The following is a 63,393-nucleotide window of genomic DNA, read 5'->3' as shown; positions in this document are numbered from 1 at the left end:
AGAAAGAAAGAAATTACACTGGTTGCAATAGCAAAGGTCAATTAACCAGAGTTCACTTCTGAGGCTGTTGCTCTCCTTGCAAGAGAGGAAGCACCCTGGTCTAAGAGAGTGATGGTGGGGTGTCTTAGCCCATTCAGATTGCTATAACAGAAGGTACTAAGCTGGGGGCTTGTAAACAACGGAAATTTATTTCTCACAGTTCTGGAGGCTGGGATGTCCAAGATCAAGGCGCCAGCCAATCTGGTGTCTGGTGAGAGCTTCCTGCTTCATAGACGGTGCTTTCTTACTGCATCCTCACCTAGCAAAAGGGAAGGCCAGCTGTCTAGGACCTCTTTGATAGGAGCATTAATCTCATTCCCAAGGCAGAGTCCTCATTAACCATTCACTCCCCAAGGCCCTACCTTCTAATACCATCACCTTGTTGACTAAGTTTCAATAGATCAATTTGGGGGCACACAAACATTCATATTCATAGCAGGGGGTAATGATGATAGCTGTCCTTGGTTGAGCATGTACTACGTGAAAGGCTCCATGTTAACCTTATTACAGGAATCAGACTTTTAGCCGCTGTAACATTACTGTTTTGACGGAAAAGGAAACTGAGAGACAGGTTAGGCAACTTGGCAAAAGGCACACAAATGGGGGGTCAGGAAAGCCAGGATTCCAATCCAGCATTCTGAGTAGCGAAGAGGTGACAGAGGGGGGAAATATCTAAAGGATCACATTGGAAGAACAGGTCTGATGGGATGGTAAGGTCAGGAGCAGAGTGAGGGATGACGGAAGCCTCATGTTTCCCAGGCAGGGCCTGCTACCTAATTTGTGGAACTCAGTGAAGAATGCAAGTGCTGAGCACTTTGTTCCACATGTATTAAGAATTTCAAGACAGTGCTGGTGGAGTGTAAACCAAGCACAGGGCCCATCTAAGCTTGGGACCTGGTGTAACCGCCTCGTTGAGATTATCAAGCAACTTAGTCAAGACAATCATAATGACGACCACCATTCACAATGGCCTCCTCTGCACCCAGCGCTGTGATAAGCTCCCAATCCACATTACCATGCTTCCTCTCACATGGTCAGGGTGCTATGACCCCATTTACAGCTGAGGCAACTGGGGCCAAGCGGGGCACGCAGAGCTCAGAGCATGGGGAAGGCTCAGGGGAGGCTGGAGGCTGATAACCAGCTGCTTTTCCTTTGCCTGCCGAAGCCCCACACCTGGTATAATGTTCTCAGTCCCCAGATGAGACCCTAGTTCACAGCTGCCCAGAAGCAGCCTGCCCCAGTTCAAAACTCTATTGGGATTTGGGAGAACAAAAAGGAAAATACTAAACAGCCAGACTGGCCTCTACTCTGAGGAAACAAGCAGGGAGTGAGGAAATGTCCACACAGCTGGCAGAACACAAAGGCAGCCCACCCGTGAGAGGCCCCACCAACTCCTGGGCACCTCCTGCCTGGACACCATGTCCCCCAGGGACAAATCCCTGCCCTAGAGGGGTTTATGCTCCAGTGGGTTGTGGGAGGCGAGGTGCAATGGTAACTATAACATTGACAACGGAAAATATTTATTTAGTGCTCACTCTGTGCCAGCCTTGCTCTAACTCACCTAATTTTCATGCCCTGGGAAGTAGGTGGTATTGTTTTCTTCATTCAGGAGGAAATGAAGTCACAGAGAGGTTAAGTGACTTACTTAAAGTCACACAGCTGGTAGATGATAGAGCCAGGATTTGAACCGGGAAGCTGAAAACTCCATCCCCATGCTGAGGACTCACACGCATTCCTCCTGCAAGAGACAAGGTTTACTCGGTTTACACATCAGGGTGTGGAGGCCCAGAGAGGCAAAGTTGGCCACCCTAGGTCTTGTGGCCACCCTAGGTCTTAGCCTCCCGACACTCCAACCTCCTCTCCCCACCACCTCCTCTTCAGCTCCCCACTCCAGCAGCCCCAGGGCGATCGGCTCCAGGACACGACAACTTCTCATTACTGTCACAAGCAGTAATGCCATCCTGGGGCATAGCACTTTCCCTTGGCCCTGAGGGAGAAGAGGACAGGAAGCAACTCCCAGCTGGGTTGCTCACTTGCCCCACCTTGGAAGGATTTTCTGTGTCTCTGGAAGCAAAGTGGATTCGCTGTGCCCTCCCCAGCCTCACCCCTCTGCCTCCTCCCCTCTCTCTTCTCTCTCTGGGGGGTCACTTGTACTCCAAGCACTAACATGTAACCAGAGGGAGGAAGGTGCAGCGGGGAGAGAAGGCGATGGCAGCGGGGCTGAAACTTGAGATCTTAGCCTTGGGGGGCAGGGGATGGGGGTGGAGGGAAAGAGGGAGAATAGACAGAGACAGGAAGGGAGAGTTAAGTTGCATTTGGTTTTCCAAAGCGAGCAGCACTGGAGCTTGGTGTCTGTGTGTACATGAATGTGTGTGCGTGTCGGCGTGCGTGTGAGTGTGTGCTCGTGTGTGCGTGAGTGTGTGCGCGTGTCTGCGGGCTGTTTTCTTCCCTTCCCTCCAGCAGGGAAGCCAGGCCTCACTGGATAATCAGACGGCTCAGAGGTGAGGTAGGCAGAGCAAGGTTGGTGCACGGTTAGGGTAAGGGCAACGTGCGGTCAAGACTGAGGAAGGAGGAAGGGAAGGAGTGAAGAATAGAGGTAAGAGGGTGTCGGGTGGGGGTGGAGGGAGGCGGTGAGAGGAAGCAGAGCAGCCGTGGTATTCAGAGCAAGTATAAATAGCCGCCTGGACAGAGCTCGGCCAGACAGAGGTCTGTAGCTGCAGCTGCAGGCAAGCCTGGCCACTGTTGACTGCAGCAGGACATCACAGGCACAGTCCCTGGGGCTCTGAGCAGACACCCCTTGCCATTGCCACGCCTCCAGATGCTCTCCCAGCTAGTCATGCTGCGGGGCAGCCTCCTCCTCTTGGTTGCCACCATGTCTGTGGCTCAACAGACAGGGCAGGAGGCAGGTAGGGGCTGCGAGACACTTGTAGTCCAGCACGGCCACTGTAGCTACACCTTCTTGCTGCCCAAGCCTGAGCCCTGTCCTCCAGGGCCTGAGGCCTCCAGGGACTCCAACACCCTCCAGAGGGAATCGCTGGCTAACCCACTGCGCCTGGAGAAGTTGCCCACCCAACAGGTGAAACGACTGGAGCAGGCACTGCAGAACAACACGCAGTGGCTGAAGAAGGTATGGGGCATGGGAGGCTTGCAGGGGGCAGAGGGTGGCTTTGGGGTCTGTCACAATCGGCAAGTGGAGCGTCCATCCCAGAGGCCTTCCCTGAGCACAGAGGGCTGGCTCTGAGTTGCACAGAGAGGGGCAGGGACGGGCCTGAGGCCACACAGCAAGACTGGGCAATGTAAGCTGGCAACCTGGCTCTTTAACTGTCATCCCTTCATTCATCCAACAGAAATCCATTCAGCCCTGACCAAGGGCTGGACAGACCAAGCTGTGCTAGGTGCTGGGGATACAACAGTATAGTATGTCTCTCTCTAGACTAGCGGGGGAAAGAGGCAATAAGAGACAATCTACTATGTCAGATGGTGAAGCAACATGAAGAAGGAAGAGGCCACCACCACCCAGTGGTGGCCCTGGGTGACTGCTTGAGGTCAGATCATTAGAGAGTACATCTCAGAGGTGACATTTGAACCCAGAGAACAAGGGAAGTGATACAGTAGGCCAGGCAGGTATTTGAGGGAACGTTCTGAAAAGGGAGCAGCATGTATGTTGACCGTGAGGTGGGAATGTATCCGCAACGGTGAGTGCCTGGAGAACCGCGGGGCGACAGACTGTGTGGCTGGAGCAGAGGAGAGGGAGCAAGGGTGTGGGGAGGTCTGGGAGGTGACAGAAGGGCAGGCCATGCAGCTGTGGGGGCCGCTGGAAGGACTTCAGCTTTTGTTCTGAGTGTTGTGGGAGCCACTGCAAGAGACACCGGTGATTTGATTTGAACAGCATAGACTGTAGGAGGCAGGGTAGAAGCAAGAAGCCCAAAGAGATGGCCTCTGCAGCCACCAGGTGCGAGGTACCGGAGGCCTGGAGCAGAACGGGACTGGGAGGGGGTATGGCCAGTCCGATTCTGGTGGGTTCTGGAGGTAGAGCCCATCAGCTCTGCTGGTGAATTGGATGTGGAGTGCAAGGAAGCAAGGAGCTGAGGACGCCACTGTGGTTTTGGCCCAAGACCAGGACTGCTGTAGAATGCCCTGTCACGCTTTCATCTTTCAGCAAACAGTGCGAGCACCTACTGTGTACCCTCAGCGAAGCACCAACTACAGAGGTGTGCAAGGCAGGCTTGGCCCTGGCAGGGCATGAGGGCACAAGAGACATCCTGGGAGGTCTGATTTGGGACTCTTGAGAGTCCCTAAGTGAGAGCTACCAAGGAAAGGGAGAAGGACCCAGGAGACAGTCTGGGCAGTGACTGGGGAATGAAGGATGCAAACCAATTCCTGGAGTTTTAGAAGGTATTAAACAGCAGACAAGCTTGACAACCACCTCTGGCTCCCGGCAGGATGACTGTCATGGTTGCCACCCTGGCTCCCTGCTAACATTCGGCCCCCACCCCCTATTCTCCTTGCAGCAGACCAAAGAATCCCCATCAAAACCTAAGTTACATCCTCTCCCTCCTCCCGGGGCTACCATGCATCCGAATAAAAGCAAGAACCCTTACTCCCTGGAGTTCCCTCTCCCAGACCTCTACTGGGCTTACCCCAGCCTCCTATCCTCTCCAATGTCACCTCCTCAGAGGCCCTTCCTGCCCACCCCGTATAAAATAGCCACCCTCCTTCTTTCACCCTTTATCTCTTCTGCCAGTTTGTGGTTTTTTTTCTTAGCACTTATCCTTACCTAATATTCTTAAAAACATTTCTTTTGGTCTGTGGGCTCCCAGAGAGCAGGCGCCATTTCTCTTTTGCTCACTCTTGGGTTCCCAGGGCCTAGAATAGTGCCTAACATGTAGTAGGTACTCAATAAATGTCTGTAGCATGGGTGCATGCATGAATGCATAAATGTTCTTCCAACCTCTCAGGTCCCAGGTCTCCATCCTGCTCCATGATGACACAAAATTGGCATTGATGGGATCCTGAGCCCAAAACCCATGACCCTGACCTCCCACAACATCCCATCTGAGGGTCCATGGGTGTCTCAACTCCAAAGCTATCTGAGATAACTCCCTACTCTTCTCCAAACACCCTCCTCATGCCTGCCTCTCTCTGTTTAGGGTATGACACCACCCAGCCACAGGCTGTCTGTGCCCTGGGGGCATCCTGTGGCTCCCACCTATTCCCCAGGCAGCTGGCCCAGCCCATCCTACAGCCTAGGCTTCTCTCGTGGTCCATCTTTCTGGCTCAGGCCTTGTCACCTTTCCCATGGACAATGTCATCACCTCCCACTGGGCCTCCTACCCCAAGTCTCACCTCTCACTCTCATCCATCTTTGAATCCCCTGGGTGTCGGATGCTTGGGAAACATTGGCTGAGAGCTGATGGCTTGAACTGATGGCTTGCAGGATCAGAAGGTCACCTGGTCCGACGCCTCAGTCTGAGATGGAATGTCCTCTCCAGGCATCCATTCACCTAGCCTGAAAATCCTGAGCTGGGGTCAGTCAGGTCACCATAGAGTGCCGTGGGGCCTAAGATCACTGATATAGGAGTTCAGCTGACCTGGCTGCAGGTACTTCCCTACCACATGGCTATGGATGAGCAGGTTTCAGTCTCCCTGTCTGCAAAATGGTGAAAATGTCAGTATGTCATTTGACATACAGGTGAAAGTGACAGTATGTCAGGGATGGCTGGGAAAATAAGTTAGACTGCCCACAAAGCACTCCCAGCCTGCTGCCTGGCTTTGTGTTTCACAAAGACACAGGGGAGCTCACCTGAGCAGTGTGATGGGCTTTTCTTCAATTCAGCATAATCCCTATTTTAAGCCCCTGCACCAATGAGTGGGAGAAGCTCGATCTTGGTCAAGTCAGTACAAGGGTTGCACGTGTCCTTGGATCTGGGAATGTCAACTGTCCACGCTGGTGTTCTCAAGGACTCCTCAGTCCTGCACCGTCTCTGGTGTTTGCGGTGCCATCTCCTGGGGCAGGAGCCCCTTGGGTTGAGCACTCCTTCATCCCCTTGGCAATCAAGTCACTGCCAGGTCGCCCAATGCCTGTGGAGCCTGCCACAAGATCAGACCCATCAGCCTAGATACACCAGGTCACCACATTGCCTGGGTCTATCCCCTCCTTGGGCAGCAGCAGGGCCCGAACGGTGAGAGCCCTGACTCTGGAGCCCAGCTGCTGGGATTCCCGTCTCATTTCTGCCCCTTGCTGTGTGACCTGGAGTTGCTTCATCTCTCTGAGCCTTGGTTTCCTCACCTACAAAACAAGGTGAAAATATTACCTACCTCTGAGGATTTAACAAGATGATTCCAGGAAGTCCTTGGCCTGGTGTCAAGTGTATAGTAAACACTCAACACATGTTGGCTATTTCCATCGGGGGTTGTCCCTGGAAGTGGAGACATGGGTCCTGCAATTCTTAGGTCCTTCTTCACTCCAGTTGAGACACGTGACCCTTGGTTCATGTAAACAATAATCTCTCTCTCTCCCCTCTGACACTCCTGGGCCCCAGTGGGGGGTGCTTGCTACCTTCTGTAGCTGTGGCTATGACCTTCCTCTGGTTCTTCTCTTGGTCCAGGCATATCTCAGATCTTCTGAAACTCAAAGCCCTTTTTTTTTTTTTGGCTTTTTCTCTAACATCCCAGAAAAGTTAAAAAAGAGTTTTGAAATACTCTCATCTAATGGCACCATCATCATCATCATCACCATCATCACCATTGCCATAAGGGATGAACAAGCTCTCAGCAAGATTCTATTCATCTAGACAGACACAGGGGAGATCCTCCCTGTTGCGAATCCCAGAGGCCAACATCTGCTCAGCCTGTGCCCCCAACTCCCCTCCTGTTTCCCCAGCGTACAGGTGAGGAAACAGGCCAGAGAGGGAAAGTGACTTGCCAGAGTCAAGTAGCAGTGAAAGTCAATCTGGATTCTCACTCCAAACTGCAGGTTCTTTTGGAGGCAAGGGAAGCAAGATCTCGAGAGGATGGGGTGCTCTTGGTGCACCCTTCTACTGCAGAGTTTCCAAGTCCCCAGATACCCACTTTCTTTTCCTAGCATACAGCTTGCTGTGTCCTACTGCCAGTGCTCATTGGGCATGGGGAGAGCCCCGGCCTTGCCCCTTCTGTCTCTCTCCTCTTTCACACTCTCCTCCTCCCCTGCACTCCCCTTCCCTTTCTTCTCCCTTCTCTCCCCCTCCTTCTGCCTCCCTCCCTCTCCTCCTCCTCCCTCCTGGAAAGCCCCTGCCCCAGTGACTCCCACCTGGAGTCAGCTCCTGGGGCTGCACATCAGCTCTGGGCTCTGCTCCACCCTCTGCATCTGGATGAAAAGCTGCAGGCAGGAATATTTAGGAGGTTGGGGGACACAGCCAGCTGCAGTGCAGGCATCTCTAGCTGGGCTGGGCAGCTCAGTGGCTAGTCACATGACCTCCTCTGTCCACCGCGTCCTCGCTCTAGGACCCAATGCTGGCCCTTCCCTCTCAGTGCCTCATCCGGAGGCTGGGAGGAGGATGACAGCACCTACTCCTGACCTTCTATGTGACGTCAAGAGAAGCAGAGCAGGGAAAGCCTCTGCACACAGCAGGTGCTCAATAAGGGCTCCCGTGTGTGACTGCCATTTCCCCAGTTGCTCCAGGTGTCCCAGCCAAGAAGTGCCATCCTCTGCCTTCTCCTCATGTCCTCACAGAATGATCCATTCTACAGATGAGGAGAATGAGGAAAACCAGGGCCAGACACAAGCCCCAGGCTCCCTGGCCCACCCCCACCACCTGAGGGCAGCGCATCTTCCCCAGTCTCTGAGCTCCCAGGGACAGGGCTGACTCCATCTGGAAACCAAGGGTGAGAACTACTTTCTCGCCTTTAGGGAGCAGCCAATAGCTGCTGGCCTGGAGTCCATGGTAGCCTTCTCTCTATCTATCTCTGTCTATCTTTGTCTGTCTCTGTCTCTTTCTCTCTCTCTCTCTCTCTCTCTCTCTCAAAGACAAGGTCTGGCTCTCTCAATCACTCTGGGGTGCAATGGTGCAATCACAGCTCACTGCAGCCTTGAACTCCTGAGCTCAAGCGATCCTCCCGCCTCAGTCTTCCAAGTAGCTGGGACGGCAGACGCGAGCCACCGTGGTCAGCCTGTCTCTCTATTTCTGCGTCTCTCTGCCTCTGTGGATCTCTCTTGGGGCGCTCGCAGTGGCCCTGACTCACTGTTGCTAACTCTGTGGGTGTCTCTGTCTCTGATTCTCTCTCTTGGTTGGCTATCAAAGTGTCTCCCTGCATCCTTCCCTGTCTCTTTCTCAGCTCCTCCTTTTCTCACCCCGAGGCCATCCCTCCCACCTCTACCTCCCTGGGTGTCCACACTGAAGACCCAGGGCACATCTTCCAGAAGACCGATGCCCACCCTGCAGCTGGCAGCTCAGCCAGGGCCTCTTTCTCTTCCTCCTCTGCACCCAAAACCAAGCAGAGAGGGGTCAGGGGCTGGGCAGGGGCCTCCCAACCTGACACTGTCCCAGCCTCTGCTGTTTGCTCCAGGTCTCTGACGTCAAACCTCAGAATAACTCGGCCCCTTCGCCTGGCAGTTGTGAGGCCCTGCCTAGCTGGGTGTGGGTCAAGAGAGCACCAAGGAGAAACCCAGGGCGGCGTCCTTGCCCAGCCTGAGACCCTCCCAAACTGACCTGGTTTTGGAGCCAGGGTTCCAGTTGCCCCAGCCTTCCCAGGCTGCCCACAAATTCTTGGCATTTTCAGCCTTCAGTTATCCAAACAAGAAATGAGTCTCGGTGCCGAACAAAATATCTTGGGGTTTGATTTCCTAACCTCAACGCTGGCTCCTTTCTAAGCAGTTTGGGACTGGGGGATGGGGTGGGGGGAACAGCATCTGCTTCTTAGAGTAATGGGGTTATTTTTCCAAGAAGGGGGCCTAGAAACAGCTGGCACAGATACCCTCGGCCTGGGGATGACCAGCTGGCTCATGCCCGGGATGAGGTTGGGGTGCAGGGCAGGCACCAGCAGCAGCAGCCCCCCCGGCGACTTCCCCCAGAGGGATGCGTTTATTTGTTCAACTGGCTTGGCCAGCCAGCCCACAGAAGACAGAGCCACAGAGGACAGGGCCACAGAGGGCAGGACCACAGAGGGCAGGACCACATGTTTCTAGTTCTCTCCTCCCCGGCCTTAGAGCTCAGCCAAGCTGGGATGTACACAGACCTTCTTCCCCTTCTCCTTGAGCAGGAAATGTTAGAAAACAGGCCCCAGGTCTGCCCCCTAAGCCTACACCTCCAGTCAGACTCAGGCCACAGTTTGTTTGCATAACCTCAGAGCCAGCTCTGAAATGTCTGGAATGAACCCTGAGAGATGGCTGTGGGGTCTGGGGAGGACCAAGTTGAGGTCAGGAGGTCACGTCCCAGGGGTACCACTCCAAGCTATGGGAGCCCAGGGAAGCCACACATGGCAGCTGGCTCCTCTCTAAAGTGGAACTCAAGATACTCGTGCCTCCCGGAGTGAGTGGAGGATGAAAAAGCAGTTATGATGTAATGAGTAAGTACTTATTTAGTGAGCATTTACTATATGCCACATACTGTCCTAGGTGCTTTATGTTACTGCATTTAATTCTCGCCATGACTCAGTAAAGTAAGATTGCTTGTCCACTAACAGATGAGGAAACTGAGGCACCAAGAGATTAGGTGACTTGCCCAAGACCATACAGCCAAGAAGGGTGAAGTCAGATTCAGTCATCTGAGGCCAGAACCTGTTATCTCAGCACTTAGGATGGTTTCCTGTCCAGTAAATAAGCTATGTCCATGGTGGGCGGGTCCCTGGGCAGTAGTTGGTACCTGGAAAATATAGAGGACCCTGGTCCCCAAAGGGGAGACCCGTAGCTGCTAGATTTTTCTTCCCCCAGGAGCCCTTAGACCAAGGAGAGCTTCCCTAGGGCTTTTCTGCCAGGGATGATTCAGGCAGGGCCTCAGGCAGCTGTGGCCATTCTGAAAAGCTAAGGGGCTCCAGAAGCTCAGTCTGGGTATCCCCACAATTGCACGCCCCATTCTTGGCCCAGGGCCTGGGGGTAAATCCCACAGAAGGCCAGTGTAGGTCCTGAGTCCCAGTTGACTCAGTTTGAATCCCAGCTCCACTCTCTACTGGCTGTGCCTTCTCAGACCATTGCTTTTCCACTCTGTGTCTTGGTTTCCTTATCTGTGAAGTGAGAACAATAACAGAAGCCACTTTGCAGGTTACTGAGGTGATTAAATGAGGCAACGCACATGTGGGACTCCATACACGTCCTGGCAGAAAGTAAGTGCTCGGTAAACCTAAAGACTCCAGGATTCACAGTGGAAGGAATCCTGTCATACCATCCATATCTTACTGTAGTTTGCTTTTGTTCCCTCAACTTTACATCTGTGAGATTTTTAGCTGTGCAAATATGAGAAAGACCTGAGCTTCAGTTTTTCAATCTATAAAATGGAGGTGATACACACATTGCCTGGGTTTGCTGTGAGGCTCAAAAGGCTGGTCGGGGGATGTGCCTGGCACTGCTCCAGCATGCGGAGAACCAGGAGATGCTACTATTGTTTCTTCTGTCTTCTGGGGTGAGTGCTTTGCTGTGGCGAATTCACATATGGGACTTTCCCTGGGCCAGGCACTTTATATGTGTCTTATAAACATTGACTCATAAACCTTGTGGCATCATAAGTTGTTTAACCTCTCTGTGCCTCATCTGTAAAATGGGTTGATAACAGGTCCTACCTTGGAGGGTGGCTACAAGGACTTAATATACCTAGTGGTTAGAACAGTGCTGAGCACATAATAACTGTTCAATAGGCATGTTGCCAAGCAAAATGGGCACACCATTCCATTCTGTGACGTTCAAGTGTCAGGGAGGTGAGCAATCGCAAACACCTCCCAAGATCAAGGTTAAAATATAGACGACCACCAAAGGCATAGCTGAGCCTGAGGAGGCAGGGATCCTGGCAGCCCCTCCCAAGTCCAGATGGCAGAGGCAGGCCCTGCTCCCCCTCCCTCTGTAGCCCCTTCCCCTACACTCCTCATCTTCTCCTTGTGGCCTTTTGCCTGGTATGGACACTGGACCTACCACTCCATCAGAGGTGAGGCTCAGGAGCCAGGGAAGTCCCAAATATTGCACAAATATGGGAAGTGCTACTGTGTGCTAGTCACTGTGCTAGGCCTCATGAACAAGACAGACAAGAATCCCAGCCCAGCTCCTGCAGAGCACAGATCCCTGTGGCCATTTCCCTATTCCTTCCAGGCCCTCTGCAAGGAGGAAACAATGAGGCCACTGAGGTTCAGAGAAGCTCATCACTGGCAGAGAAAAGAAATGGCAAAGCTATTGAGCAAGCTTGCTGACTCTCAGTGCAGTGCTCCAGGCCCAGACCACACTGGATGTTTGGAGATGCTGGGCCTGTGTCAAAGAATTGAGGGTTGAGCCAGGGTTGAGAAGCTCATCCCTCCATGAGAGCCCGTTGGTCCCCGACTCTCTCTACCCCTGGCTCCCTGCCCACTGGCTCTGCTTGCCCAGAGCCTAACCCAGAAGAAAAGCAATAGAATATCTTGCAGAGAGGAAAACAACAAGGAAGGCTTGGGCCCAGCTACTCAGAGAGGACAAGACAAACCATCTCAGTCTGCATTGAGCCACAGGGTGAGGGCCTGGTGCAGGCCTGGGGGACAGAAGCAAGGCACAGGACGAGGGCCACCCCTCACAAATCACAAGTCAGCCCATTGTCAAAATGAAGAAACTGAGGACTGGGGATGGCAGAGAAGAGAAGCAAGAGGGTTAAACCTCTATAAGCTCTGGAAAAGCAGTATATTAGTTATCTATTGCAGCATAGCAAATTACCCTAAAACATTTAGCAGCTTAAAATAATAATAAACATTTATTATCTTTCAGTTTCTGAGGGTCAGGAATTCTGAAGCAACTTAACAAGGTAGTTTTTTTTCATGTGGCTGCACTCAGATATCAGCTAGGGCTGCACTCATCTGAAGGCTTGACCGGGGCTGGGGCTCAGCCTCCTGTGTCTGGTGAGCTGCTGGCCATGGGTAGAAGGCCTCAGTTCCCCTCCAGATGGGTTCCTCCCCAGGGCTGCTTAAGGGTCCTCAGGCCATGGTGGCCTACTTCCCCTAGAGCATGGGGTCCAAGAGAGGGCAAGACAGAAGACACAATGCAATGGTTTAGCCAAGGAAGTCACACTAACGTTTCTACAATATCTAATTAGTCATGCCAGTTAGTCCTGACTTCTTGAGAGAGGGGACTACACAAGGGCATGAGCACCAGGATCCCTGGGGTCATTCTGAAGGCTAGCTGCCACAAGCAACCCACTGAATGGCTAAGGGTGTGGTCTTTGGAGACCAGAGGCCTGTATTTAAATCCAATCTTTGCCACTTAGGCAAGATGCTCATCTTCTCAGTGCCTTCCTTTCCTCACCTGTAAAATGGTGACAATGGGAGAACCAAGGACTAAATGAGCTGTATTTGTAGGGCTTTGGGGCCATGCCTGGGACACAGTAACCCTTTACATATCTTCCTTGGGAGACTCTGGCAGCAGTGCGGAGCCTGACCTGTTCTGGTAGCTGCTGTCTCCCCAGCACCATGCACAGGTCTCGGCACATCTGAACGAGTTGGTTAGAGGAAGTAAATGAGCACCAAGAGTATGTCTTGCTCATTTCTAGAACATTCCTCCTACAGATACCCCAAGCTGACTCCTTCCCTCCATTCCCCCTGGGAACCCTCCTGCCTGTCCCTCCCATCTCTGTGCTGGTGTTTCTTCCCCTTTCTTTCTGCCCTGGCACCAGTTAGCTCTCTGTTCTCTGGCCTCTGTCGTCTCCACTGCCTTTGTCTCTCACAGGCTCCAGCAGTGGCTGGGCCTGGGCTCGAGGCTCCAAACTTGCTTCTAGATGCCAAACAACTATTCAATGGAAATCTGGTGCCCCTTACACAAAACTGACCCATCTGTTCTTTCAACAAATATTTATCCAGGACCTCTTATGTGCCTGGCTCTATTCTAGGCATAGAGGATGTGCTCATAAACAGGGAAGACAGATCTCTGCACTCCTGGGGCTCTTCTGGTGGGGGAATCGGACAAATGACAAATGACTGAAGTGATTTCACATGGCATGAAGTACTGTGTAGAAGCCAGAGTGGACACTGTGATAAACAGGTGGAGCAGAGTGGGGGTGGTCAGGGAATGCTTCTCAGAGGAGGTGACATTTTCAGGGAGACCTGGAAGTCAGAAGGATGCTGGTGGGAGATGTTGTGGTGCTACTGAGATTGAGGGGGTGTGGATGTGTGTTGGGAGGGGGTGCAATAAGCAACTCTGTGGCTCCTGTGGCCACCTCTGCAGACCCTAGGGCCTCTCCTCCAAAAGCGCAGAAACCACCAGGCACAACCTCTGCCAAGGGCAGTTTGTTAACAATAGTCAAAATCACAAATGTTTTGGGAGGCTGAGGTGAGGTGGGAGGATCACTCAAGCTCAGGAGTTCGAGACCAGCCTGAGTCAACAAAGCGAGACTCTGGTCTCTACAAAACATACTGAAAAATTAGCTGGGCCTGGTGGCACACGCCTATAGTCCCAGCTACTTGAGAGGCTAAGGTGGGGGGATCGCTTGAGCCTGGGGGTTTGAGCCTGCATTGAGCCATAATCACACCATTGCACTCCAACCTGGGTGATAGAGCAAGACTCTGTCTCAAAAAACAAAGGACCAAAAAAACATGTGATTTCACTCAGCAATTCTACTTCGAAGGATTTATTCCCCACATAGGCTTGTGGGAGTGTTAAGTGACAGGTGTACAAGGATATTTGTAGCAGCCCTGTTTGTGATGGTTAAAGCCTGAAAACATCCTACAGGTCCAGCTAGAAGGGACTAGATGAGGATACAATGGAGGCCCATAGATGGAATTGCAAGCAGCTTACAATGCTGAGGCTAGTCTACCTGGATGAATATGGAACACGCTATGAATTATGTTAAGCAAAAGGAAGCCAGGTATGGAACAGCAAGCTGAGGCTTTTGTAGCCTGAAGGGCAGGTGGTGGGATGGAAGCATAGTTACTGCAGATGTATGCAGACCATTTCTCTGAAGGAAACCCAGGTACCTCCCTCAGTGGCCTGTAGGGAGGGAACTGTGGGTTGAGGCAGGGACAGAAAAATTTGTTTTTCACTTCACTCCTTTTTGTTCCTTGGAATTTTGAACAATGTGTTTATATCACACATTTGAAAAATAAAATTACAAAGATTTACATTTAAGTTGAAACACACACATAAAGCTATGAAAGCTCTGACCCCCCCCAGATTTTCATACGTCTGGACCAGATCTGGCCATTAGCTTCTGTGTACAGCCTCTGGCACTTTACTTTCCTGATTGGGACCTCAGTTTCCCCATCTGTGAAATGGAGGGGATGGGAGCTGAGTGGTCCCTGAGGGCATCATTTAGGTCTCCCCCTCACTAAGTCTTTGCTCCCCAGATGTCTCCCTGCCTTGGCTCCTACCCCTGGGGCATCCCTGCTAAAGCCCTTTTCCATTTACGGTCAGGCCAGGCTCAAATCTCCACACCCTGCACCACCTCAGCCATGGGGCCTTGGTTCAGCCTAGGACCTAGAACAGGCTTCATCCCAATTCCCACACCATCCCAGTGCAGCCTGGTTTGGACTCTGTTCATTGGGGGTTGTTTTGCCTGTTTCCAAAGCAAAGAATTTTATTCTCTACTAAAGAAATCTGCAAGGAGTCCTGGTCCTCTCTTAGCCACATGGGAGCCACGGCAGGGTTTAGAGCAGAGGGAGTCATAATCTGAGAGGTTGACCAGGACCTCACTGGCTACATGTGGAGCATAGCCTGGGGGCCCAGGGAGCGAGGACAGATGCCGAGAGTATCAAGGAAGCTGTGATCCCCACTAGAGATAATTGGTGGAAGTGGCAAGGCTGGGCAGAAATGGTCAGATTCTGCATGCACCCAACAGTAGAGACAACAGATTGGATGCAGGATGTGAGAGAAACAAAGGAAAGCAGGGTAGCTCTGAGAGGCTGAGTCTGAACAACTAGAAGGATGTAGTTTACTTAACGCACACCCCGATTCACAGAAGCCCTCATGCTTTGGGTCTGGTTCCAGAACAAGTCTGGGCAGAGACCCAGAAACTGGATCAACAGGCAGAAGCCAGCAGCAGGGTTCACCTCGTCCTCCGGGTGCACTGGCTGCAGGGCCAAAGCCTGGGTCGTACCCTGGGTGAGGGAAGCACCACTTTCACGCACTCAGCCCCGCCCTGACCCTCCTACACTCACCAGACCTGACCTCCCAGCCTTCCAAATCAGTAGACCTGGGGATGAATCTAGCATCTGCCAACTTGATGGGTGACCTCAGGGAAGTGACTCTGAGCCTGAACCTCCATTTGCCCATCTATAATTGGGGTCAACAGCAGTGCCTACAAATATCCAGACACTCTTCCAGGCCCCAGAAGGCAGGCAAAGTCCTTGCACTCTCGGAGTTGGTAGCCTACTGGGGATACCAGTGAGGAACCTTGTGTGGGATGCGTCTTCAGGGGTCTTAACCTTTCCTGTGCTTTGGGGTCCTTTGGCATCCGGAGAAGCTCTAGACCCTCTCTCAGAAAAAAAAATGTTTTTTGAAATGTAAAATTAAATGCATAGATTTATAAAGGAAACAAATTGCCTTGAGATGCAAATGTCAACATAACAGAAAACAGGTTTCTGATATAGTCCTGTATTACTTCTGTATTAATGCACAAAATAACAAGACAGAGTGGTGGGTCAAGTACCTTCCATCACTTTGAGGCTGAGATGAGTATACACAGTATGTTGTAGATGTCCATAATCACTGCAATGAGACATTAGAGTATCTGCGGTTTCTACTAGTGACAATGCCACAGGCCCTGCTATCACCACCGTAATAGCCTGTGGCATATACTCACCACCACAGGAAAAACTAATTTCAGTTAGAGATTAGTGGGAAAAGAATGTCCTTTTTTAAAATGCAAGTTTACAGGTTCCTTGAATTCTATTCACAGATCCCCGGGAGTCCAGGACATCAGTTAAGGACTCCTATATATACTAGTTGTTAAATATTCTATTAATTATGCCTGTATACACTCTCATTCTACTTTAAAAATCCAAACAATTTCAATATAGGTAATATAAAAAGAAAATGCCATCAGCATCACCCCATTGTCACCCCCTCCCCTGAAGCAAATCGCTACTGTTAATAGTTTGGTCTTCTCGGTTTTTATATAAAAATACACCATTTGGATCATTCTTGCACACAAATGGATCCACATTGTAGGTAGTGTTCTGCCTCTTGGTTTTTTTTTAACTCACAAGCATGACGGGGACATCTTTTCAGACCAGCACCTGATGCAGCTCAACCTCATTCTTTTTTGTTTGTTTGTTTGTTTGTTTGTTTTGTTTTAAGATAGGGTTTCGCTCTGTCACCCAGGCTGGAGCGCAGTGTCACGATCAGAGCTCACTGCAGCCACCTCCTGCAGTCAAGCCATCCTCCTGCCTCAGCCCCCCGAGGAGCTGGGGCTACAGGCACACACCACCACATTCAGCTAATTTTGTTCTGTTTTTAGTAGACACAAGTTTTCGCCATGTTACCCAGGCTGGTCTCTAAATCCTGAGCTTAAGCAATCCACCCACCTTAGCCTCCCAAAGTCCTGGGCTTACAGGTGTGAGCCACCGTGCCCAGCCATCAGCCTCATTGTTTTTAACAGCTACATAGTGTCACGCACGTCCATGTGAAGAGACCACCAAACAGGCTTTGTGTGAACAATAAAGCTTTTAATCACCTGGGTGCAGGCAGACTGAGTCTGAAAAGGGAGTCAGCAAAGGGAAATAGGGGTGGGGCAGTTTTATAGGATTTGGGTAGGTAGTGGAAAATCACGGTTAAAGGAGGCTGTTCTCTGGCGGGCAGGGGGAGGGGTTACAAGGTGCTTGGTAGGGGAGCTTCTGAGACTCATTGTGCAGGAGAAGGAAGGTCACAAGGTAATGTCATCAGTTAAGGCAGGAACCGGCCATTTTCACTTCTTTTGTGAAGAAGTGAAACTTCTTCAGTTGCCTCAGGCCATCTGGATGTATACGTGGATGTAGGCTTGGGTTCAGAGGCCTGACATTCCTGTCTTCTTATATTAATAAGAAAAACAGAACAAAATAGTGGTGAAGTGTTGGGGTGGCAAAAATTTTTGGGGGTGGTATGGAGAGATAATGGGTGATGTTTCTCAGGGCTGCTACGAGAGGGATTAGGGGCAGCATCGGAACCTAGAGTGGGAGAAATTAAACTGAAGAAAGATTTTGGGGTAAATGGTGATATTGTGGGGTTGTCACAAGGAGCATTTGTCATATAGAATGATTGGTGATGGCCTGGATGCAGTTTTGTATGAATTGAAAAACTAAATGGAAGACACAAGGTTCAAATAAGAGAAGGAGAAAAATAGGTATTAAATGACTAAGAATTGAGGGGACCTAGGACATCCAGTTAGAGAGTGTCCAAGGGGGTTCAGTGTAATTATTTGCTTGATTGGCAAGTTTTTGGGCTCTATCCTTGGGTTTTTTTATGTTGTCATATACCAGGCCAGATTGATTTAGGTAAAAAAAAAGCATTCTTCATTTAGAAATATGCAGAGTCCTCCTTTTGCCCCACCCCTATTTCCCTTTGCTGACTCCTTTTTCAGACTCAGTCTGCCTACACCCAGGTGATTAAAAGCGTTATTGTTCACACAAAACTGTTTGGTGGTCTCTTCACATGGACACGCGTGACACTATGTAGCTGTTAAAAACAATGAGGTTGATGGCAGTGAGTAAGTTGAGGCCTATTCCTGCCTTTTTATATTAATAATAAGAAAAACAAAACGAAATAGTAGTGAAGTGTTGGTGTCATGAGGGGAACAGGAAGCTGTTTGGTCCCATTTGCCAATTGAATGTTGGGAGTAAGGAAAACTAGTGTGCATGTGCCTGTCCAATTAGCAGGTAGACACATGTAGGTAGAGGAGCCGCAGAGGAAGAAGAGACCTTGTGCAAGGCAAAACTGGAAATGCAAAGTGAAAAGATGAGAAGGAGTACTAAAAGATGTCTTGTACCCAGACTCCTAGGGATCCAGCTAGGGTGGCAGCCGTCAGAGGTTGTAATGGGGACTGATGGGGTAACTGCCTAGAGGTGGAGGTTCAGTTTTCATGGTGTATGAGAAAGTGTTGAGTATCTATGAACAACCATTCACTGTTATTTACAGGGTTGGGTATAAGCAAACAAGAAGAGGGCCTGGGAGGAGAGTCTGAAGAGCAAGGGGAAGGTAGCCAAGGATAGAGTGAAATACAGGGTAAATGTCTTAAAGGAAATGAGAGGTTTTAAGAGGCAGGCTGTTGGCTTGTAACCCACATGGAAGAGGTTATGAAAGGACAATAGAATGGATTGAGCCTGTGAGGCTGGAAGGAGGAATTTTCCTCGGTCCAAGAACCATTTGCCTTGTGTGGGAAAAGATTGACAGGTGAAAGTTTCAGTGGAAGAACAGGTGGGAATGATGGAAAAAAAGTAAGTCATGAGAAAGGGCTTGACTAAAGTAACAGGGGCTGTCCCTGAACCCTTGCAGCAGTACAGTTCAGGTAAATTGCTGAGGCTGATGGGTGTCAGGGTCAGTCCAAGTGAAACCAAAGAGAGGCTGGGATGAAGGATGCAAAAGAATAGTAAAGAAAGCATCTTTGAGATCCAGAACAGAATAATGGGTTGTGGCGGGAGGTATTGAGGACAGGAGAGTATATGGGTTTGGCATCACGGGGTGGATAGGCAAGACAATTTGGTTGATAAGGCGAAGATCTTGGACCAACCTGTAAGACTTGTCCAGGTTAAAATATCTCAACCTAATAAGGGAACTGGGCAGGTGGGGATAATTAAAACGGAGTGCATAAAAGAATGTTGTTCCAGTTGGCACCAAAGTTGGGGGGTTTTAAGGAGTCTAGCAGCCTGGCTGTCAATACCCACAACAGTTATGGAGGCAAGGGAAACAGGCCCTTGAAAAGAAGGTAATGTGGAGTGGGTAGCCTCCATATTGATTAAGAAGGGGACGGACTTACCCTCCACTGTAAGAGTTACTTAAAGCATCTGTGATGATCCAGGAGGCTTCTGAGGTGATCAGGCAGCGTCAGTCTTCAGCTGCTAAGCCGAGAAGATCCGGGAAGGAGTCAGTCAGAGAGCCTTGGGCCAGAGTTCCAGGGGCTCTGGGTGTGGCTGTCGGGCAAGTTGGACAGTTCGATTTCCAGTGGGGTCCCGCACAGATGGGACACAGCTTAGGAGGAATCCCAGGCTGTGGGCATTCCTTGGCCCAGTGGCCAGATTTCCAGCACTTGAAGCAAGATCCCGCGGGAGGAGGTCCTGGAGGAACACCTGACCACTGCAGCTTAGGTGTTTTGAAGTTCTTGTGTGCTGGAGATGTGGCTGGGGTTTCTCTTACAGCACAGGCAAGTAATTGCAACTCAGAAATATGTTGTCACTTGGCTGCCTCTTCTCTATTATTGTACACCTTGAAGCCGAGGTTAATTAAGTCCTGTTGTGGGGTTTGAGGGCCAAAATCTAATTTTTGGAGCTTTTTCTAATGTTGGGAGTGGATTGGGTAATAAAATGCATATTAAGGATAAGGAGGCCTTCTGGTCCCTCTTGGTCTAGGGTTGTGAAGCATCTACGGGTAGCTAAGCGGGCCATGAACTGGGCTGGGTTTTGATATTTGATGAAAAAGGGCCTAAACGCTAACTGATTTGGGAGAGGTCGGATAAAGAAAAAGGAGCATTAACCTTGACTATGTCTTCAGCTCCAGCTACCTCTCTAAGAGGAAATTGTTGGGCAGGTGGGGGAGGGCTAGTCGCTGAACAAAACTATAAGCCAGACCAGGTGTGAGGAGGGGAGGTGAGAGAAGGATTATAGGGTGGGGGAGCGGAGGCTGAGAAAGAATTGGGACCTGGTTCGGCCTGGCGAGGAGCAGCCTGGGGGAGGAGGGGAGAGGTCAGATGAGTCCGTAGAAAAGGAGGATTCAAAGGACTAGGAGCTTGGGGTGGCAACTGAAGACAGGAGAGAAAAAAGAAAGAGTTGGGACGAGTCACATTGGGAGCAGAGACTAAGGAGAGACCAATGTGTAAAAGAATGCCTGGATGTCAGGCGCCTCAGACCATTTGCTCATTTTTTGACAAAAATCATCCAGGTCTCGTAAGATGGAGAAATCAAAAGTGCCATTTTCTGGCCACTTAGAACCATTGTCGAGTTTGTACTGGGGACTAGTGGTATTGCAGAATAAAATAAGGCATTTAGGTTTTAGGTCAGGTGTGAGTTGAAGGTTTTCAGTTCTTGAGAATACAGGCTAAGGGAGAAGAAGGGGGAATGCAGGGTGGAAGGTTGCCCACAGTGAAGAGGTAAGTTTAAAGAGAAAGGTAGAGACATGGAGAAGGAGGTGGTGAGCAGCCCTGGGCTGTAATGTGGGTGAGCATCCAAAGCAGGCATCCCTGAAATTTACTTGCCACCAAGGAAATGTGAGTGAATGACCAAGGCAGGAGTCCCCGCGGTGATCAGACACCAAGGGAAGACCGTCTTCCCGAGTCCATGATCGGCGCCAGAGTTTTGGGTCCACAGATAAAATGTGTCTCCTTTGTCTCTATTAGAGAGGAAAAAGAACTGGAATTGGAAGGACAGGAAGATTGAAGGGTAGTGAGAGAGGATGGAGAAGAGAGTGAAAAGACTGCTTACCCGATTTGAAATTGGTGAGATGTTCCTTGGGCTGGTTGGTCTGAGGACCCAAGGTCGCAGGTGGATCTCCTCACAGAGTGAAGGCGAGGACAGGGGACGGGTCTCCCAAAGGAGTCCTCCTGTCCAGGGTCTTCAGCACCAAATGTCACGCGCATCCATGTGAAGAGACCATCAAACAGGCTTTGTGTGAGCAATAAAGCTTTTTAATCACCTGGATGCAGGCGGACTGAGTCCAAAAAAGGAGTCAGCAAAGGGAAATAGGGGTGGGGCAGTTTTATAGGATTTGGGTAGGTAGTGGAAAATTACAGTTAAAGGGGATTATTCTCTGGTGGGCAGGGGCGGGGGTCACAAGGTGCTCAGTGGGGAGCTCCGGAGACTTATTGTCCAGGAGAAGAAATGTCACAAGGTAATGTCATCAGTTAAGGCAGGAACCAGCCATTTTCACTTCTTTTGTAGTTTTTCAGTTGCTTCAGGCCATCTGGATGTATCCGTGCAGGCTTCAGCTCAGAGGCCTGACATATAGTAAGCTATGGCCCAGACATACCAGAATTTGTCATGCATTCATTATGTAACTACAACCAGAGTCATCTCAGGAATGTTCCCTACAACCCAGGGGAAGGAGCTATGATTATCTTCTTTTAGAGAAAAGGCTCAGACAGGTAGAGCCCTCAGCTTGAGATCACACAGCCAGTAAGCTAAGAGCTGTGATTCACACGCAGGTCCATCCATACAAAGCGCTCCTCTCTCTGCGTTCATTTTTATCTGCAGTTGATAAAATGCTTTTCCCAAGCAGGAACGTCATGCACCATTTTCCATGGGAGAGAGATAGATGCAGGGCATACCATTGTTACTCATCTTCATTTTGATCCTCAGATACAAGACACCCTCCCACCTCAAGGCCTTTGCACTTGCCTTTTCCTCTGTCTGGAATTCCCTCCCTCCTGACTCTCCCAGACCTGGCTTTTTCTCAGCCTCTGAGCCCAGATGGCCCTCTCTGGTGCGGCTTTCCCCATCATCCTGGCTAAACTTGCCTACATCCCCACATATTTTCTTCATAGCATTCATCGAGGTTTCAGTGCAACTGATATATTTAGTCGAAGAGCCCTGGAATCAGAAACTTTACCAATTTTGCTCATTTCTGATTATCTAGTACCTGATACAGGATGAGCACATAGTAGGTGCTCAAGAAATAATTCCTGGCCAGGTGCGGTGGCTCAAGCCTGTAATCCCAGCACTTCGGGAGGCCCAGACGGGCGGATCACGAAGTCAGGAGATCGAGACCATCCTGGCTAACACGGTGAAACCCTGTCTCTACTAAAAAATACAAAAAAACTAGCCGGGTGAGGTGGCGGGTGCCTGTAGTCCCAGCTACCCGGGAGGCTGAGGCAGGAGAATGGTGTAAACCCGTGAGGCGGAGCTTGCAGTGAGCTGAGATCCGGCCACTGCACTCCAGTCTGGGCAGCAGAGCGAGACTCCATCTCAAAAAAAAAAAGAAAAAAAAAAGAAATAATTCCTGAATGAGCGCGCGAATGAAACTCAGAGAGGGTGAGGGGGTTCACTGGAGGAAACCTATTTACTGTTACATATGTATATCTGGGGCATTTTACAGAACCTTGTGTTGGGGGCGTTGTTTTTATTGAGATATGACACACCTACAGCAAAATCTACCCTTTTCACACACAGTTCCATGAGTTTTGACAGATGTATACAGTTATGTAACCACCAGCACAATCATGACATAGAACATTGCCAATATCCCAAAAAAGCTCCCCTGGGTCCTTTAACAATCAATCCCCACCCCCCGGACCCAGGTCCTGGCAACCACAGACTCTGACATTTTTAGAGAGTCATACAAATAGACTCCTACAGTGTGGAACCATTGGAGTTGCATATTTTTCACTCATGATCCATCTGAGGTTCATCTGTGTGTTTGCACACATCAATGTTTCTTTCCTTTTTATTGCTCAATGGAGTCCATCGCATGGGTGGACTGCAATTTCTGCATTCGCCAATTGATGTCCATTTTATATAAATAATGCAGGAGAGAAGCAGGCTTGAGCAGATCTCCTTGACCACAGGGGCCATGGATCTGCACCTGTTATCTGTCTGGATCACCCCTCCTCCTCCAGCCCCTGCCTGTGAAAATTTCTTTCCTTTCCTTCAGGACCCTTTTGAAAAGCCCTCTCCCCAGCAAGGAGCAGAGTGTGCTGACCCATGACACAGATCTGTAAAGTGGGGCTCAGAGAAACATGGTACTCTCCAAGGGCTCACAATGAGAGTATGGCAGAGCCAGAACTCAAACCCAGGGCCAAGGGGAGGGGGCAGTAGACCAGGGACCGAAGTTCAGCCTCTTTGCCGGCTGGAAGGGTGATGAGAGGTCGGGCCTTTTTAGCCATCATAGGCCTGAGAATTCGGCAGCCTGAGAGTGATGGAGAAGGGGCAGGTCTAATCCTGGAGTTGGTACAGGGCATAGAGAGCAGTAAATCCCATGTTGGGTCAGTTCCTCCATTGGGATCTGTCCCCTGCCCTTCCAGCTGGTGCCTGAGCCGTGGGCCAGACCCGGCTCCCACCACCCAGGCCAATGTTAGCCTCCAGAGCCCAGCTCAGCCTAACTGAGCCCATCTGGCCCAGATTATCCATCCCAGGGCCTGTGCTGGTGGGCGGGTGTGGCAAATTGGGTGATGGGCTTCAGCTGTGGGTAGCCTTTGCTCTGCCCAGCCACTCGCAACTGCAGGACAAGTTGGGGACCAGTGAGGTGCTTGGGGATCTCCAATCACTCGAGAGGACACTGAGCTGCCCTGAATCACCAGCTCAGCTCTGCAACCCTCAGGCAAGGAGTCTTAGAGCCTAGCCTGCCAGATGGTGACCTTGGGCAAGACTTTTGGGCCTCAGTTTGTCCATGTTCAGGCAAATAAGAAGCTTGGGGAAGATGCCTGGGAAAGTCTCACCTCAGGCATGAATTTGCTGTTTGACCACTTGGAGCAGGTGCTCAGTACCTGGATGTCTGTTTTATAATTTAGGTTCTAGGAGGTCAATGACGTCTGAAAAAGCCTAAGACCAAACTTGGTGTAGTTGTGTTTGTCCTTATCCATGCTGGTGGGCCCAGCCAGCCATACATTAGAATCTCCTGGGAGCTGACAGAGGGGTTAGAGGTAGGAAGGCACAAAAAGGCAGACTCATGGGGAGGAGGGAAGCCTGGCCCAGAATAAGGAGAGTAAACAGATTTGAAATCCACACTGGGATCACAGTGGGCAGTACTTACTGGGGGGTTGAGTGTGGCCACTAAGAAAAAGAGAAGTTAAGATTGAGGTCTGGGTCTGGGGCTTCAGAACTGGGTGGGGCCATTTCCTGAGATGGGAAAGACTTGGAAGAATGGGGTGGGAGTTGCAGAGACAGGGGCAGTGGAGCTGAGGATCGAAGAGTTTCACACTGGGCTCGAGATGCTCATTGGAAACCATGCAGAGATGGTGAGTTGGGGACATGCAGGGGAGAAGTCTGGGTGGGAGATGGTGATGGCCCCATCAACCAGGGGTATGTGGAACTCCAAAGACTGATCTCAGCACCTCGGGCAGGGCCCTGATGCATTTGGAGCCTCAGACCCCTTGGCATCTGGTCCTGGTGAAGTTTCCTTTCTCAGAAATGGATAAAATCAAAGCATAGGAACACTCAGTAATATGAAAATCATAAGCAAAATATGAAAAATAAAATCTGTGATCAGGCATAGCATTATCCAGTGGTGGGTGTGATGTCCATAATTCCAAAGTCACAGTGAGTAAAAACAGTGTTTTAAGATACTGTAAGAATGTGTTGTGATAAGAAAATATTTGGGATTTCTATTGGTAATGACTCTCAGGACCTGCTAGTACAGCTGTGGTTTGTGACCTAAGCTCATAACTGAAGGAAATGCCAAATTTTAATTGCAGATTAGTGGACAAAAAAATGTGATTTTTTTTCTCGCTCAAGTTCATGGAGCCTGTGGTTCTTCATTAAGAACCCCTGACCTTGGGAGTGAATGTACATAGAGACAAGGACCCAGGACTGGGCCATGGGAGCCCTGCCATGTAGGAGTCTGTAAAGGAAGAGTCAGAGAGTGGGTGATTAGGGGCTAGGAGGAAGCCAGGATTGGGGGGAAGTCATCCAGCAACAGGGAGTGGCCATCCAGGTGATCACTCCTGAGATGTCAAGCAAGATGACGACACAAAAGTGTTCCTTGAGTGCAGTGACAAGGACAGCTATCTATGACAAGGCGAATTAAAGAGCGAAGGGGGAACTGGGCGTCGTGGTGCTCACCCATAGTGCCAGCTATTTGGGAGGTGGGAGGATTGCTTGAAGTCAGGAGTTTGAGGCTGCAGTGAGCCATGATCACATCACTGCACTCCAGCCTGGGCAACAGTGAGACCTCAGAAGGCAAAGGGGCCTCCCAGGATGGAGAGACGTGACTGGAGGTATACAGAAGAATGAACACTATGGGTTATATTTATTCTCTATACTTTTTTTTTTTTTTTTTTTTTTTGAGACACGATCTCACTTTGTTACCCAGGCTGGAGTGCAGTGGTATCATCTCAGCTCACCGCAACCTCTGCCTCCCAGGTTCCAGCAATCCTCCTGCCTCAGTCTCCTGGGTAGCTAAGACCACAGGCTTGTGCCACTATGCCTGGCTAATTTTTGTATTTTTAGTAGAGATGGAGTTTCGCCATGTTGCGCAGGCTGGTCTCAAACTCCTGGGCTCAAATGATCCACCCTCCTTAGCCTCCCAAAGTACTGGGATTACAGGTGTGAGCCACTGCACCTGGCCTCTATGCTTTTTTGTGTGTGTGAAATGTAACATCATTATATTATTAACGTTATGTTTTCTTTTAAGTGAGGGTGGGTATGGAGGTGAGAAAATGAGACAACCTGTAGAAGTTTTGTGTTGAAGAGATCAGAGAAATTGGAGAAGCAGCCAGAGAGGCTGTGGAGTTAGTTTTTAGATGGGAGCTGTTGGCGCATGCTTGTGTGCTGCAGGGAGGGGGTGGGCTAATGACGCAGGGAAAGAAGGAAGGGGGTCTCTCTGGTTTTCAGTCTCTGCTGCCATCTCTGCATCAAGGGCTCTCACACTTGAGCAGGCATCTGACTCAGCCAGGGGGGTTGTTAACCACAGATGTCTGGGCATCATTAAGAGTTTCCGGTTCAGGAGGTCTGGGGTGGGACCTGGAAATTCGCATTTTTAATGAGCTCTCAGAAGAACCACACTTTGAGAAACACAGCTATAACCAGTACTACTACCGCCTACAAGCACCCGCTGCAGGATTTGATAATGGAACTTGCTCCCTTTGAAACACTCCAGGGTGAGGAAGGGATGGGAGTGAACAGTCAAGATGGAAGAGGGGAGAAGAGATGAAGGAGGAAGTGGCTGGAGCCTGGCCCGAGCCAGGGTCACCACCTCTCCAGGGGAGCACCCATCTTCCAGAGACCCTGGGAGCTGTCCAGTTGGACCTTCTGAAAGACTGAGTGAGAGGGCAAGGGAAGGAGCCAGGGAAGGAGCCAGGGACGGGGGTGGGGGGCGTGGTGAGAGGCCAGCATGTGTGCTGAATGGAGAGGCAATGGTGGATGGGAGCCGGCTTTCTGCCCGCAGGCACTGAGCCCTGAGAACACACTGTTCACCTTTACAACAGGATACTGGTGTCATGCCAGAACAGCTCTCCTGCCCTTGGGAAAGAGAGCAGCCCTGTCAAAGAAATGAACATTTGCACGTGGGATCCCAGAACATCAGAGCTGGGAGAACCCTTGGAGACTGGCCAGTCCAGCCCCATTTGGCAGATGGAGGAGATCTGAAAATCAAAAGCACAGCTTGGCCAACGGACCCGCAAACTCTTTGTACAAGGGAGAGATGCATTCCCACTCCCTGCTGGCTGGCTCGCCCCGAGGAAGCTGGGGAAGGAGCATGCGATTGGGCGCTGTGCTCTGACCCTTGCTGTTTCCCCTTTTTCAACAATTCATTGAACACACATTTATGAGCACTCACTGTGCACCATGCATTGTGCTAAACACAGAAACAAGGTAGTGAGCAACACCAAGTCCCTGGCTTCATGGAATTGACATTCTAGAGAGAGAAACAGACAACAGACAGATAAAAACAGAGGTAGTGATTTTAAAAAGTCAAGTGGTGATAAGTGGTATGAAGAAAGCTGAAGCAGCATGAGGGTGTGTGCCATGCAGATGGGGATCAGCGCTGGGGGAGGATTCCAGAGGGAACAGTGAGGGAACAACTTGTGGGTGCATGCCTGCTTCGTTGGAGGGATGTCATGGAGGCATTGCATTGGGATTGAAGTAAGTGATGGAGAGGGGGATAGGAGAGGAATGAGAGAGTAGTGACAGGCCCAGTCGTGGAGGAACCTGCAGCCATGGCTTTTCCTCTGTGTGAGATAGGAACCCTGGAAAGATTTTGAGCAGAGGAGGAGTGTGACTTGACAGGTTTAGCAGGATCCCTCTGGCTGCCTAGTGGGGGATGGACTGTGCAGGGGACAAGGATGGAAGCAGAGAGGCAGACAAAACAGGCATATAAATCCCTCCCAAGGAAAAACCTACTGGGATAGTTCAGGCAAGAGGTAATGGTGGCCTGACCTGGCCCGGCATGTTCTGAGCCAGGGAGGCCTCATGTGGCTGCTCAGTGCCCTCCCATGATGACACGTGGGAGGGACAGGGGGCTTCCCCCAGCCCCTCCCCCGTGACCCCAGCCCATGGTCTCCCACAGCTAGAGAGGGCCATCAAGATGACCTTGAGGTCGAAGCTGGTGCAGGTCCAGCAGCAAATGGCCCAGAATCAGACGGCCCCCATGCTAGAGCTGGGCACCAGCCTCCTGAACCAGACCACTGCCCAGACCCGCAAGCTGATCGACATGGAGGCTCAGGTAACAGAGGGTGACTGAGTGGGCACTGAAGGCCTGTGGCTGGCCAGGCTGGCTCATAGCCCCAGTCATCTTATCTTGATCTCTGACCCTAGGTAGGGTCAAGGCCTCCTCTGGGCCTGTAGCCCCCTGGGTCCCTCCTGCCTGATGACCTTCTCATAAAACAATCTCCTTCCAAGCTATGAGCCCAGGGGGATGGATGCTGGGTTTGGCTTTTCTGCCTCTGTAACTTCAGTGCCCAGGTCTGTGCTGGGCACTGGGGTGAGGGGTATAGTAGCACAGCCCCCTGCCCTCAGAGGGCTTACAATGCACCAGGGGAAGATGGATAAGAAACAATTCACTGGGCCCCTGGGGCCAAGGACTTGGAGAGAGGAGGTATCTGAGCAGCAAAGAGCAGGGAAAGAACTAGTGAATAAATGAAGGGTAGGGAAGTCAGTGGATGAAAAAGTGAGTAACAGACAGACACAAGTTTGTGCCCATTTGTTTGTTTGATCCCCTGTGTGCCAGGCACTGCTTGAGAAGACTGGTTCTAGTATATAGCAGGAAACAAAGCAGGCACACATTCCTACTCCTGTGGAGCTTCCCCTGAAAACAAAAAGATGGGTGACATACATGGTTATGCGCTGCTTAACAGTGTTTCAGTGAACACCTTGCCACATAGACAACAGCGGTCCCATAAGAGTATCACATGCTGTTTTCATTGTACCTTGTCTATGTTTAGATACACATACAGAAATACTTCCCGCCGTGTCATAACTGCCTATAGTATTGCAGTCACATGCTGCATGGATTTGTAGCTTAGGAGCAATAGGCTGCCTCATATAGCCTAGGAGTGCAGGCAGCTATACCATCTAGATTTTTGTAAGTACATGCTATGATGTTTGCAGAATGACTAAATTGCCTAATGACGACTTTCTTACATTTTTCAGTCATTAAGCAAGACATGGCTGTATATGTTAGCCAGTGACAGCGCTAAGGAGAAAATAGCATGGAAGAGAGAGCAAGAGGGGGTGCACTGGGAGTGTTGGGAAGGATGAGAGCTGCAAGTTCGTACAGCAAGGCCAAGAAGGGCCACAGAGAAGGTAGGGCTGCAGCAAGGCTTACTGAAGAGAGTACTCTAGACAGGGGACGTAGCACGTGCAAAGGCCTAGAGGGAGGATGGACATGCTGGTGGGTTCAAGAACATCAGGAGAACCGTATGCTGGAGTGACCAGGAGGAGAGTGGCAGGCAAGGGGCTGGAGAAGTCATAGGGACAGATCACACCACAGGGCCTTGCAGGCCATGGTGAGGACTGGGGCATTTCTGCTGCATGAGATGGGAGCCACAGGAAGCTTTTGAACAGAGCAAACATGTTTTAAGAGGCAGTCCCAGGCTGCTGAATAGGGCCTAGATTGCAGGGAGCGAGGGAGGAGTCCAGGGCCAGAGTGAGGGCCACAGAGCAGGAGAGAAGTGGTCAGGTACCACCTGGAAGGCAGGGCAGACAGGCCCTACAGATGGGTTGGATGTGGGGGACAAGGATGACGGCTCTTGGGGCCTAAGCAGCAGGGAGAATGGAGCTGCCATTGCAGTGATGGAGAAAGGCAAATTTAGGAAGCAGATCATAAGCTAAGTTAGGGCCTGTGAAGGAGTAACCACGGGAACTATGACTGGGAGAGTGGAAATGGGTAAGTTTCTAGAGTGGCAGGGCCTGTGGGCAGGTGGGTGGTTGGGCAAGGCTCCTGTAGTACTTACGTAGCCCCCTACCTGCTTCTGCTTGCTGGGGCAGCTCCTGAACCAGACATCAAGAATGGATGCCCAGATGCCGGAGACCTTCCTTTCCACCAACAAGCTGGAGAACCAGCTGCTGCTACAGAGGCAGAAGCTCCAGCAGCTTCAGGGCCAAAACAGGTGGGTGTGGCACCTGGCACCAGACTGGGACAGGGGCTGGGGCTGGGGCTGGAGTGCAGACAAGATAGTTTTTGGTAGACTAAATAGATAGACTATTTAGGACCTATGGCGGGCACCAGAACCAGTGCTGGGATTGAGGCTGGAGCCAGGACTGGAAGCTGGATGTGGGCTGGTGTCTGGGATAGGGCCTGCTGCTGGAGCTAGGAGCTTGGATTAGGACTGGGGCAAGGAGGTATTCTGGGAGTTAGGGCTGAAACTAGAGCTGGGAATAGCCCCTGCTGGGGAGGGACTGAAACCAGGGTTGCAGCCCAGACTGAGGCTGGAAATGAGATTGGGTATGGGGCTGGGCTATGGGCCAAGCAGGCACATTGCCTGGCCCCTGCACTGGGTGGGACAGGGGATAGGCATTTTCCTGGAGCCCAGGACACCCTAATTCTTTCCCTTTCCTTCCTTCCTTTCCTCCTTCTTTTATTTATCTCATAAATTTTAACAGCTTTATTGAGATCTAATTCACCCACCATACTACTCACCCTGTAAATTTTATTGGTTTTACTTCTTTGCAAATAAATAAATCTGGTGCTGTCTACCTGCTTCCTTTCCCAGAAGAAACCACAGCTACCAGGTTCTTGTCTGCACTGTCAGAGAGTCTTTGCGTTTATAAGCAAATAGGCATCAGGGGAACACTCTTTAAATTACCGAAAAAAAATGGTCATGAGGTTTAGATAAAGCAGAAAAATCTGGCAGCTAAGGCTGATTTCATCTCCATTTCAAGCTGAGTGAAGAAAAAAACTGCCAAAGTCAGGGTTCTGGAGAAGGCAAAATCGATCCACTGAACAAGCCACAGGCCTGTGAATCAGGCCAGATGTTGTTGTTCACATGCTGGTTCAGGATAAGGCCAGAAGATCCCCCAGCTCTCTGATCTGGGTGCAATTAATGACAGTCTGCCCATCTTCTTATTCTCCCAACCCAAGGTCTCAGTGGCAAGGACTGGGACACTTTCAATGACTCTAAATTAGCACCAGGTGTCTAGAAATCAATGAGGATAGAGGATGTCATCAGTAAACTCTTGGCCTGTGAAGGCAGAGCAGGAATTCTAGAATTTCAGTGTGCCCCAATTCTCTCTTTTCCTGCAGCATAATTGGGTGTCCAGAGGAAATTTCTTCTGCCCTAGCTGGACTCATTTTCTTAGTCTGCAGAAGGAGTCGGCACAAGTGGATATACAGTAAAATGTCTCCCTCCCAGCCCTGTTCCTCAGCCACCCACCCAAGCCAGAGGTAGCCACTATTCCTAGTTTCTTGTGTACCCTTCCATTCATTCAACCAACAATTATTTTTTGAACTCTTTTCTTGTGTTAGGCACTATTATAGACACTGTGGATATAGAAGTGAACAAAGAGACAGAAGTCCCTTTCCTCATGAAGCTGACATTCTATAAGCTGACATTCCAGGGTTTCTTATGAACATGCAAACACCTACATACAGAAGATTGTTAACTTACAATGGTTGGGCTTACAATTTTGTGACTTAACAATGGTACAAAAGTGATACACATGCAATAGAAACCGTACTTTGAGTACCCATACAACCATTGTGTTTTTCTCTTTCATTACAATATTCGATACCTTACATAAACTGTTCAATATTTTGTTATAAAATAGGCTTTGTGCTAGATGATTGTGCCCAACCACAGGCTAATGTAAGTGTTCTAGGCCTGTTTAAGGTGGCCTAGGCTAAGCTAGGATGTTCAGCAGGTTAGGTGTATCAAATGCGTTTTTGACTTACGACACTTTCAACTTACGATGGCTTTATTAGGACGTAGCCCCATCATACGTTTTGAAGCATCTGTACACTCCCGTTTTTATCCTTTTTAAGCCCAAATGTAGCCTACTACTTGTTTGTACCTTGTTTTTATAAATTATTATTCAGTTACCTTAGAAAGATTCTATAACTGCATGACATGCTTGCTCATTCTTTTCTCCACCTTTACAATGCTCCACCATGTGTGGTCCCTGCTTTTATTTCTGCAGTCCCCAGTTAATGGATATTAAGGTTGTTTCCAGCCTTTTACTAATCCAACCAGTGATATGATGAGCAACATTACTATATCTCATTTCACACACATGTGAGCAAATCTGGAGGATAAAATGCCCAAAAAGAAAGAGCTGAGTCAGAAGCTTTCTTTTGAAAAACTCCTCTTTGCTTCTAAACCCATTACAAAAAAAAAAAAAAAAAAAGTCTCTTGATTATTATAATATCTCAGACAACAGGAACCTGTACAAAATAAAAGTGAAAGCTGGGCCCTCCATCCTGCCGCCATCTTCCTCCTCTCTATCTCCATTCACTCAAACCTGCACTGCAGAAGTCACAGTCCTTGAGGGAATTTCTTTCATATTATCCGCAAACACAGGCACCACTGTGGTCTTTCCAGCCTTCTCCTATATGTTCACCCCATTTCTCTATATTTACATTAATACTTTCTTTCTTTCTTCTCTTGCCACACATGGGGTTAGACTTGATATGCCCCAAGTCCTGGGCATCTTTCCAATTCTGTGCAAATGCCTCCTTCTTCATGACTGCGGAACATTTCCAGGGACACCAAAACGCAACGGATTCAGCCAGTCCTGGCTGTTGGCCATCTAGGCTATATTGTTTTTTGTTTGTTTATTTTTCTATTAGAAGCAAGTCTACAGGGCCATTCTTGCCCATGCTCCCTAGAGGATATCTCCTGAGAGTAGACTGCTGGGTCAAAAAGCAAGCACATTTGGGATTTGATAATAGCTACCCAGTTGCTGGTGTCCCTCCCACACCACCTCTTTCTTCCACTAAACCTCAATCTATATTACTCCAGGGCCGGATACCTATTTTCTCCTCTCCTCAACCTGTGCCTACAGTGGCCACAGGACGTTCCACCACACTTGAGTCTCATTGTCAGGCTGCAGGGACTCCAGGGCCGGGGTGCATGCTTCGCGAGGATGCCAGGCTCATCTCTGTGCGCCCCCTACCCCGCAGCGAGCTCGAGAAGCGGTTGCAGGCCCTGGAGACCAAGCAGCAGGAGGAGCTGGCCAGCATCCTCAGCAAGAAGGCGAAGCTGCTGAACACGCTGAGCCGCCAGAGCGCCGCCCTCACCAACATCGAGCTCCGCCTGCGGGATGTCAGGCACAACTCCAGCCTCCTACAGGACCAGCAGCACAGCCTGAGCCAGCTGCTGCTGTTGTTGCGGGACCTGGTGCAAGAAAGGGTTAACGCCTCGGCTCCCGGTGAGTGAGTGAGCGGAGTGCGCCCCAGTGAGGATAAAGACGGGTGGGAGATGGGAGGGAGACCCTGCTCACACTCCAGGGTCTCTGGGTACCTGGGGGCCATTGCGGGCCCCACCCTCCCCGACCATCTGTGAAACAGAAATAACAATAAACAGTAATAACAATGTCAGCAACAACAATCTCAATCCAGGCCCTGTCCCCTAATTCAGTGTGTCACCTTGGGCATGCCCCTGCCGCTCCCTTGGCCTCAGTTTACCCGTGGGTTTTGGAGGGGAGGATAAGGGCAACAGCAGTCCAGACTGACAAGTTCGGTCTCCAGGATTCACTCTCCAGCCGCACTTTCTTGGGCTTGTCCTACCCCTCCCTGGGCCTCAGTTTCCCTAGCTATAGAATGCGGAGGAACTGGGAGGTTGGATTCAATGCACCCCAAGGACCTCTCTCATCTTAATGCCTCTGTCCCTAAGCCCAAGAGGGCCAAACAGAAGTGAAGAGGCATCCCTGGCCCTGGCTTCTGGGGCAGGAAAACAATGCTAGGCCAGCCTCCCAGGGCCTCACTGACTCCTCCTACCACAGCCTACTTGGGTTATCCAAGGCATTCTTGGCCCCAGTGGCAATCACTCAGTCAACAAACATTTACTAAGCACTTACTGTGTTCCAGGCCCAGGGCTGGGTGCTGGAGATACAGCAGTGAATGCACAGTCACAGCCCCTGTCCCTTGCAAAAATGTTCGATCCCTGGTCTATGAGTCCCAGAGGGAAGGAGAAAGAAATACAGTTTTTGAGTGCCAAATATGTGCCAGATGCTCAGCTATCAGTGTTCCTGAAGTTTCTAGACCATGAAAACAGACAGGTCCAAAGGCTGTGCGAAGGAGAAGGGCTCTTAGCCTGAGGCTAGCAGGGGCATGGGAGGCTTTTGAACAGAGTGGGACTACTTTCAAGAAGCTCTGATTGGAACCATGTGTAGAGATGGCTTGATGAGAGAGAAAGATCAAAGGGGCTGCTGCTGCTCCTAGATCCATAAGGGAAGGCTGGAAAGCCTTTAAGACCCAATAGTGATGGCACTCCAGGCGCCACCAGTGCTGACAAGGATTGGAGGGCAGAGGATCCCACCTGGCTCCATCTAAGTCTGACAGACACTGCTGAGTAGGGACTTGAGGCATAAGGAAGCTACAGGCAGGAAAAGTAGACACCTTCTAAACCGCGACATGTATATTAACCTGAACCCATTACTGGCTTATGCATAGACCTGGCCGTGAGCTACCTGAATTCATCCTATGTGTGGGTTTCTTGTAGCTCAGCCCAAGGCACAGGGCCTGGGCCCAACACCTCCCACTAACCCACGGCTAACCCAGTCCCCAGCTGAGGCTGAATGTCTACTCAATCGTCTGAGTAGGAGGTTGTGTTGGGCACCTCATCTTGGGCACCTTTTGCCCAAACACCCTGTCCCCTGTGCTCCACTATCACCAGGGAAGGACACTAGGCAGCTGCTTTCACCCCCTTCTGGATGGAGAAACTGAAGGACAGACTCAGTCGCCAGGTGTAGAAGAGAGGGTTGGTTGGAGATGGGGCACAGGAACCAGGCATTCTTGAAGTCTAGCAGGAAGGGAGCACTAGCTCTCTGCCTAGCTTTGTCCTAGTCAGGTGGAGGCTGGTGAAAGGAGAAAAGAGTCAAGTCTTCTGATGTTTTCAGGCAGTGGGGAGTTTGGTTCAGAAGGTTTACAAGGACAAGGGCACAGGCAGAAAAGACCTAACCTGTGCACGATATAAAAGCAGCAATTGTTAATGCAGGCTGTTTGCCCAACCTTACGTATGCTCAGTGGTGGAAATCCAAGGGGAGATGTGTAGGAGGAAGGGCACTGGTTTTGCAGTCAGATGGGCCAGAGTTCAAGCCCTGGCTCCTTCACTTATTGGCACTGGAACTTCATACAAGTCATTTATTTAACTTCTCAGAGCCTCAATTTTTCTTACCTGTAAAATGGGAATAATAATCTCATGGAGTTCTTACACAGAGAATCAGATAAGTTCAGGCATACAAAAGGGTTCAGCACAGTGCCTATGGCCAAAAGCGAGGGAAACTGGTGCAAAGTACCAGCCCAGATATTCAGAGGAGGACCAGGTCAAACCATTACATGTCAATATCAGTCCATCCTATTCTTATGCCTCCCAAAAATATTTTTCCTGGTCCCAAACTACCCCTGGCATTACATGGCACCTTGGAAACACTACAATACATGGTGAATATTTCACTTTTAGTGTTGATATTATTGTTGTTATTGTTATTGACATTGTTGTAAACTAAGGAAAGTAACAGTGAGCAGAGCCTTGGAAAGGGTGGCTGGAAATCTCAGGCCAACCCTGGCTCTGTCCTTGCCTTACTGGGTGAGGTTCAGCCTATCCCTTCTCACCATGAGGACAACAGCCTCCTCATGCTTGGCTGGACTCCATTCCCCATGGGGAGCTAGGGGGGTGCCGACAGGTAGGGCAGTGGAGACCCCTGCCCAGGAAATGCTTGTGGGTGAACTGGGATGGATTTGGGGGTCTTTGTCACCTCATTTGTGACATGAGAGCAATAGCCTTCTCCGGACAAGTGCCCCAGATCTAGGATCTGGGATCCCTGAAGTTCAGATGTAAAGCCAAACCAGGAAGTCCCACCCTGTCGTAGCCTCCTGGTTCCTCATTGGTTTTGACGACCTATCCATCTGGAATTGTAGCCCCATCCTGTGTACCTGCCTACCCAGAGAGACTGGATTCTGGTAGAATTATAGTTCAAACCTCTAACTGATTCCACTAATTGAGACAGAGGAGATTTTAAATCTCTGCACTTTATCTGTCAAGTCACTTTTTCCAGGCCAGGCCTAGAAACCCCTGGTAAGTTTTGGTCATTAATACTATCCTGATCTCATGTAGTCCAGAGGGAAGAAACAGGGGCCCTTTAAGGCCAGCTGTCAGCTTCCAGGGAGGACAGAATGAGGGAGCCTATGTCCAGGGCAGCAGGGAGATCCAGCCAAAAGGGTGGGCTATGGAGGGGAACTCACAGCTTCCCACCCAAGGGAGCTCCAAAGAAGGAAGGTTCTGCCTTACCTGGCTGTGTGTCCTTGGGCCAGTTGCCTCACTCTTGGGCCTCAGTTTCCTGGTCTGTGAAATGGGAAGTGCCTCACTGGAGTTCAGGCCCCAGTAACTCTCTCCCAGAAAACTCTAGCAGCCTCCTCTCTGGCCTCTCAGCTTTGAGTCTCATCCCCTCCAGCCCCCACTCCACACCCTGGACAGAGTGCTCTTTCTCAGCCCAGATAATCTGGGCTCCTCAGCCTGGCATTCAAGGCTGACCTGGCCCGCCCTGCTGAAATCTCAGCTTCCTCTCTCCTTTTCCTTTCCCACCTTCTCTGTGCCAGCCTCGTTGTACCCTCTCAGTTTCATCAAACAACAAGGAGCCTCCCTGGTCTCAACTCCTCTCTCATCGTGTGAGTCATTTCCTTTCCTTGGCCTCAGCCTCAGTTCCCCTCCTCATGCCCTGTCTTCTTCACACACTAGGGCCCTTCCTACCTTGGGGCCTTTGCATATGCTGTTTCCTCTGCCTGGAACACCTTCCCCTTCCCCATTGGGCAACTCCCGCTCATTGTACAGGTCCCAGCTTACTGTCACCTCCTCTACGAAATCTTCCCAGGTCTGACTCATCTCCCTGTCCCCAGCACCTCCCAACCCAGAACCTGGCACAAAGCAGGCAGGCATGCCCACTTGGACCCTTCTCTCTTTCCTTGCCCATCTCCAGCTGACTTTTGTGTTGTCCCTTTGCAGCCTTCATAACGGCAGGTGAGCAGGTGTTCCAGGACTGTGCAGAGATCCAGCGCTCTGGGGCCAGCGCCAGTGGTGTCTACACCATCCAGGTGTCCAATGCAACGAAGCCCAGAAAGGTTAGGGGGCTCCCTGGGAACTGTGGCTGTTAGAGGGTACTGAGCCAAGGGCTTCCCAGACAGACACCCCCCTGCTCCATCGGGACTTTGTCCAGTATCTGAAATACCAGAGGTGTAGGGATAGTTTTGACTTCTGAAACCCCCAGCAGTCGGGGGTCAGATTGTGGAGATAAGCAGAAGTTCCCAAAGTTGGCAGTGTATCCTTCACCAGCATCACTTTAGAGGTGCTTTCATTGGAACAGCAGGAAATAGTTCTGTGTTGGTTAAGATGATGATAGCTGATATTACAAACAACCCACAAAATTTCAGGGCCTTAGCCCAAAAATGTTTCTTTCTAGTTCACATATTGAAGGCAGGACTTGGGGTTCTGCCCCATGTGGAAATTAGAAACCAGGGCTAATGGAGGTGCCACCGTTTTCAATGAGTGGCTCCCAAGGTTGTCCTAAAATTTAAGGTCAAGTCATCCGATAAGGAGGGTGACAGAGAAGAGCACGGATGTCAGGAGGGAGGGTCTGAGAGCCAGGCCTAGAAGGGAAACAACTAGCAGATTCCAACTTCACAATTTCCTTTTTTTTTTTTTTTTTTTTTTTTGAGATAGGGTCTTGCTCTGGTGCCCAGGCTGGAGTGCAATGGCATGATCACAGCTCACTGCAGCCTTGACCTCCTGGGCTCGAATGATCCTCCTGCCTCAGCCTTCCAAGTAACTGGGACTACAGACACATGCCACCATGCCCTGGCTAAAATTGTTAAATATTTTGTAGGGACAAAGTCTCCCTATGTTCCTAGGCTGGTCTCAAACTCTTGGGCTCAAGCGATCCTCCCTCCTCGCGCCTAAATTGCTAGGATTACAGGTGTTAGCCACCATTGCTCTATTTCCTTTCACCCTCTCTTAATATACCAAAGAGAATGCCTCTGTTTGTCTCCAGGTTGTCTTTTACACTTCTCACACACCTGCTAAACTCTCTTTTCAACAAAAAGAGGTCAAGCTTCCATTTACCTAGTATGTGCCAGGCACTGTTCTAAACACTTTACATGACTCATCTCATTTAATTTTCACAACCCCAGTTTGCAGATGAGAGACTGAGGCACAAAGAGGTTAAGGTATGAACCTCCATTTTACAAATGAAAAGAGGAAGGCTCTGAGAGGTCATTACTTACCCACCACTTTAGAAAAATGATGGCAATGGATGGGCAATTTGAGCCTGGATCTTTCTGATGCCCAGGACCCCCAGGCTCACCTGTTGCTCTGTGGGGGTCTGTCAGCCTAGCCATATTTGGGCCAGCACAGACCTGGCCTCTGGCTGCCTCCAAGGGCTCCCAGCTGTGCCTTGCCCACCCCCTCCAGGTGTTCTGTGACCTGCAGAGCAGTGGAGGCAGGTGGACCCTCATCCAGCGCCGTGAGAATGGCACCGTTAATTTCCAGCGGAACTGGAAGGATTATAAACAGGTAACCCTGCTGCCTTGGGGAGGGGCCGTTCAGCCCTGAAACTTGGGGCAGGGGTTGGGCTGTTGGAAGGGGACTGCTTTGCCCTCATTCCTCCCCCAGAAAAAATCAACTCATCTAAAGTTGACAGTGCACATCTGCTTTATGGTACCCCATCACCTGAATTTGAATGTTCTTTTTGAAAGCTTTGACATATGTTCTAAGAAAAAAAGCTTAGCTTTATTTTTGTTTTAATTTTTTTAAAAAATAATACATATACATTGCCAATTTTTTAAAGAATACAAAGGAAGGGACAGAATAAAAATCCCCCCCAGTCACCCCTGACTGCAGTACTTTAATGAAGTTTCTTGTCTTTTCATACACCTATGGTCATATCTGCAGGAGAGATTCATCAATGAGGAATTGCAGGGCCAAAGATCACATGTATTTTATCAGAAGAGAAACCCGATTGTTTTCCAATTTTTTAATTAGGTTTGAATAAAGGATTTTTTGTCAAGCTGACTTAAAATACTTAAAAACTCTTAAAGTTTTCAAAGCCAAACAAATAGAAAAAGATTCCCACAAGGTGATATAGCAGTTCTGTTATTTGCGTCTGCTTGCTGTTCATTTAGGGAGTACTTAAAAATAAATACCAAATTAAGTTATGAGTGTTTTGAACTAATTGGGTTTTAAACAATAATTAAAATGGCAAGGAGGAATAGGGTGTCCAGGTGCAGAAGTACACAAAAGAGCACTGAATATTAACCATCAGGCTAATCCGCACTGCATGGTGACTAAATTGGGGAGCGGGCTTTGGGTGTGCCCCTGTCCTTGGTGCTGAATTCTTGTTCTGTCCAAGGGCATTGGGACATGACATTCCCCACACTCTCAGTTTTACATTTCTGTGTTGCTGAAATCTTGCAGTGGCTGCGCTGTCACTGAACAAAGTTTGCTCTATTTATGTAGCTGATTGAAATACTTATTTAATTTTTGTTAAGGTTTAACATACATGTGGCTAAGCACACAAATAAAGTGTAAGTCTCAGTGAACCTTTACATATGTATTCAACCACATGACCACCACTCAGAGCTAGATGTACAACACTCCCAGCACCCCAGAGGCCCACTTTGTGCCCCCTCACAGTCAATACTCCACCAAAGGTAGTCACCAAAGATTAGTGTTCCTGTTCTTGAACTTCAGAGGAATGTGATTTCAGTAACTTTTAACAGGCTTTTACACTTACAAAAATCTTAGTCTTTTCCCTGTAGCAGGTGGAGGGCTCCCACTCCCAGGCCTGCCTACACTGTACTTATGAACTCGATCATTAAGCACAGTGGTTTTGTATAAGTAGCCCTGGAGCCTGGCCCAGCCCATCTCCTCAGCCAGGGACATGGCCTCCTCCTCAGCATGAGTCTCACCCAACGCTCCCCTCCCTATAGGGCTTCGGAGACCCAGCCGGGGAGCACTGGCTGGGCAATGAGGTGGTGCACCAGCTCACCAGAAGGGCAGCCTACTCTCTCCGTGTGGAGCTGCAAGACTGGGAAGGCCACGAGGCCTATGCCCACTATGAACATTTCCACCTGGGCAGCGAGAACCAGCTATACAGGTGGGCTCAGGGCCCAGACCGGTGTGGGGGCTGGGGTCTTCAGGCTAGTGGGTGGGCTGGGGTCCCCAGGCTAGTGTCTACAGAGTCTGCTCCAAGGGTCAGTCTCTGGGCGTCTCCTGTTCCTGCCATCTGTCCCCCATTTGGGTACGCGTCATGGGATCTGGAAGCGGCTGGTTAGCACTCAGCATGTCCTAGCCACTGGGTGGAGTGGAAAGAATGTCACCGGCGCTGCCATCTGAGGAGCAAGAAGGGGTCTTCCAAGGTCAGTCACCCCAAGTCAGCCTTTTTACAGAGACCCAGAAGCAAAAGGAGGTGACTTTCCCAGCCTGTCCTATGCCCGGGGTTGGGTGGAAGGGTCCCTGGGCCAGAAGTTGAAATTCCTGCACTCATTGTGGCCTTGCTCCAGCTTGCTTTGGGAATTTGGACAAGGCAGTCTGGCTTCTCTGAGCTTCTGCTTCTTCAATAGCAGGATGAGCTTAAACATGACGATATTGTAAGATGATCAAGGTTTCTCACCCTGTCCTCAGCCTGGTTCTTGGTATATTTGGGAAAAGGAATTAGCATTTATTGAGCACCTACTATGTTCCAGGCACCATTATTCCATTTAATCTTCCCCACAACACTTTGAGGTAGGCATTACTGTACCTACTTTAGTAATATGGAAACTGAGACACCAAGTTTAAGTATCCTGCCCAAAGTTACAAGTTAAATGAGCTGGGATTTGAACTCAGATCTCCCCGCTGCCAAAACTCATGATGTCTCCACAACATGACATTGCCTCTCAGAGAAATTTAAGGATCTTTTAGTTAAGCCTGGGTCCTGGCTATCTCTGAACCAGGAAAAAATTGGATTTATACACTCACACTCACAGGGCTGCAAAAAACCTCACATGTCATCTGGTTCTTCATAGATTCCCTTCATAGTTGCAATCATCATCCAGCTGTACTGGAATACCTCCACTGATGGGAAGGTCGCTTCCTCCCAAGGAATCTCTGAATGACTCTCTGTCCTCCTGAACTTTATGCCTGATTCCACTTCTGAGAACTTCTCAGTGATATGTCCCCATTCTTTCCTCCAGCTGAGTCCCATTTAAGCCACTGGCCACCAAAGCAAAGGCTTTTTTGAGGCAGGGTCTCACTCTGTTGCCCAGGCTGGAGTGCAGTGGTGTGATCACAGCTTACTGCAGCCTTGACCTCCCAGACCTCCCAGGCTCCAATGACCTTCCCACCTCAGCCTCCCAAGTAGCTGGGATTACAGGCATGCACCACCATGCACAGCTAATTTTTGTATTTTTTATAGAAACAGGGTTTCCCTGTTTTTATAGAAACAGGTTGCCCAGGTTCTGACATCCCTCCTTATGGGATCCATACCAACCTGATAATGTGAGGTCCAGAGCGGAATGAAAAATTCCTTGGATGTCCCCCTACTCCTCACACCTGACCAGTGAGTAGCTACAACACCATGTTGAGTTCCATTTAAGCCACTGGCCACCAAAGCAAAAGCTTAAGTCCTGACTCCATCCCTACTTCCCTGAATGACCCTGAGCAAGTCCCTTCACCTTTTCATATGTAGAATGGGTGCCTTAGGCATACCTACCTCAAAAAGGGTGTGATGAGGCCTGAATGAGATACTGCACGTGAAGCATTAACACAGTGCCTGGCATGTAGTAAACACTCAGCAAATAAATTACAATCACTGTCCCAAGGCAGCCCTTCATACCCTTCACTGGACTGCTTTCTGGGAGCACTGCTGTTCCCATCCCCAGACATAGTAAGTGCCTAAAAGGAAGCTGAGGGAGCCTCCCAAGTCTTTTCTACACAGAGAATGATTAAGTCTCATTTCCCTGGTGACAGACACAGTCTGTGACTGGAGGTGTGGTGACCGGGCCAACCACATACCCAGGCCCTGTATTCCCTCTGAATTCCCACTGGTGAATTTCTCAGGCCCTGTCCTGGAGGTACAAGAGCTTCCTTGAGCTTCCTTGGCCACATCTGCCATCCTCTTGCCTCCACCCAGCAAGACCTTTTTTATTTTATTTTCCGTTTTATTTTTCTTTTCTTTTTTTTTTTTTTTTTTTTTAGACAGGGTCTCACTCTATTGCTCAGGCTGGAGTGCAGTGGCATGATCACAGCTCACTACAACCTTGACCTCCCAGACCTCCCAGGCTCCAGTGACCTTCTCACCTCAGCCCCCTCAAGTAGCTGGGATTACAGGCATGCACCACTATGCCCAGCTAATTTTTGTATTTTTTATAGAAACAGGGTTTCCCTATGTTGCCAGGCTGATCTCGAACTCCTGGGGTCAAGCAATCAGCCTGCCTCAGCCTCCCAAAGTGCAGGGATTACAGGCATAAGCCACCCTGCCCAGCCTCAGCAGGACCTTTTTAATTGCTCCCAAATTGGCTCCCTACTTCGGCTGCCAGCCTCCCCCAACCCTGCTGTACAAACACCCCGCATTCTCTCCAACCAGGCCCAACCATCTGCCAAGGGCCAAATAATAACAAGCACTGAATGTGTTGAGCAGTCACCCCGGGCACTGCTCTTCACACTTCACACACTGACATCACCAAATCACAATAACAAACGACAGCAGCACTGTTAATTTCACTCTTGTTACCACTGTAACAGATGAAGAAATTGAGGCTCAGTGGGGTGAGACAATCCTCCAAGGCCATGCAGCTATCAAGTGGCAGAGCTGGAATTTGAATCCAGGCTTTCTGCCCCCAGATCTCATGGTCTTCATCACCAGGCAGGGTTGGACATGCCCACCAAGGCCACAGAGCCTGGCAAAGAAATAGAAACCCTCACCCGGCTGGCCGCAGATGTCGAAGCTGCAGAGCTGGGGTGCCCTGGAGCCCAGATCCATGGGGGCTGGTGTGGTCAGGGAAAGTTTCTTGGAAGAGGTGGGTGATTGTGAGGAGGTGTGATGGGGCTGGGGTTGCCAGATCATCATCAGCTGGGGAGCAAAGTGCACATAGGCTCCCAAGTCAGGCCACACTAGGCTGGCATGTGGCTCTGACCCTCATTCATTCTGAGACTTGAGCAGGTTTCTTTGGCTCTTGGGATTTCTGTTTTCGCATGTGTAAAATGGGAATAGGGTGTTGTGAGGATTAAATGAGAATGAGTTAACCTAGGCAAAGCACTTTGAACAATGCCTGACACATAGCAGATGCAAAAAGAAAAAGAAAGAAAGAAAGAAAGAAAGAGAGAAAGAGAGAAAGAGAGAAAGAGAGAAAGAAAGAGAGAAAGAGAGAAAGAGAAATGTTGCCGGGCACGGTGGCTCACATCTGTAATCCCAGTGCTTTGGGAGGCTGAGGCAGGCAGATTACTTGAGCTCACGTGTTCAAGACCAGCCTGGGCAACGAAGTGAGACCCTATCTTAACAAAAAATACAAACATCAGCTGGGCCTGGTGGCACGTGCCCATAGTCCCATTTACTCAGGAGGCTGAGGTGGGAGGATTGCTTGAGCCCAAGAAGTCAAGGTTGTAAAGAGCCGTGATCGTGCCACTGCACTCCAGCCTGGGCAACAGAGCAAGATGCTGTCTCTAAAGAAAAATATATATATATATAAGCCATTATTATCATTATTGTGACCATTATCACTTCTCTCCAAGACTCAGGTTCAGTGAGATGGGGGAGGCCTGGCATACAGTAAGTGCTTTGTCCCTGGGAGGCAACAGGCAGGGAAGGCAATCCAGGAAGGGAAGCAGCCCAAGCCCTCCACCCAGGCTGGGGCTCTCCCTCCAAAAACACCTGGAGGGGAAGCCCAGCGTGGGACAAAGCCACTGGGGGAGTTCTTCCTTGACACAGCCCCAACCTGACTCTGGGCCCTTCTGCCACCACCACCTCTGGGTGGCCTCCAGGCTTTCTGTGGTCGGGTACAGCGGCTCAGCAGGGCGCCAGAGCAGCCTGGTCCTGCAGAACACCAGCTTCAGCACCCTTGACTCAGACAACGACCACTGTCTCTGCAAGTGTGCCGAGGTGATGTCTGGAGGTAGGTGCAGGGTAGGGTGAAGTTCCACCCACCCACGGGCTTACCCAGATTGACACTCCCATTCCCTCCCCAGGTTCTTGTGTGCCCGGGTGCTGTCAGTAGGGTGGGTGCAGGTCCAGGCCTTGCCCACCCATAGGCTCACCTGGCTGTGCCCCTTTGGTGCCTTCCCCCACTGGGTCCTTGAGGTCCCCTCCAGGCCTCACCTCCTCCTAAAGCTGGCACCACCAGTTTTCCTCAGAGACAAGGCTAAAGGAACACTGAGTGCAGGGCCCCGCGGGGAGGCACCTATCAGTCCCAACCCCAGGCAAGCCGAACCAGAATCAGGAGACCAGAGGGAGGCAGAGGGGCAGCTCCCCACCAGCTCTGACTCAGGCAGTGTTCCTTGGTAGGCACAGAGGTCAGAGAATGGGAAGTGGAGTGAATGGGAGACAGAGATAAAGTGGGAAGAACAGAGACGGGGGAGAGACCTTCTGAGACACAGAGGACAGATGGAGAAAGAGAGAGACACCAAGGCTCTCGGAGTCATTGAGCAGCAGATGGAGAGCTACACCGGGGCAAAGAAGTACAGAGGGAGACGGGGGAGAAAGACTCAGCCCAACAAGAGGCCGGGAGATGAACACAGCGTGTGAAAGTTGGGGGCCCAGAGGAAGGGAGGGCCTGAGACACGAAAGGCAGAGGAGGACCAAGACCATCAGACAAAGATGAACACAATGGGACACAGAGAGACAGACCCAAGCACAGAGACCATCAGAGAGAAAGAGATGAACCTGGAGAGTGAGAGACTCAGACAGAGTGACAGAGACCACTAGGAAGCAGTGGGGAGAGCGATTTGGGGAGCCTGGGGAGCTGGAAAGGCAGAGGGTCAGGGAGGGAGGAAGACAGGGACACCAAGGGCTCAGGGAGAAGGCCGGGAGGAGCGAAGGGGCTCGAGGAGTGGCCAGAGCCCCTTGCTGCCCTCTAGAGGCCCGGGCTGAGCAGAGGGTCTATTGCCCACCCCACCTCCACTCCCACCCAGCCCCATCCCCAGCCAACTGGCTTCCCAGAGGAGGTAACAGCCCCGATTAGTCTTTGTTCTCTTTGGGACACAGGGGCTGCCCTCTTGCCATTGGCTGGGCTCCCACCTCCACCAAGCACCTTTCCTCCCTCTTCCACCAGGGTGGTGGTTTGACGCCTGTGGCCTGTCAAACCTCAATGGTGTCTACTACCACGCTCCTGACAACAAGTACAAGATGGACGGCATCCGTTGGCACTACTTCAAGGGTCCCAGCTACTCGCTGCGTGCCTCTCGCATGATGATACGGCCTTTGGACATCTAACAAGCAGCTGTGCCAGAGGCTGGACCACACAGGAGAAGCTCGGACTTGGCACTCCTGGACAACCCAGACCCAGATGCAAGACACTGTGCCACCACCTTCCTTGACACCCTGGGCTTCCTGAGCCAGCCCTCCTTGCCCCAGAAGCCCAGAAGGGTCATCTGCCCCCCTACTCCCCTCTGTCTGTTACATGGAGGGTATTCAGGGCCCATCCCTCTGATGTAGTCCTCACCCTTCTTCTCTCCCTCCCCCTTCAGGGGCTCCCTGCCTGAGGGTCCTTGAATGGGCTGAGAACAGACCAAACTAGACTCTTCAAAGGAATACATGACCAATGGTGGGGTTGCGGGCAGGTGGAAAGGTATTTGCACACCAGAAGCTGCCCAGATGGCCCAGGTTCTATCCCTTGGGTTGGCGAGAAAGCCATCTCCCATTCCAAGCTCCTGTTCCAAGCTTTCCTAGTCTTGAGATGTCCTTGAACTTTCTTTTCAAGTCTGAAGGGGCTGCATCCACCCCTTAATGGGTGGGTTAATCATTATTTCCCCTTCATACTTCACCACTTCTAGGCTCCAATGACTCTAGAGCTCAGGGTCTTTAGACTTCACCACTTCTAGGCTTTACCACTTCACCACTTCTGGGCTCCAATGTTTGGAGCTCAGGGTCTTTAGGAGACCTAAAAGGACATGCTCCTTCACCTCTAGCATGTCCTAGAGGATGTGTCACAGGGAATAACTATGGCTTGTCTCTAAAAGTACCTATGAGCAATGAGAAAAGGAAACAGCAGGTTAAGTCAAAGTGAACAGGCACTCTTAACTGCAGGACTGATCAGAGCCTTTAATATGGCCAAGTGCCTTGTGACTACCCATGAAGTGGCTAGAGTGGGCAGCTTTCTCCAAATTTACTTATTTGAAAATGGGCTCAGTTTGTCCCAGAGCATCTCACAGGGCTGTAGATGCTCTTGGACAAAGCTAGTGCTCCCCTGGTGCAAGGAGGAGCCCCACAGCCCCATCCCCACCTCAGCTATACTCACCCTTTTTGGCTACAAGGGCCACAGTGACAGCCTCAAACAACCTCTAAAAACAACTAGAAATAACCTTTCAGTTGAAACAGATACCATCCCTGAAGAAGGGTCTAGAACTTAGTCCCTGCCTGTGTTACAGGCTCATGCCTTCCAAAGCTCCTTCAAGCCCCAGGAAGCTGATCTCTACCTGGGTGGCTTCCCTCAGGACTTCCTGTAACCTCAACTCCCCCAGGCTCAATTACAGGGACTGTTGGGCAGGACATCTGTCTCCAAGTCCAGATCCTCTCTGCCTCCAAGCCGAAGCCCCTAGCCTCCCTCCCCTTCCCCATCCAGCAGTGATGCTGACTCTGTGGTGGTAGATGGGGAGCTGCAGGGAAGGAGATCAGGCCTCTGCCTGAGCTTGGGAGACCAGGGCCCACGTAGCTTCTTTCAGAGGATGGAGTCAGAAAGGATCCACAGCCACCGTGTCACCTGCCCCCATCACTGTGTTATGCTCTCTGCCCTGTTGTCATCAGCCAACACCCAGGCCTAGCCAGGAGCCCATCTGCCCTACCGCCAGGATACACATCTGTCCTCAGAGGGTTTTCTCCTGGATGAGGCTGAGCCAATGGGAATAGGATACCTTCATACCCCTGGCTCTGCCCCAGCCCTGAGTCCCACTCTCAGCCGATCCCTGAGTAAACCCAGCACAGACTGACTTTGATCTTATTCCTGGGAAACAGCACTTTTCCCCTTCAAGACCCAAAGGACATGGTTGCTGATGGTGGCACTTCAGGCAGGATGGGAAATCTTTAGGGGTAGGTTGCTGCCCAGAGAGCTCAAATTGCCTCAGGCAGCATTTGCCCAGCAGACTTTTACTTAGCCTCTACTGTGTGCAGTGTGGTGTGGTAGGCAGGGCTTTGGAGTCGGACAAACCTGCTCCAGCTCTGACACTTTGGTCCAGTGGCTCAGCCTCTCAAGGCACCAGTTATCTTCTCAATCGTCAAAGCCTCAGTTGTCCCATCTGTAAAATGGAGATGATAATATTCCTTCCCGGCTGGGCTGTGGCAAGGAGGAAACGAGACCATGTATGTCATTGTCTTAGTAGAGCCTGGCATGAAGCAGGTGCCTAATAATGTTTGTCCCCAAAGAGGTGAATGGGGTGAGGAAGGTATTCCCCAGCACATGTCACTCCTTCTCCTGCACTCAGGTGAGGAAAAGGTGTTTTATTTTTGTATCCACATCATTTATTTTTCTACTGTAGTTTCTAGGCTGATTGCAAGCTAGAGAGGAGATAGGGCAAAGCTGTGAGGCCCAGGGACAGAACTCCTCTGGGTGGCATGAAGGCCCAAGTCCCTCTCTGTACTCCCATTTTATAAGGGGGCAGGAAGCTGATTTGAGTTGCCCTCAGACACCTGTTCTTCGTGTCATTTTATTTTATTTTTTTGAGACAGTCTCACTCTGTCGCCTAGGCTGGAGTGCAGCAGTGGCATGATCTCGGATCACTGCAATCTCTGCTTCCCGGTTCAAGTGATTCTCCTACCTCAGTCTCCTGAGTAACTGGAATTACAGACGCCTACCACCACACCTGGCAAACTTTTGTATTTTTAGTAGAGACGGGGTTTCATCATGTTGGCCAGGTCGGTCTCAAACTCCTGGCCTTATGTGATCCACCTGCCTTGGCCTCCCAAAGTGCTGGGATTACAGGCGTGAGCCACCATACCCAGCCTCAGACACCCGTTCTTAAATATTCATCCTTCTTTCTTATCTTCTTTCCTCCTCCATGCCAGGACTCAGGTACAAGGGATAGAAATTCTAGCCCTAAGAAATAAATTGACTCACAATTTATTGTCTAAGGGTAAAGGCAAGTGAGGTTAGATCCAGAGGCTCAAATGATGTCAGCTCCAACTCTCAGCCCCTCCATCTGCCCCTCCATCTGCCCCATTGACTTCATTCTCAGCCAGGATCTTTCCTCACAAGAAGGCTCCGGCAGCCCCGGGCTCGTGTCCTCCCAGCTCAGGATCCCTGACTCGGGGAGCTCCCCTGTCTCCGTGGTTCCAGTAAAGGAATGATTTTCTGCAGCCAGGACTGGTCCTGTGTCCATCCTTGCGCTTATCACTCTTACTCTGCTTGACTAGACCTTGGTCACATGATCACGCCTGGCACCAGCAGTGGGGTCAGTGCCACCCAAGTCATGACTTCAGGAAGCAGGGATGCTGGGCAGGCAGGAGCAGGTGTTCACCTTCCCTCCTTCCCTGTCCCTGGCTCCCATCTTCTCTCCACCTCTGTGCCCTCTCTCAGCCTCTCCGTCCCCAGGTCGTGACCCCAGGCTCCAGTTCATCCCAGATTGCCTCAGACTATCAAGGACACAGCTGTGTCCTGCCCAGGAATATTAGGTCCTGTTCTCAGTCCTGGCTCTGCCATTGGATCAGAGCCCCTGGCCCTCTCTGAACCTGTTTCCCATGGACAGAGCACCTAGCAACCTCTGGAAGCCCTTCTGACAGTGATGCTGACTCACAATGGCTGCAGACAAGACCAGCCTGAGGATCCTGGGCAGCACAAGGCACTGCAGAGGGCATGGCTGGTGTGGTCTCAAGCCTAGATTGGGTCTCCTGGGGGCCACAGCTCATAGGGACCAGCCTCTAGGATACCTGCATCTGCGGGTTCCTATGCAAAACCCTTGTCACCTCTCCCTGCACCAGGTTAGTTTTCTTACCATTTGAGTGATGAAGAAATTAGGCACTGGGCACAGTGGCTCCTAGCCTGTAATTCTAGCACTTTGGGAGGCCAAGGTGGGTGGATTGCCTGAACTCAGAAGTTCGAGACCACCCTGGGTAACATGGTGAAACCCCGTCTCTACTAAAAATACAAAAACTAGCTGGGCATGGTGACACATGCCTGTAGCCCCAGCTCCTCGGGAGGCTGAGGTGGGAGAATTGCTTGAACCGGGAGGCGGAGGTTGCACTGAGCTGAGATCTCGTCCCTGCACTCCAGCCTGGGTGATGGAACCAGACTGTCTCAAAAAAAAAAAAAAAAAAAAAAAGAGAGAGAAAGAAAAGAAAAAAGAAATTAGGGCTCAGAGAGGGAAAGGGTCTCATCCAAGGCAGCACAGCCATGCACCACCTCCAGCACATTTATATTTGTAAGCTGCCTTCCTCTCCCAGAACACTCTGGACATCTGGGTATCTACCACCAAACTCCTATACCAAGGGCAGGAGGAACTTCCTGGAAAGGCCTCCAAGACCCCTCAGTCTCTCCCACTGGCACCTGATGGATCCTGAGGGAGCCAGATCAGCAGAACACAGCATTTCTGAGATCTCTGCATGTTCCCAGCAAAGGCAGTTTCCACACTGGGGAGAAAGTTCCCTGAGTACACCCCAGAGACATCCACGACGGGCGAGGTAGAAAGCGGCCATGTGCCGAGGGTGAGGGATGATCCTCATCAGGATGGTTTGTCTCAGTGGCTGGGGAATTTGACCCTTTTTTCTGAGTTTTCCTTCCCCTCAGTCTGTGTGGGCCTTCACTTCTCCCATTTAAAGATGCTTCAGAAAGCTGACAGCGTCACCTTGGCAACACCAGAATCAACATCCTTAAATGAGAAGATGAGGTGAAGTGACTTGCCATGATTTGTTCATTCTACTTCCCCTCCTTAATAAAGCAGCTCACAAAGCTGTAATAATTAATCCAACATGGCACAAGTATAAGGATTAGCAAATGATGACCACAAATAATCCATGTGATATATGTGTATTATTTTTTATCGATCTCGGTTAACCTTGAGAAAGAAAATAATTAACCAGACTTGCTTTCTGATGTGACACAAAGGATAAGCCCACACCAGCCCACAGGCTATAAAAACAACTGATGGATATCATAATGCACAACCACTCAATATCCGTGTGACCTTAAATAAGTTGCACAACCTCCCTGTGCCTCAGGTTCCCCTCTGTAGCAAGCTGGTAATACTGCTGCTTCATGGGGTCATTGAAGGATTGATCAATGAATTTTTCTTTGCTGTGGCATGGGCATGTTTGGCATCTGGTGAAGCCATGGACCCCTCCTCAGAATGGTGTCTTCACATGCTTAAAATAAAATTAAATGCATTGGATTATGAAGGAAACAAATTATATTAAAAACACAGTCATTGGTCGGGCACGGTGGCTCACGCCTATAATCCCAGCACTTTGGGAGGCCGAGGCGTGCAGATCACAAGGTCAGGAGATCAAGACCATCCTGGCTAACACGGTGAAACCCCATCTCTACTAAAAATACAAAAAACGTTTAGCCAGGCATGGTGGCGGGCACTTGTAGCCCCAGCTACTCGGGAGGCTGAGGTAGGAGAATGGCGTGAACCCAGGAGGCAGAACTTGCAGTGAGCCAAGATTGCGCCACTGCACTCCAGCCTGTAAAAATACAGTCCTCTGTAGGCACGTGTGTTATGCCAAGTTCCTGTGAGGGCCCAAAGGACACATCTGTTGTACCAAATAAGTTCCAGAGCTGAACCTCAGCACACACATGTGCATCTGGGCACCTGTGCACAGAGCTTATATGCACAGAGCAGGAACACATGCATGCTACAAAAGGCTCAAGAGCCAGACTCCAAACTCGCTGCCCTTGTTGATGATTTCCAGCTGATGGAAGATGGAAAGGCGAAGGTAGATGTGTTTTGGAGATAAAAGGCCTTGCTTCTCTGTTTACTGTCTATGTGACCTTGAGCAAATTGATTGACCTCTCTAAGACTCAGTTTTCTGGAATATAATATGGTTCTCTTCTCTCAGAGAAAGGGTGGAGTTCAGTGAGGTAACAGAAATGTAAGCATTGCATCATTCAGAATGCTCTGGGCTGCAAGTAACAGAACACCAACTCCACTGGTTTAAATGAAAAAGAAATTGATCATCTAGAGGTAGGCTTCAGGGATGACAGGAATCAGGACCTCAATGATGTCAGTAAAGCTCCAGGCCACTTCTGACCCTCCACTCAACCACTCACTCTTCCACCTCCCTGTCAGATTGGTCCCAAATGTGGTTCTCCTGGTAGTCCATACTGGAGTAGTGTCCACGCTGTGTAGTGTCTTTTCCCCATCAGCAGAAGAGAGAACCTTTGTTTTTCTTTTCTTTCCTTTCCTTTTTTTTTTTTTTTTGACAGAGTCTTGCTCTGTCTTCTAGGTTGGAGTACAGTGGTGCGATCTCAGCTCACTACAACCTCTGCCTCCTGTGTTCAAGCAATTCTTGTGCCTCAGTCTCCCAAGGAGCTGGGATTATGGGTGCCTGCCACCACACCTGACTGATTTTTGTATTTTTAATAGAGACTAGGTTTCATCATGTTGACCAGGCTGGTCTCAAACACCTGACCTCAGGTGATCCACCCACCCCAGCCTCCCAAAGTGCTGAGATTACAGGCATGAGCCACCACACCCAGCCAGCAGAAGAGGTAACAGTATTTTCTGTCAAACTGGAAGAAAGGGACTCTGCCAGTCAGGTAAGGGAGGGCAGTTGATAATTGGAATGGCACACCTTGGAAACCGACACAGAGCCCTTCCCTCCTGGACCTCGGTTCCCCCATCTGGATAATGGGGGCTGGACACCCTCTGGTGACCCTTAGGTATAGCCTTTAGGAATCTTCAAATCCTCACCATCCGAGCCCGGGTCTCAGTGATCCACATGTGCCACCTCTCCCAGGATTCCACTGCAGATCTCTCACCTTCATTACTTCTTCCTGAGACCAGCTCAAGACCAAATAATGGGACAGTAAAACTTCCAGGGTAGAAAAGAATCTAAAAATGCCTGCCCAGTTTGAGCAGGAATGAGCTTGTTGCTCCAACTTAATATATAGAGAGCTTTACAAGTAGGAAGGGATCCTCTCAGACCCACTAATGTTGACAGAAATTGAGAAAGAGGAAAGCAGCCCTGACATCCAGGGGCCGTCCTGGATAGTCATCAGCTAGGACTGGGTGTTGCTGCGAGTCAGCCCAACACACACAGGGAACAGCTTATGTCCTGTCCAACGTTAATGATTGCCCAGAACACCAACATCAGATGAGGTCCTCAGTGATTGATGAATCAAGACAAAATGTGGAACACTCTGTAACTGTGCCTGAACAAAGACAAATCATGCACATTTCCAAGCCACAAAAATGACCAAACACCCCCCAGTCCCAGCTAATACAAGTGACCACTGCTTCTTTCCCAATGAAACCGTTAGCCTTGTTGAGTCTGCCTTCTCTATAGAAAGGACTTGTTAAGATCCCAACTGCATAATTACCCCCACTTCCTGAAGTGATTGGATTGGATGCTTCCTGAAGCATCCAATCTGAAGAAAAATCCCACATCCTCAAACCCTATTCAAGTCACCTAACAAAAGGCCAATCCTATAACAAGTCTTTTCTAACACTCTTACCAAGACATTCCAGGGTTTCCCATGGTGTGCACTTTCTTGTCCAAATGAGTAATAGACCCACTTATTTAACTACAGGTGCGTTCCTGGTGATCTTAGGCCCTTAGGAGGGCATTGACAGTAAATTACTTATTTGTGTGCATTCATAAAGTGAGCTATCAATTCCTTAGGCCTATAGTTCCCGAACAACTAAAAAGACTGAAGCAAAATTATCAATTAAATACTAATGCACCACAAAACTAATAATAATTATTATTATTTATTTGTAATTAAGTTATTAATAATCATGAATTTTTTTTTTTTGAGACAGAGTCTCACTGTCACCCAGGCTGGAGTATAGTGATGCAGTCATAGCTCACTGTAACCTCTGCCTTCCAGGCTCAAGAGATCCTCCCACCTCAGCCTCCCAAGTAGCTGGGACTAGAGACATGTGCCACCATGCCCAGCTAACTTTTGCACTTTTTGTAGAGACAGGGTTTTTGCCAAGTTGCCCAGGCTGGTCTCAAACTCCTGGGCTCAAGTAGTCCACTGGCTTTGGCCTCCCAAAGGGCTGGGATTACAGGCATGAGCCACCACACCTGGCCAACAATGATTATTATTACTGTTTATTCACCCAAACACTGCTGTATGTACTGTCCCTGCCTTTCTGATTCAATTCTCACAACCTCCCTGAGAAATAAATTCTGCATCCATTTAAAATTAGGCTTGACTGCATGTAATAGAAAACCCAAAAAAACATAGATTTACAAAACAAAGGGGTTTGTTTATCTGTTAGCTTTTGTGACATAAAAAATACCCCAAAACTTAGTAGCTTAAGTAGCTTAAGTGCACCACCCTTCCGGAGGTAGAACATAACTCCCACTCCTTAAGCATGGGCTGCATGGAGTGACTTTCTTCCAAAGAGTACGGCATGGAATGGAGGAAAGAAAGAGTGGCTTTATAGTGGAGAAACATGCCAGCGATCAAGGTCAACATCCACAGTGAGAAGTCGTATTGATACTATGTCCCCCCATCTAAAGCGATGACATTGGCACTTCACCTTTGCGGTCTTCCTCCCTAAACACATCACCGCTGTCTAATCACAAGAAAATCACCAGAAAAATACAATTTGAGGAATGTGTTACAAAATACCTACCGGTTGTCCTCAGAACTATCAAGTTCATCAAAAACAAGGAAAGTCTTTGAAACCGTCACAACCAGGTGGAGCCTAAGGAGACACAACTAAATGTCATGTGGAATCCTGGATGGGATCCTGGAACAGAAAAGGGATATTAGGGAGAAACTGAGGAAATCTGAATGAAGTATGGACTTTTCAGTTAATAATAGCAGTACTGGCTCATTTGTTGTGACATCTGTACCATACCCTAATATAAGATTTTTTGGTTTTAATATGTATCATACCCTAATATAAGATTTTTTTGGTTTTGGTTTTTGGGTTTTTTCACAGACAGGGTCTTGCTCTGTCACCCAGGCTGGAGTACAGTGGAGCAATCATAGCTCACTGAAGCCCCAAACTCCTGAGCTCAAGTAATCCTCCCACCTCAGCCTCCTGAGTAACTAGGACTACTGGGATGCCATGACACCCAGCTAAATTTTTTATTTTTATTTTTGTAGAAACGTCCTAAAATAAAAGTCTTACTTAAAAAAAAAAAAAAAATCAGGGAAGAGTCAGCCCAGGGCTGCTGCAGTCTCTGTGGTATCAACAATGTTTCAGGTTCCTTCCAGCCTCATGTTGCTTCATCCTTATCATGTGTCTTCATCCTCAAGGTCACTTCTTGATTCAAGATTGCTGCTGGGGCTCCTGCCATAACGCCTGAGTTCCATGTAGGGAGAAGGAGAAAGAAGAGCAAATGGGCTTTCCTCCCAGATGTATCGGCCCCCTCTAGCGGTAGTCCTCAGAAGCCTCTCGCTGAATAACTTCCACTCACTGGCCACCAGTAGCTGTAAGAGAGGCTGGGAATAAAGTCATATTTAGCTGGATATATCACCATGAGGAATAAAATCAGGATTTGGTCAACAAAAAACAGGGAAAGAAGGGAACTTCATAGGCAACCAGCAGTCTATCAGGTGCTATTACAATTTCATTTTAAAGATGAGCAAAACTGAGGTTTAGAGAGGTTGAGTGATTTGTCCATAGTCTGAGGACTGGGCAGAGAGGAAGACGCATTTGAAGTCTGAAATTATGAGTCTTAAGCCTGCAGCCCTAAGCATTAAGCTATGCTGCCATATCATCAATGTAACAATATTAATTAATTAATGATATGGTTGATGTTGCTTTGCTAAACCTGAATTGCCACCAGCAGTGTGAATGTGGGACACTCAATTGTGATGCCATTTCTTTTGGGTTTGTCATGCACTTCTACCCAACTCTGCATGCTGATGATGGCTTTGTTCTCCCACCATTTGGCACCGTTTCACCCATGGTGAAATTTCTCCCCACGCTGTACTTCTGCATCACTGGCCTTCATTTAGCAGGAATTCATCTTTACGTATCAAAGCCACCTCTGCCATTTTCTCCTCTGGTTATAATGGTAAAGTGTAGTGGGCAAGATCACAGGCTCGCTGTTGACATTGCTGCAAGTTACTTAACCTCTCTGTGCCTTGACTGACTGATCTGTGAAATGGGGATGCTGGTGGTATTTATCTTATAGGGTTGTGGTGAGGGTTAAATAAAATTTTAAAAAATAGATTTAAAATGCTAAGCGTAGTGCCTGGGCCACAGTGAATTCTCGACAAATGCTATTCTTTGCTGCCAGTGTGATCCCAAGTCCAAAGGCAAGCTCAGGTAGGACTTACCTGTGGCTCTGCAGATGATTCATGATATGCTTGAGTTACATTTTTAGGATTATCATCAAAATGAAAGCAAACAGTTTAAAAATTCCTTTGGAGAACTCATTAGCCACTACCCCCAATTCACCCTCCTTATATTTAAAGCAAAAAGCACCAGTTTTTCAGACCTGGCCCAGACCCTAGTTCTGCCATGAACTTGTAGTGTGACCCTGCACAAGCCTCTGTCCCTCTCTGGGCTCAGCTTACTCAGCCCCCTCCTGGGCCATTGATGCTGTTGCCACGGCCAAATGTGACAATTGGTTGGGAAAGAAATTTGTGATCTGCCAAGTGCCTGGGGACCCTGTTCATCTGGGGTAAACAGGTCCTGGTGATAGTTAGAAACGAGCTTCCTAACCCAGGAAATTTTTCCCTCCAAGGGCTGGGATTTGCAGGGCCCAGCTCTCCTGGATCTGTCCTAAACCTGTTGTGTGGCTTTAAGTAAAGCCCTTCCTCTCTCTGATCCTTAGTGTCCCCATCTGCTTACTGAGGTGCCCCCTGGTTCCATCCCAGACAGAGAAGTTAAGTGATTTGCCCAAGGTCACACAGCAGTACATCATGAAGAACCAGACTCTGGGTCCAGTGCTCTTTCTGCCCAGAACTACTCCACAGCTGCCTGCACGTAGTAGAGGGCCACTGCCCCATTGCACAGTCTGCCCTGAACCCCCAACAATCCTGTCTCCCTAGCCAGCACATTGGCCAAGGTGAACTGGGTGGCAAACACCAAAAAACTGACTAACCAAGGAGCCCAGCAGTGGATTTATGGAAAGGCATTCCCAGGATGAGGGAAGAGCAAACCCCCAATACGAGTACTCTTGTGGGAAGAACAGGAAAAGGCTTCTCTGGGGATCTCAGGGGCAGGGCCTGTGGCTTTCCTCTCTAGGGTACTGGCCAGGAATGATGCATCTTCAGCCACTCTCAGTCTGTGTGCCCCATTCAAGTGTCAAATTTCCAAAAGAGACTCTTGACTGTCCAGCCTGCAGTCAGGTATCTGTTAACACTGGTGAATCAGCTATGGCCAGAGGACTGCGTGTACAATTCAGACATGGCCAGTGGGAACATCACAGTGATAACTACCCCAGTTTGTGTCCATGACACTCATTCCCACCTCCAGGCATGTGCACAAGCCATTGCCATCCTCTAGAGGGAAACAGGAGGTAGTTCTCAGAACTGGGAACAGAAATAAATGCATATTTTCATTTTCACAAACCTGCCCATGGTTTACCACTTATAAGCACTGTGATACGCAGAGCCTGGCTTTAGGTCGTTGCACAGGCAGGGAGTTGGAGGGAAATGAACTAATTTTGCTTTCCCAGAAATGCATGCAAGCCTTGCTCAGCCTACAAATGTTTGTCTCTAAGAAAACCAAACTTCCTCACCCTGGGAGGCTCGGCCCTGTTGCCCCTTCCAGCAGGCACAACCACTAGAAACGTGACCATGATGATGATAACACATCGAGCTAACATTTTTTTGAGTCACTCTGCTAGGTGTCTGACCTGCATCTCTTCTGTAGTAGAAGGTATTATTAATAGCCCCATTTTATGGGTGAGAAAACTGGGGCTCAGAGAGCTTGAGGAACATATTCAAGGTCACACAGCTAGTGAGAAGCAGAGCCAGAATCTGAATCCTAAAATAGTTAGAGCTGCAAGGGCCCCCCAAACACATCTGGAACACAAGACCATTTAGCAGATGGGGAAGCTGAGGCCCATGCAGAGGAACAGGTTGGATACATGCATTTACAGTGCTCCTGCCAAGAGTTTCATCTTCATTAGCTCATTGACCATCAGAGGAAAGCATCCCTATTCCCATCTTATACATGCAGCTCAGCAAAGGGGAGTCCCTCAACCAGGATCACATAGCTGGTGAGTGACAGAGCTGGGGTTCCAGGCCTAAGGTTGTGATTGTTCCTCTCTTCCCTGGGGTCTCAGATTCAGGCCTGGCTCCTGCACCCTTGGCCCATGCTCTGCTGCGGGGGTGAGGGCCTGGACCAGTGGGGAGCCTGCCTGAACTCGCTGCTTGGGGAGCTGAGGGTAGATAGTGGGTGGCCAGGGGCTGGCTCTCTGGGAGTCCTGATGAGCAAGGGTTGGCGGAGGGGCAGGTACGGCAGCCTCCTAAGAGAGGAGAGGCTGGGACTCGTGGAAGCTCCAGAGCTGGGGCAGTTTCTGCCTGATGTCACCTCCCTGCAGGAACCAGGCTTCAAGTCCTGTGTGCTCTTTGAGCCTCAGTTTCCCCATATGTACATGAGGGGGGTGGGCTTAGTGGTTGCTAAGCATTCTTTTAGCTCTGACATTGTAGGATTCTAGTATGCCCATATTAATCATCTATTGCTACATAACAATCACAAACTTAGTGACTTAACACCCATTTATTTTCTTACAGTTTCTGCAGGTCAGAAGTCCTGGCATGAAATGACTGGCTTCTCTGCTTAGGGTCTCACCAGGCTGAAATCACCGTGTCAGCTGGGCTGTGATCCTTGGTGCAGCTCAGGGTCCACTCTAAGTTCCTTTGGTTGTCAGCACAGTTCAGCTTCTTGTGGTTGTCGGTCCGAAGTGCATGTTTCCTTGCCAGCAGGGAGCTGGGGGACCACTCTCAGTTCCTAGAGGTCACCTCGGGTCCCAGCCTTCCTTCATGTCCCTACTTTCCCCACATCTCACATCTAATACATCCCCTGTTGGTTTCACATTTGGGGTAAATCTAGAAAGATCCAGAATCCCACACCCCTCAGCCCCCACCACCTCCACCCCAGTCCAACTCCTTCACCTCCTGCCAGGACTATTACAGTAGCCTATTCCCCGCAACCCTGCAGCGGGGTTCTCCACTTGGTAGCTGGAGATGGGGGAAGGTGTTAAAATGCAAGTCTGATCCTGTCCCACCTCTGCTTACCCCTCCCATGGGTTCTCAGAGGAAAAATCAATGTTCTAGGCCAGGTGCAGTGGCTCACACCTGTAATCCCAATACTTCGGGAGGCTGAGGTGGGCGGATCACCTGAAGTCAGGCATTTGAGACCAGCCTGGCCAACATGGCAAAACCCTGTCTCTACAAAAATACAAAATGGGTGTGGGGGCACGTGCCTGTAGTCCCAGCTACTTGGGAGGCTGAGGCAGGGGAATTACTTGAATCCAGGAGGCAGAGGTTGCAGTGAGCCGAGATTGTGCCACTGCACTCCAGCCTGGGTGACAGAGCAAGACTCCATGTCAAAAGAAAAAAAAAATGTCCTCACCATGACGTATGCGACCCTATATCATCCAGCCTCATTCCACACCGAGCGCACCTCCTAGTGCTCTCCCCTCATGCCCTTCACTCCCTCCTCGATGGCCTCCATGCTGTTCCTCAAACACTCCAGGCGCACACTGCTTCTGTTCCCTCAGCCTAGAACACTCTTCCCTGCAGACACCCCTTACCTCCTTCTGGCCTCTCCTGAAATACCACCTAGTCGATGAAGCCTGCTCTGACCACCCTGTTTAAAAGCATGAGATCTGCTTCTAATAAAGTTAAACATACACTTACCACCAAGTCCAGCAATTCCACTCCGTGGTAGTTACCCAAGAGAAATGAAAATACGCATCCACACAAAGAGTTGTTCACAAATGTTTACAGTAGCTTTATTTGTAATAGCCAAGAAATGGGAACAATCCGTATGTCCGTCAACAACCTGGGTGAATAAACAAAATACGGTGCATCCACACCGTGGAATCCTACTCGTCAGTAAAAAGGAACACACTACAGATACACTCAGCAACACGGGTGAATCTCAACCAAGTCCATGATGCTGAGTGAGAGAAGCCAGATTCCATTTGCATGAACTCTGGAAAAGACAAAGCTGATCTACAGTGAAAGAAAATTGATCTGTAGTTTCTTCGGGTGGGAGCGGATGGGAGTCAGGGGTTGACTGCGAGGGGGCATGAAGGAACATGGTGGGATGATACAGGAATTCTAGCACTTGTTTCTAGTGCCATACAACTGTCAAAATGCATCCAACTGTATACCTAAAATGGGCCAATTTTATTGTTTATCAGTTAAACCTCAATAAAAAAAGGAAAAAAGTCTATAGTTTCCCATCTTTCCCTGCTTCGTTTTCCTCCTTAACATTTTCACTCTGGCAAGTATTGTCTGTGTCCCCTCTGGAACTTCAGCTCCTCAAGGGCAGGGATTTTTATCTGTTTTGTTTTCCGTTGCATCTTCAGTTCCTAGAAGAGTGTTTGGCCCATAGTAGGTGCTCAATGGATACTGATGAATGAAGGAATGAATTCAGTCCCTGCAGGCTGATTCATTGACAGGGATGGCTGTTTTGGAGTGTCCATACACCCACCTGGAGGTTGCAGAACAAAGGCGAGATGGGAGGGCCTGTGAGACTGTGGGCAGCAGCATCATTCCATCTGGGGCCGTGTCATCGCTCAGGCATTTGGACGACGCTATTCCCGGGGCAGTGTCATGCCCACCAACCACCTTGGCAGGTGGCCCAGCCCAGAACCTGATGTTCATTGGCTGGGATTTCCTTTGGGTGCTGTGTGTGTGGAAACCCAAATATGACCGTAGAGAGTGGAGCCACAAAACCAAGCTGGGCAGAGCCCACAATGAGGCATGAGGTTGCCCAGGGGCGGTAGCTGGCTGGGCCTGCAGGCCTGCTTGTCTGTCTCTGTTTCAGGTTTCTTGTCTACTTTCACTTTACTTTAAATGTATTTTTATTTTTTCTGCACAGATAACACATTCACATGATTCAAAATTCAAAAGGTATGTAAAGTAAATAGTGAGTCTTGCCTCCCACCCTTGACCTCAACCTGCCGGTTCCCCTCCCCCGGGGCAGCCAGTGTGCAGGGTTCCCAGGATAATTCTCCAGGTTCTGTGCCAGTACAAGAGTACATGGGCATGTGTTCCTGCTTCCACCAGCAGCTGAACACTGTGGGTATCATGCCACAACTTGCTTTGTTCACTGACCTGTGTTGTGTATCTTGTGATTCCTGTTTGCAGGACATCTTTTTGAGGGCTGCCTAGGATTCTCTTGCATATCTGGGCCTGAGTTTCTTTAGCCATTTCTCAAATAATTTCCAATTATTTGCTTTTGTAAACAATGGTATAATAAATAACTTTATATGCTTGATATGGGGGTAATTTTACATTTAAGTAGTTACTTGCCAACATTTAAATGGTGAGAGAATAACATGCTAAACATTTTTTGCAGCCTCACTGATCAGGAGAACCTGGCAGCTTTGGCCCCACTGAGTCTAAGATCCTGGGTGATGACAGTAGGCTGGGCAGGGCCTCTCCATTCACCTCCGTCCCATCCCTGATTCGCCAACAGGAACACTGGAGACAAGACAGGGAGTGGCACACCTACCCAGGGACACAACACATGCCACCGGGGCTTGGACCCCAGAGGGGTGAGTGCCCGGGGCCTCTGTCCTCCCTGGCTGTCACCTCAGTCACATGGCTTCCCCCTTCTGAGACTACGCTGGAGGAAATGGGAACCGTGCGCACTTCATCATGACACCCCCTCCAAGGAACGAATTGCCCTGGAGCAGCTGGCTCTGTACTGGACACACAGTTGGTGCCTGGGGCTTGGTAGGTGTTCATTAGCTGGTTTATATATACATTATTCTTCCAATGGTTTAAAAGTGTAAATATTGATAACAAACTTTTTTTTTTTTTTTTTTTTTGAGACAGAGTCTTGCTTTATTGCCCAGGCTAGAGTGCAGTGGCACAATCTCAACTCAGTGCAACCTTAGCTCCCCAGCTCAAGTGATTCTCCTGCCTCAGCCTCCTGAGTAGCTGGGATTACAAGCGCCCACTACCATGCCTGGCGAATTTTTGTGTTTTTAGTAGTGACGGGGTTTCACCATGTTGGCCAGGCTGGTCTTGAACTCCTCACCTCATGATCCACCCACCTCGGCCTCCCAAAGTGCTGGGATTACAGGTGTGAGCCACTGTGCCTGGCATACAAATTACATTTTTTAAAACCTGTGCAATGTATACAATGCTAGTCCTGATAGTGCCCCAGTGCCTGGGATTAAGGGATTTGTCCTGTTAGCAGACACTGAGGTGGGGGTGGCCCAGCAATCCACCCAGTGCAGAAGTAACGAAGATGTGATTTGAACCCAGGCCACCTGGCTCCAGGTGCTCATAATCATCACACCTTATCAGAGACCCAGGGCACCGGTGGTTAAGGGAGGACACTCTTTGATAGTGAGACCACACACACACAAACACACACATGTGCAAGAGGTGACAGGACAGGGCTGGGCAAGACAGGCTTGAATCATAACTGCAATGTAACCTCAGTGAGGCAGCTGTCATCTCTGAGCCTCAGTGTCCCCACCAGTAAAGTAGCTACCGAGCAGGGGTGAAATTAGAAACAAACCAAGAAAAAGATTTGCAAGCTGCAAAGGCTGCAGGCCTCTAGAGGATTAAGGGATTTATCCTGCCGGTGGACACTGAGGGAGGAGGGACCATAGGTGGGGAGGGAGGTCTGGGACATCCAGCAGGCCCTGTTTGCCCTTAAGAACCTTCCAGGACTGCCTGGCCCAGCTGTCAGGTGGCCTTGATCCCAGCCCAGCACCAGGCTGGCAGGCTCCAGACAGAGCCCCCTGGCTCCAGCTGGGCGCCCCAGGGAGGGTAGGGGCCCAAGCTAGGGGCTGGGCTAGGCTATTTTCAAACGCCAGAAGGCCAAAGAGAAGGCCCCAGCTCCCTTCTCCCCCATAGGCCCTGCCCCCTCCACAGCCTGGAGTATTCCTTTCCTGTCCTAGAACCTCCCTAGAGACCACAAATGCCTCACAGCTCAACTGCAGAAACCAATGAACAGAAAGGATCGCCCAGCTAGAACTTGAACCCAGACTTCCTAATTCCAGGAGCTAGTTCTTTCCAGCATTCGCTCACTCATTTTCACTCATTTCTTTATTTGCAAATGTTTATGGAATGCCTATACTTCCCCTGAGGCTGAGGACACAGACTATAGCAAGGCCAAGTCCCTGCCTACCGAGCTGCACTCTAGTGAGAGATCCGGAAGGGAAAAAGACAATGTGGCCTCTGGCTAATATAAGCCAGGAGGTGATATGTGCTAGGAAGAGAAATAAACCAGGCCAGGCAAGTAGAGACTGTTGGATGCTGACTGCTTGGCTGGAGGGGCAGGGGGGTTGTGGTGGGTGGGTAGGGAAGGCCCCTCTGAAGAGGCAGAGATGGAAATGAAGTGACAGAAGGAGTGGTCAGAGTATCTGGGTAGGATCGATACTGGTAAAGGTAATGGCAAGTGCAAAGGCCCTGAGGTAGGAATGTGTCTGGGGTGTTCCTGGAACAGGAAGGAGGCAGCATGGCTGCAGCAGAGTAGGTAAAGGGGAGACTGGAGGAGTAACAGGGTCCCAGATCATGAGGGCCTTGTGGAGGAGTTAGGCCTTTGGGTTTTATTTCAGGCTGCCTGGCAAGACTGATCCTCACATTGTTCAAAGGCTCCAGCAGCCCCACACCATCTGGCCCTGGTGCTTCAGGCCCAGCCCCACCCACCTTTTCTCTATTCTTGGAATTGACTCCTCCCACCACAGGGCCTTTGCACATGCCCTCTATCTAGAATCATTTTCCACTCCTATCTTTCTTCTCCTCATTGTCTCCTACCTATCCTTCACATCTCAGCTTAAATATCTTTGGCTTCTCAGATCAACCCGGCCAGGTCAGCAATCTCTCCTTCCAGAATCTACTCTCAATGGTCATAAAATTATTAAGATGATCAATTAATGTCTGTCCACAACATAGGCTGTGAGCTTCCCAAGGGCAGGTGTTTTGGTCCATTTTGTTCACTGCAATATCCTCAGGGTGGGACCAGTAATTGGTACATAGGAGGCCTCGATAAATATGTGCTGCATTTGTAAACAAATGAGTTGCACAAACACTTTATAAAGATCATCTCATTTCATTCAATTTTATCCAACTTATGGAAGCTCAGAGAATGAGGCAACTTGACTAAGGGTCAGACAGCAAGGATGGAAGAGAAAGGACTGGAGCCCATATTTTTTTTTAGTTCCAAAACTGAGAAATTTCCCTAGTTCTTTACCTGCACACATAGGTAAGTTGTTTGAAAATCAGCTACAATAATTCCTCCCTATCTGTACTCATGCCCTGTGTAATGTGACTAAGAGATGGAGTCTATG

General features: G+C 49.8%; 1 protein-coding gene across 2 annotated transcripts; it reads left to right on the top strand.

Moving 5' to 3' along the window:
- Nucleotides 1–2,737: 2,737 nt before the first annotated feature.
- ANGPT4 (angiopoietin 4) lies at nucleotides 2,738–45,348 on the top strand. 2 transcript variants are annotated; one of them, XM_011979851.1, is made up of 9 exons: nucleotides 2,738–3,166; nucleotides 27,506–27,661; nucleotides 29,425–29,546; nucleotides 32,555–32,802; nucleotides 36,594–36,709; nucleotides 38,055–38,156; nucleotides 39,572–39,738; nucleotides 43,602–43,732; nucleotides 44,888–45,348. In XM_011979851.1, the coding sequence occupies exons 1-9, from the start codon at nucleotides 2,858–2,860 to the stop codon at nucleotides 45,046–45,048; spliced, it is 1,512 nt and encodes a 503-aa protein (XP_011835241.1). In that variant the 5' UTR covers nucleotides 2,738–2,857; the 3' UTR covers nucleotides 45,049–45,348. The 2 variants fall into 2 exon arrangements, with proteins under 2 accessions (XP_011835241.1, XP_011835242.1); XM_011979852.1 differs by lacking the exon at nucleotides 43,602–43,732 and having other exon boundaries at nucleotides 44,888–45,248.
- Nucleotides 45,349–63,393: the final 18,045 nt, after the last annotated feature.

Source organism: Mandrillus leucophaeus, unplaced genomic scaffold, assembly GCF_000951045.1.
Source record: "Mandrillus leucophaeus isolate KB7577 unplaced genomic scaffold, Mleu.le_1.0 Scaffold206, whole genome shotgun sequence".
Taxonomy (NCBI): domain Eukaryota; kingdom Metazoa; phylum Chordata; class Mammalia; order Primates; family Cercopithecidae; genus Mandrillus; species Mandrillus leucophaeus.
Note: the sequence above shows the minus strand (reverse complement) of the source record. Positions and strands in the feature narration are given on the sequence as shown.

What these genes read in the sequence shown, in the direction of transcription:
- ANGPT4 (XM_011979851.1), top strand. Translation starts at nt 2,858, where the DNA reads ATGCTCTCCCAGCTAGTCATGCTGCGGGGCAGCCTCCTCCTCTTGGTT. An exon ending in TGATCGACATGGAGGCTCAG is followed by an intron (nt 27,662 to 29,424) that starts GTAACAGAGGGT and finishes TTGCTGGGGCAG; the next exon opens with CTCCTGAACCAGACATCAAG. An exon ending in GGTTAACGCCTCGGCTCCCG is followed by an intron (nt 32,803 to 36,593) that starts GTGAGTGAGTGA and finishes GTCCCTTTGCAG; the next exon opens with CCTTCATAACGGCAGGTGAG.